This window comes from Coturnix japonica, chromosome 33 (genome assembly GCF_054131305.1).
Source record: "Coturnix japonica strain WE chromosome 33, WE-NBRP24, whole genome shotgun sequence".
Classification (NCBI taxonomy): domain Eukaryota; kingdom Metazoa; phylum Chordata; class Aves; order Galliformes; family Phasianidae; genus Coturnix; species Coturnix japonica.
The window spans coordinates 1,711,720-1,782,245 of NC_140695.1; the positions used below are offsets into that span (position 1 = coordinate 1,711,720).

General features: G+C 43.2%; 3 protein-coding genes and 2 long non-coding RNA genes across 9 annotated transcripts; 2 read left to right on the forward strand and 3 right to left on the reverse strand.

Moving 5' to 3' along the window:
- The first annotated feature begins 19,334 nt into the window (after positions 1–19,334).
- LOC146755330 (uncharacterized) lies at positions 19,335–20,524 on the forward strand. 4 transcript variants are annotated; one of them, XM_085525708.1, is made up of 4 exons: positions 19,341–19,466; positions 19,553–19,616; positions 19,769–19,879; positions 19,977–20,524. In XM_085525708.1, the coding sequence occupies exons 1-4, from the start codon at positions 19,459–19,461 to the stop codon at positions 20,046–20,048; spliced, it is 255 nt and encodes an 84-aa protein (XP_085381834.1). In that variant the 5' UTR covers positions 19,341–19,458; the 3' UTR covers positions 20,049–20,524. The 4 variants fall into 4 exon arrangements, 2 of the variants coding, with proteins under 2 accessions (XP_085381833.1, XP_085381834.1); XR_014938144.1 differs by lacking the exon at positions 19,769–19,879 and having other exon boundaries at positions 19,335–19,466; XM_085525707.1 differs by having other exon boundaries at positions 19,337–19,616; positions 19,769–19,832.
- A 3,224-nt stretch (positions 20,525–23,748) lies between these two features.
- LOC146755331 (uncharacterized) lies at positions 23,749–25,919 on the forward strand. Its single transcript, XR_014938133.1, has 4 exons — positions 23,749–24,284; positions 24,471–24,567; positions 25,074–25,146; positions 25,822–25,919. It is a non-coding gene; the product is annotated as an uncharacterized LOC146755331 (long non-coding RNA).
- A 9,320-nt stretch (positions 25,920–35,239) lies between these two features.
- On the reverse strand, positions 35,240–39,403 carry LOC146755332 (uncharacterized). Of its 2 annotated transcripts, none has more exons than XR_014938136.1 (3): positions 37,988–38,253; positions 37,234–37,353; positions 35,240–35,722 (listed from the first exon to the last, which is right to left on the reverse strand). It is a non-coding gene; the product is annotated as an uncharacterized LOC146755332 (long non-coding RNA). The 2 variants fall into 2 exon arrangements; XR_014938135.1 differs by lacking the exon at positions 37,988–38,253 and adding an exon at positions 39,103–39,403 and having other exon boundaries at positions 35,507–35,722.
- A 591-nt stretch (positions 39,404–39,994) lies between these two features.
- Positions 39,995–43,773, reverse strand: LOC146755333 (kinesin-like protein KIF20B). Its single transcript, XM_085525665.1, has 6 exons — positions 43,641–43,773; positions 42,790–42,912; positions 42,331–42,391; positions 41,970–42,095; positions 41,567–41,706; positions 39,995–40,369 (listed from the first exon to the last, which is right to left on the reverse strand). Exons 2-6 carry the CDS (start codon positions 42,901–42,903, stop codon positions 40,016–40,018), a joined length of 795 nt encoding a protein of 264 aa, XP_085381791.1. The 5' UTR covers positions 42,904–42,912; positions 43,641–43,773; the 3' UTR covers positions 39,995–40,015.
- Positions 43,774–54,398: 10,625 nt separating this feature from the next.
- On the reverse strand, positions 54,399–55,711 carry LOC146755334 (uncharacterized). Its single transcript, XM_085525679.1, has 4 exons — positions 55,694–55,711; positions 55,291–55,558; positions 54,723–54,784; positions 54,399–54,519 (listed from the first exon to the last, which is right to left on the reverse strand). Exons 1-4 carry the CDS (start codon positions 55,709–55,711, stop codon positions 54,499–54,501), a joined length of 369 nt encoding a protein of 122 aa, XP_085381805.1. The 3' UTR covers positions 54,399–54,498.
- Between the last annotated feature and the right edge of the window lie 14,815 nt (positions 55,712–70,526).

The window sequence follows — 70,526 nt, forward strand, 5'->3', positions numbered from 1 at the left end:
TGAGCCACTCTCATCTTGACAAGAGGAGTCCCATCTTCACCCTTGACCTCTCAAGCCCTCCTGTCTTTTATTGAATAAAGTCACTCTCATGCTCAGTCATCGCCTTGACTGCATTCCGAGTCTTCATTCACAGGGATTGGGATGAATGCAACAAACAGCAAGGCAGCTCAGCTTGCAACACTCTGGCTGTGGGGTTCGTGCAGGCGGAGCTCTGGGTTCCCATTTTGCCTGGCTTTGGGATGTCTGCAGCAAGATCTCTACCATTTTGTATGGGAGCAAATAATCTCTAGCATCCAGGTTGCTGCTCATGATAATCCCAGTCTTCCTGGCTGTCACTTTGTGATACTTTTCAAAGCCTTTTGATACTCTCTGATGCCTTGGCTGCTCCCTAACACCTCTGTCCTCCTGCCATGTTGACTCACGTCTCCCACTTTTAAGCTGGCTTTGCAGATCATCTCCAGCCCTGTCATCATCACGCTGCAGCAGGAGGTGCTCACCTGGCCCAGTGTCTGGCAGTACTGCTTGTTCTGCAGATGAGCAGCTGCCTCCTCATCTCTTCAGCTACAGTAGTTTTTCTCAGGGAAGTTAGATGCAGTCGTGCTCCTCTGGATTTGCTGTGTTAAATCCATGCTGCATGGCAGCAGTCAGTGCAATACAAAGGTGTTCTGTGTGCCACAGCATTTCTCCAGGGGCTGCCAAAGGTAGAAGCACAACACAGCACCATCCTTCTGACAGTAATGTCTGTGAGTGTTAGACATGTGAGCACTGCATCATCCCCAGCGTGTCAGTGCTTTTCCACACCAACCTGACTCTCACACTCTGCACTGAATGTAACTATGCTCTTATGGAGACTAATGCTTTCTGTCACATCCTCCATCCCTGCAACCATTTGCCGGTAGGCAGCTCTTGCAGAAGAATCAAGCAGCAGAACCTTTTGCTCACCCTACAGCATGCAAATGCTATGAAAGCAGAAATAACCTGGCATGCTCTGGGTCTGCAAGGCTGCACAGATGGGAGAGGTAGATTGTGTTTTTGCAGTGTAAGTTTCCAGTATTTTCAGTACATAGTGTAGGCCCTAACTGAATGTATAACCCTCTTGTAAAACAGCTGTATAAGTAGTTTTTCCACCAAGAAAGTTGCTGAACAGAGTTAAGTTCAGACTGGGGGCATTCTGACATGGGTAGAATTGAGACAAGCACAAGATAAATACACAGGGTGGGTAGAGCCCAGCACAGGACAGAATGAATGTACTGACTTTTGGAAACATTGCCCTTCTCTCTCCGCAGAAAAGTACAAGGCAGACCTAAAAACAAGAGGTTGGTGATTGACCTTATATGGAAATGAATCCTAGCAACAGTCTCGAGGAGTCTGTGAGCCTGAGATGCTCAACCAATGAGAGCCACGAGAGCATTACCTGCATTGGGTTTAGGGCATAGAACAGAATTGATTTCACTGACTGGTGTGCAATTTCTCCCCTGCCAATAGGGGATGTGCGCGCAGTATTGCAGTAATGAATAAGCACTGCTGCTATCGCTGCCATCTTTGCCTAACTAGAAATCTTTGACTTTGAGAGTTTCTCACACAAGGGGAGAGGGTAAGAAAGTAAAGAGGCACAGAAAACTAAGGGAAACTGTTCTTCATATCTATAAAAATTGATACAATTGATGCTGTCGTGCATTTATTTCTTTATTTTTAATTTTTTGCCAGTGTCAGTTAGATTGTTTTAAAATATCCACACACCAAAATCTGACTACCAAGCAAATTTAATGAAAATGAAATGAAGGTGAGTTAGCGGGAAGCACAAGGCCATATTATATTAGGCTCTAGCAAATTTACAGGCAGTCACTGCACGAAGAGGTAGATCTGAGTTGCACATTATATGATTCCCACAAAGATTAAGGAAATCTGAAGCTTTCAATATATTTTTTTATTCTTTTTTCATTTCATTTTTTAAACACCTGACCCAGACCCCAACCCTCACAGGAGCTGTAAAGATAACAGCATTAACCCGCAATGTAACTCTAATCCTAACCCTTACCCTGATTCTAAAATCGTCTCTAACTCCAAATGTAACAACAAAAATGATGCTAGAAGTTTGTAGCAAAAGGAACCTTAACCCTGATCATAATTCAAAAAACAATCATTAAGGTAACAATAATCTTTACCTTAAAAGTAATATTAATCAGAGCCCAGATGATGCCTGCATCCAATCAGAAGCACGCTTTGTATTATTTAAGAGTTGTATTTTTTCCAGTGAACTCTCTCTATTATCATGTTTATAAAGTAACAGAGTCTGTTCTTTTTCTCCTGACACTATGCCTTACTCCTGACATCCCCTGGAAATGACCCAGATAGGGCACCATCAAAGTAATGCTAATAGTAATGTCAATCCTAAGGGTATCTCTAGCCTCAGTGTTAATGGGACGCTAACAACAATCCCAACAGCCTTAAACATTCTGGTGGTGTGAAAGAGGTGCTGCCTTGCACATGCTGGGCAGTCCCATTGCCTGTTTAATGCAGGCGGCAGCGTAGAAACATGATGCCCGTGGTCAGAATGCCCTGTGGCAGATCCTGGCACCGGAGAACTGACCGGAGAACCATGAGAGAACTGACAACAAATCACTCGACATCAGAACCGACCCAGTGGTTATTTACAAGCCTTGGGTGACCCAGACAGGATCTCAGAGTGGTGAATGTAGGTACAGAAGTTGTTACTACTCTGTTTTCTTCTAAAAGCTGCTCAGCTGCTTTGCGTTTCAGACCATCCCTGGCTTCACTGTGTGCATCTGTCCAATTGATACCAGGTGTTTTTTCATCTCGGAAGTTGGGGGGGGCAGGGGAGAGGGGAAACAGACATCAATTCAATTACTCATTTATTTCTTGACAGACATTCACGTTTGCTACGTTTGGAGAAGTTTTTATTTGTTTGCTGTGGTTTGGTTTTTTCTTTTTTTCTTTTTTTTTTTCCCCCTTCCCTCCTCTTCCATCTTTGTGTTCTTCCCCTATAATCAAAAGAGAACGGATCCCCAGGGTCTGTCCCGCAGACTTTCTTTCCGTGGTCTCTGCTGCCACCTTCTGGCCAATACACGGAACTGCCACTGTTGGGCGTTTGGTGCCGCAGGAAGCACAACGCAGATCTGAGTTCTGACCGGTCTACGCAGCAAATCCGCCAATCTTTATTGTGATAAGCCCTCCACATGGCATTGCGCATGCACTCGAACACGCAACAGGCACAGATTTCTCCTAACTCCTTGAGGAGCAGGCAAGCAGAACAACTGAGCGCATCACTGCTTGTGATTGGGCCACCCCCATCATAGAGATGTGTGTTAGATCTTTTACCCACCCCTGGACTGGCCTTGTTGTTTAACGATAACCTCTGAAATCTGAGTTACTGGTTCTACCACCTGTAGTGTAGAATAGGTAGCCAATAAATGCTTTTCAGCTGTGATGTATCTTTATTCTGCTCCATGCCAAACCTGTGACCAAAACCTCATAGGTGTTCACAAAGAACTCCGGCTCTGCCAGAGCCCCCATCCAGACCCTTCTTGAGTTACATTCACATCTAGTTTGGCTGAAAAGGTTGGACTATAAATACTCAGTGCTTGGGCCTGCTTAACAGATATTTTTTCCTGATTATGCTGTCCATCGATCTTTTAAAACTGAACTCCTGCTCTAATCTGGTCTTTAAACATTTGTTGTCTCAAGACCCTAATGGGTCCAGACTGGATTACCTTAGGGGCTGGACACCTAAGTCATGGCAGCAGATGGTTCTCTGACCTTTCCACCACCATTCAGAGCCTGCATCTGGCCATAGGCACTCTTGTCTCTTCATCAATTGGGCAGCCTGTTGTATTACAGCACCTGAGGGCCACTAGGGGGTTCAGTATGGATAACATAGACCCATCCTGATGTAAAGGTGATGGCTGTAGGATGAGATCCCTCGTTCCTGATGAAAAATTTATTGACTGGGCTATCAAAATCATCTTCATAGATTGCCTCTTTCATGCCTAATTCTCTAATATAATTTTGTTAGTCCTCCATAGAGGACCACAGGCTGATATTTAATGGTATGTCATTCTTATTTGGCCATGTTATATGACACACAGCCATAAATCATTCACTGATCAAATGGCTATCCTCATTATGTTGGACAGAGCATACAGTCTTTGCCTGAGGGCAGGGTGAGTAGTAATGGATGTCAGTTTTGAAATTTCCAGTCCGTTCACCACAGCGCTTTCTGCCTCCATGTCCCATAACCAGAGCAGCTATGCTGGCATGCTCTCTTGGTTTCTGTCTAAACCACTGTACTATATCCATCAGTTCAGCTGCTGTATTATGGGCAGCAGGGTTTGGGGGATTGGACACTGGTCAGGGCACTCCCACCAGCCTATCCTGCATTTTTTTTTTCATTTTCGGGTTACAATCAGTCAGATCTCAAATAGATCTAGTCCAAATGGAACCTCAAAATCTGACCTTTTAGTGCCTTCATTTACAGAGTCCATTTTATACAGATTCCCTTGTACAGGGTCCCCATGGTCCTCCAGAGAGATGTTCCTGATCTTCCATAGGAGAATGATTGAATTAGGTTTTTTCCCCATCAAAACTGCCACCTGTCTTTCCAGTTTTTCAACACTGTCATTCAATAGCTGATTTGCATCAGCCTGAGCCTCTTCAGTTATGTTCAGACAGTTCAAGGCCATCAGCAGTGGCCATGCCACCATGAACGCAGCTAACTGTCATTCTCAAGTTGTAAGTATGTCTTTGCTAAGACCATGGAAATACTCAGTCAGGTGGGCCAGGGACTCATGGACCCTCCCTCCGTCCCACACAGGGCCCCATTTTTCAGTGACAGAAGCAATGCTGCATTTTGAGGATCCTAGGAATCCCAGGACATGCCCTGACAAAAGGTCATTCAAAGCCGTAGTCTTTCCCCATCCAAACCACCCCATGATATTCACAGAATCACAGAATTGTAGGGGTTGGAAGGGACCTCCAGAGACCATTGAGTCCAGTCGCCCTGCCAAAGCAGGTTCCCTACACCACGTTGCACAGCTCGGCATCCAGGCAGGTCTTGAATATCTCCAGAGAAGGAGATTCCACAACCACCCTGGGCAGCCTGTTCCAGTGCTCTGTCACTCTCACCATAAAGAAGTTATTGCACACATTAGTGCAGAACTTCCTATGGTCCAGTTTCTGTCTGTTTCCCCTTGTCCTGTCTCCACACACTGCTGAAAAGAGTCTCGCCTCACCACTTTGCCCCCCACACCTCAAATATTTATAGACCTGGATCAGGTCCCCTCTCAGCCTTCTTTTCTCAAGGCTAAACAGACCCAGTTCCCTAAGTCTCTCCTCATTGGGGAGATGCTCCAGGCCCTTCACCATCTTTGTGGCCCTCCACTGGACTCTTTCCAAGAGATCCCTGTCTTTTTTGTACTGGGGAGCCCAGAACTGGACACAGTATTCCAGATGAGGCCTCACCAGGGCAGAGTAGAGGGGAGGATCACCTCCTTCGACCTGCTGGACACGCTCTTTTTAATGCACCCCATAATGCCATTGGCTTTTTTGGCTACAAGGGCACACTGCTGGCTCATGGTTAATCTGCCATCCACCAGGACGCCCAGGTCCCTCTCAGCAGAGCTCCTCTCCAGCAGCTCTTCCCCCAGCCTGTACTGGTGCATGCAATTATTTCTACCCAGGTGCAAGACTCTATACTTGCTTTTGTTAAACCTCATCCGGTTTCTTACTGCCCAGCTCTCCAGCCTGTCCAGGTCTCGCTGAATGGCAGCACAGCCTTCAGGCGTGTCAGCCAATCCTCCCAACTTCGTGTCATCAGCAAACTTGCTGAGGGTGGTCATTGATGAAGATGTTGAACAAGACCGGACCCAGCACAGACCCCTGGGGGACGCCGCTAGTTACAGCCCTTCCTCACCTGATCACTTCAGGGACAGACAAGGACCACCCATAGGTGGACCAGGTATGTGTATGGTAAGTGGAGCCCATATGTCTTGAGGAGACATCCTACACAGTTTACAGCCATACGTGCTGCTCCCAGGGAGGTGAGCTCATGGCTTTGGTTGCCAGCTGGGGTAGGAAGACTCCTTGGGTGAGTTCCTATGAAAGGGAACTGTATGTCATATGAATGGAAACAAGAACAAATACTCTCTCCCAGGTGGTTGGCAATAGGAGGGACCTAGGTTGGTCTCTCCTACAAGTATGGGATATAGTGGATAGCCTGTCAAATGGTAGCCTGGGTTCTCCAAGGTGTAATCATGGGGCTTATAGGTTGTATGTTCAATATTATCATCTGCTTTAAGTGTCTGGTACCGTGTGTCAAGCCGACTCTGGGAAAAACATTAACGTTTGCAACTGGTCAACCAGAGTATGAGTGTTATTAAGATTCCAGCTAGAAAACCTTGTCAGCATTGCGTAGTATGAATAAACCATGGTTTTTGATCTAAATGTCAGAGTGAGTGTGGTGTGAGTGAGACACAGAACAGCTGCAGGGTGAGTGCCGAGTCCCGATCCATGTTTCCTTCCTCCTGTGAGGGCAATGGCCAGACACGGACAAAGTGAAAGACTGTGTTGTCTGTCCACTCATATGTACTTTCTGCTTGTATGTAAGAAGATGGGAGTTTGTACTCTGTAGATTAATAAGATGGTCCTGAGGAGAGGTGTACATTCCACCACCAATGAGTGTCAACCCATTTATGTAATACTATGTACTGCTTGCGAGGAAGTGTGTGAGGGAGGTGGTTCAGTCAGTGCTGGTTCTGTGGCACAGTGTTTATAACTGAAGAATACAGACTGTATTAAGGGAGTTTATGTGAACTGAAGAACTGTACTGTTTGACAAACTGTTTTGATGGTATAAGAAAGTGTAATTGTTAATTATTTATGAAAGTGTACTTGAGGGAATGTGGAAGTGTATCTGAGCATACAAACAGAGGAAGCATTTACAGGGGAAAAAGGGTTAAAGTGAGTTTACCTGCACTGACATGAGAGCAACACCCTGCCGGACCGCTGCCCTGTGAGCTGAGCAGAGCAGAGTGGAGACACAGTCCCCATGTATCAGGTAGTGTTATTCTGCTTACCAAATGAATGAGTTCACTACAGAAGAGGCAAATCTTCCCCTCTGCTCCATCTGTGGCATAATCTGGAATTCAAGGCATTGCAAAGCTATGGCACATCTACTTTCTTTCAATGATGACACCTTAGTATGCTCTGGGCTCTCATTTCAATTGCATCTAAAGAAGTCTAGGGTCATGCCAGCTGACAGGAAGCTGGCAAATGTTGACTCATTGTAAGGAAGAGCAAGAAAGATGACATGGGCAATTACGGACCTGTCAGTCCAGAGCCTGGTAAAATTATGGAGAAAATGATGGTGGGAGTTATGGAAAAACAGCTGAAGGACAATTCTGTCATTGGTCGCAGCCAACACAAGTTTGTGAGGCGAAGGTCCTGTTTAATTTAAGCTCATTTTGTGACACAGTTATCCGTTTAGTTGACCAAGGGAAGCCAGTTGATGTAATCCTTGAGGATTTCAGTGGAGATTTTGACACTGTTTCTCACAACAACCTTCTGGACAGAATGTTCTGCATATGGCTAGACAGAAACACAATGTGGTGGGTGAGCAGTTGGCCAGTAGGTCAGTCCCAAAGGATTATAGTCAGTGGGTTCCATCAGGCTGGTAGATGGTCACTGTCGGGGTCCCCAGGGTTCCATTTTGGGGCCACTTTCATGTTTATGCAGATGACTTGAATGCAGGACTAGAAGACGTTCTGAGCAAGTTTGCTGATAAGACCAGATGAGGAGGTGCTGTTGCCTTGACTGAGGGTGGAGAGGACTTGCAGAGAGATGTGGACAAGTCAGAGAACTGGGTACCAGTTGGTACTAAGCACCAAGTGCATAAAGTATAACAAGAACAAGTGCCTGATTGTGCACCTGGGTAGGGGCAATGCTGGACATACACACTGACTGGATATGGGACACTGGAGAGGAGTCTGACTGGAAAGGGTTGGGGTGCTAGTCAGCATCACACTGAATGTGAGTCAGCAGTGTGCCAAGGCTGCCAGGAAAGCCAACAGTCCCCTGGAGTGCATGAAGCAACTTATTGCCAGCTGGGTGAGGGAAAGGATCATCCCTCTGCTCTGCATTGCTACTGCCTCACTATGTTCTGGGCACCACAGAGCATAAAGGACTTCAAACTCTGGGAGAATGTGCAAAGGAGGGCACTGGAACTGAGAGATATAAAGTTCAGTTTCACAGGGATTTACTGCTTGTTCAGACTGGGCCCTTCTCACATCCCACATCCTGTGATGAAACATAGGTCTCATATGGGACATGAACCTCACAGTGTCCTTGCACCACATGTAGAGCCTGGGATCTTCTGTTCCCATGTCTTTCATTTAACATCATACAGACCTCCAACCCATTGCCCCAGGAAATGCCAGGAGCCAACATGAGAGACAGGATCTCTCTACCACTGGTCTTGTAATCAGGGCTTGACCTGTCTGCTTTGTAAGGCAAAGGAGAGGTTTCTTAGCATGCCAGTGCCTTTGCCTGCCTGTTGTCATGGCTTGTAGTTATCTTCTCTAACAAGTCCCTTGGGAAGCTTGCTTGTTAATGGCCCTCACTGGGCCCATTAATACTCCAAGAAACTTCACTGTTACTTCTGACTTTGTCTTGTTGAGCACTTTGTGCAAACTTCTCTCTGCACTGGAGGTTGATCGACTCAGCATCAAATGCGCCCTGGGGCCCATTATAACCTAAAGAATCTCCTGTGCCTTATGCCATCTTGTTATCTTCTTCAGGTTATCAGAACTTGTTCAGCAAAAAGGAGGGATATCTGGAGAGAGATTAAAGAGAAATAATCCATTAAAAATTTATTGTCTCTTTATTTATAGCTGGGTTTAAAGCAGCACTGTGCAACTGATACCAATCCAGGTTCTACCAATGAGTTCTGTACTGTTACTGCGTTGACAAAGATCCTTCTCAACCTCCCCACACAATTTCTGCTCACAATGGACCTATGGGACTTGCATCACTTTTCTTCACATCACTCTTCTCCTCTGCATTCATCCGCTCAGTGTTAAAACTGCTTTGCACCAACTCCCACTGGCTTTCCTCAGAGAACCAGCTGCACATGGAAAAGGAAAGATTTCTCTTTTTTATCTGGCCAGCAAATGGAAGGAAAGGTGATGCAATTGAATGAACAGTAAAACACAGTGATCAACTGCATGCCATGTTCAAGCGGCATCTATTGAAGTTTGTCTTTCATATGGAATACTTTTAAAATAAATGATTTAGACTGAGATAGGATAGGATAGATTGAATCACAGTGAAGGAGTTGACAACAGAGGCCATCAGACTCTGGGAGAAGGAGCAAATTCCAGTAATCTTCCTGGGATAGATCAGCCAGGTAGTTGAGAGGTATCAACTTAAAACTGAACAGGACTTGTGAGTAATTCACACATTGAGATGGGTTAACACATTCTCATTGATTTCTATCTTTGTCTCCAACTCTGTTTTTCACTTTTACTGACATTAATGAACATCATTCAGACTTCGTGCCTTAATAAAAAAGAGACAGTGATTGAGAAAAAGAAAAAGTATAAGAAGAAAAAGAAAAAGAATAGATAGGAAGGGATAGATCAAATCACAGTGAAGGAGTTGACAACACATTTCATCAGACTTTGGGGAGATGGAACAAATTCCAGTAATCCCCCTGAAAGTCAGAAATCAGACAGATAATTTGGAGGTATCTGACTGAACAAAGAGCAAGGGATGGAGAAATCTGGAGGGCAGTGGGAGTAGTTTGTGCCCAAATGGCCTGCTGAAAACATGCCCTTAACCATGGCCATTTCTTTAGGAGAGCTGAAAAAACTTTGAGGATGAGGCACATCAAATAGGCAGCAGGGAAGAGTAGTGCTGGGCACCGGGCTATAGTCACAGGGCATTGGCACTGGCACCACTGTCTGTGTCTCTGAATCTGAAGGCATTTGTGTCCAGCGAACACAGTTCTGGAAAACATTGTAGTTTCAGTAAAAGAAAAAAAAAGACATCAAATCACCTCAAAGATTGATACATACAACTTAAAATGGAACAAGACTCATGAGAATTTTTCATGTTGAGAAGGGTTAACACATTTTCATTGATTTCCATCTTTGTCTTCAATTATTTGTTTCAGTTTTATTGACATTTATGATCAACTATTAAGCTTACAGCCTCAAAATAAATAAAAAGAGATACATTTGCATCTTGCACATGGCCTGATGCCCCTTTGACCTTCACAGTTCCCACAAGTCCTTCCATGACAGAAAGTATGAGATCCAGCAGAGCACCTCTCCTCTTTGGTTCCTCCATGGCTTGGTCAAGAAACTGCCATCTGTGCTCTCCATGGATCTGCTGGATGACACATGCCCTGCTATGCTGTCCCTGCCACAGATAATGGAGTGACAAAGGCTCCCAAATGGGACAAGGGACAGACAACATAAGATTCCCATCTGTCTGCAGAGGGCACCTTCCATTGACTGTCCCTGATCAGGAAGACAGGAAAAGACACTGATGGTCTCCTCTGTTGGCCATTTCCATTAGTTCTGACCTGTCTGCTCTTCCATCCCCAGGCAGAGCTCAGTGCACTCTCACAGAGGGCATTCACCCTTCTTTGTCTCCTCTCCCATCCATCCTAAAGACTCGGTATCCCCCTTGTGCTACAGTGCAGTTGTGGAAGCCATTAAACTGTGTCCCCGTGGTCCAAACAGGAGCTCAGGCCAGCAGCTCTATCAAGATTTCTAGCTTCTTGTGTGTTGGTGTTTGCATTAGTGCAAAACCACAGAAGTAAACATCCTAATTGAAAAGCATCACTATACATAGCCGGACTGGATAGCTCATCTATGGTATCAGTGTGCAGAAGGTGGCACACAAACATTAGACCGATCGTGGGTCTTGGAGGTGACGTAGCAGCACGGACACACCATGGGCATGGTTTTGCTGAAGGCCCTGTGCTGCACTTGCAGCTGCGTGTGAATTCACCGGACAGCCGGTGCTATCCCCTCTCTGGCCCTCAGCTGATGCCCAGGAAGGAGGTGTCTGTCTCAGGGACTTACCACACGGTTTACAAGCACTGGCACACATCAGGAGCAGCCCAGGCATGGTGGGCATCACCCAGTGTCTGTGTGTAAGCAGCTATGTCCCTGCTGAAGGGCCGAGGACTCAGAGCAGGAGCTCACATGCAGGCAACTCCTTGTGCACTTCTGAACGGAATCAGAGGAATCCCAGCTCCTGTGGTTCTGTGGGGAGCTGAATCTCATTTCAGCTCCAGGATTTCCTTCAAGGGATGAGACTCCTGCACTGCCTCAGCTGGATCACTGCCCTGCACAGGGAATGTCCAAACCTCCTTGTCCTCGTCTGGTTGCCCTTTGTGCTTCATCAAACAAACTATATTAGTACTCGCTATATGTCTCCAATCAGTCACTGACCACTGGACATGTGGTGGTTAATTGAGCGAATTTCAAAGCACAGTCATGATGCTGTTGTCTTTCAGGAGATGTTGGCCATGAGGACCCAGGGACATGTCAGGGGAGACGAGTGGGAAGGATAAAAATGACATCATCTGCTGCTTGCTTGTCCAGGCTCCTGGGACATAGGGAGCTCATAATAGTGGGCAGAGCTGCAGAGAGACAGCTGTGCCCAGGAGCAGCTCTTGTGCACAGCACAACCTGCAGGTGACAGAGGAGAGGAGAGAAACTGGAGAGAGCTTGCAGGATGTGTATGGTGTGAGCAGGCTGCATGCTCTCTGCAGGAGCATTGCTCACAGACCATGACAGGGTAAGTCTCACTGCAGACCCTGAGCCGCTTTTCATAGAGGGTCAACTTAATTTGGGATATCCCATAGCAGATCTGGATGCAGGCACTGCATGTTTCTTTACTGTGGAAAAAGCCTTCTGCTCCAGTTGAGGGCTTCCATACTGCAGTGTCAGAGCACAGCCCTGAGGGCTGCATGTCCCAGCACGGCTGCAGGCTGTGCAGCCGGGGCTGCAGGAGGGTGCCCAGGGCTGTCCTGCAGAGCAGGGTCCCTGCTGTGCCCCAGGGGCTGTGTGCCGGGTATGGGACTCTGCCGCCTGCCAGGCTCAGCACTCAGCCTGCCCGGGGAGCTGCCCAGGGTGCTGCGGGGAGACGTGTGGGGGGAAGGAGCCCCCCGGCAGGGCTTGTGCTGCCACAGCTGCTGCCTGGGGCAGGGGATCACAACTCCACTGCACAACAGAGTGTTTCTGAGGGCACTTTGCAAGAGGAGAGCCAAGGCAGGGGGTTTCCATTTCCTGTTCTGAGGAAAAGAGGTTTGGAGTCAGAAATCTAAAAGGGGCAATAAGAGTTCTGAGAATTTTTTATCAATCAATTGCTTGTTTTGTGAACAGTCACACATGATGTGCTTTCAGTCTCCCCTTTCTCGAAGGATGAAATTATCATCATTTTCTGTAGGTATGAATAATTCACTTAACCTACAAACAGGCAGCATTTTCTAACTGAAACTGAATGCCACAGAAGCTGGGGTAAAGGGTTCTAAGAGCACTTGGGGTAAAGATATGAGACATGAAACAGATGAAAATATCCAGGGAGAAGGCATAAGAAAATATAAGGAAGGTTAGAGCTCCATATGCTGCTCCTGCTTAAGGAATGTTGAAATACATGAAATTAAATGCAAGTAATGGTGCTAAATGTACACTGTTGTAAGAGAATAAAAACATTTCATAGTATAGCAGGAGTAGTGCCTCTGAGAATGGTCTGGACTTGACATTATCTTCTGTACTCTGAGCAGGACTCCAAGCCCAGGAACAACAGCAGATGTCCAACAGCAGCTCCATCAGTGAGTTCCTCCTGCTGCCGTTGGCAGACACGCGGCAGCTGCAGCTCCTGCACTTCTGGCTCTTCCTGGGCATCTACCTGTCTGCCCTCCTGGGCAACGGCCTCATCAGCACAGCCGTAGCCTGCGACCGCCGCCTGCACACCCCCATGTACTTCTTCCTCCTCAACCTGGCCCTCCTCGACCTGGGCTGCATCTCCACCACTCTCCCCAAAGCCATGGCCAACGCCCTCTGGGACACCAGGGCCATCTCCTACACAGGATGTGCTGCACAGCTCTTTTTCTTTACCTTCTTCATCTCAGCAGAGTATTCCCTTCTCACCATCATGTCCTATGACCGCTACATTGCCATCTGCAAGCCCCTGCACTACGGGACCTTGATGGATAGCAGAGCTTGTGCCACCATGGCAGCAGCTGCCTGGGGCACTGGGGTTCTCAATTCCTTGCTGCACACTGCCAGTACGTTTTCACTGCCTCTCTGCCAAGGCAATGTTGTCAACCAGTTTTTCTGTGAAATCCCACAGATCCTCAAGCTCTCCTGCTCTGGCTCCTACCTCATGGAATTTGTGTTTCTCTTTTTTAATGCCAGTTTAGTCTTTGGTTGCTTTGTTTTCATAGTTGTGTCCTATGTGCACATCTTCATGGCTGTGGTGAGGATGCCCTCTGAGCAGGGACAGCACAAAGCCTTCTCCACGTGCCTCCCTCACCTGGCCGTGGTCTCCCTATTTCTCAGCACTGCCTTTTTTGCTTACCTGAAACCCCCCTCCATTTCTTCCCCACTTCTGGATCTGACAGTGGCAGTTCTGTATGCAGTGGTTCCTCCAACACTGAACCCTGTTATCTACAGCATGAGGAACAGGGAGATCAAGCACGCTCTCAGGAAGGTTTTGCAATACGCACTATTCCAGCTTCAATAAAATGCACATCTTCCTCACAGGATTCCCAGTGATGGTTCTTCATGTTTTATTTTTTTTGGTTTTTTTTATTTTATTTTTTGTAATACTGTAATCTGCAAATAAGTTGTGATTTATTTCACAACTTCTTTCCTACCTAATTTCCATTTTCTCACTCCAGGAGCTCAGGTAAACATGGAACCATATTGCCTGAATAGGTTAAGAGATAAATAAAAAGATTTTATAATAGACTTTTCCCTAGCTCTTCTCTCTTTTTACCTTGTCTGTGTCATGGGGAGGTACAGCCACAGACAGCAGCACAGCGTGCTGTTTTCAATCCTGCTCTATTTACACTGCCACAGTGCTCTCAAGCCCTCTCATTTGTGCAGGCATGAAGGTCTTGTGTTTCTCACAACAGTCCTGTTGTCTCTACAGCAGCACTCCGGCACAGCAGTCAGTAGCCAGCAATATGATCAGCTGTGTCATGGAGTTATCTAGATCAGTCTGTAACCATGACAGGGGGGGCAGTAGACCTGTGGTCTACCTGGGCCCAAACAAATGGAATGGGGTAGGGAGATGGGAGCTGGGCTCAAGGAAACAATCATAGCAGCGGCAACGACCTAAGGACACTTGGGTGCATGGGCATCTACATGATGCACGTTTATAACCATATTCTTTGTTCGGGCAGCAATGTCCTTCCATAATTCAGTAGCCCAAATATGTTTACCCCTCCGCTGCCAGTTATTTTGTCCCCACTGCTGTAACCACCCCCATAACACATTTGCGAACATACATGAATTAGTATAAATATACAGCATTGGCTACCTCTCCTATACAGCAACATCTAAGGCCAGCTGGACAGCCTTTACCTCTGCAAACTGACTTGATTCTCCCTTACCTTCAGTGGCTTCTGCAACCTGTCATGTGGAGCTCAATACAGCAGCTTTCCATTTGCAAATCTTCCCTACAATATGACATGATCCATCAGTGAACAGGGCATATTTCTTTTCATTTTCTAGTAGTTCGTTGTATGGTGGGGCCTCTTTAGCACATGACACCTCTTCTGCTGGTGATGTGCTTAATTTTTTGCCTTCAGGTCACTCCATGATCATCTATAAGATTCCTGGATGACTGAGGTTCTCTATCCACGCTCGTTGTGTAATCAGAACAATCCACTTGTTCCGAATGGCATCAGTAGCATGATGGGTGAAGGGAACCTTTCCTTTGGACATCCAGTTCAGCTCCGGCAGTCCAGGTGCCAAAAGGAGCTGCATCTCAGTACCGACTATTTCAGAAGCAGCCCAAACCCCCTCATAGGCAGCTAAGATCTCCTTCTCAGTTGGAGTGTTGCCCTCCTTGGATCCCATGTACGCTCAGCTCCAAAATCCCAGGGGTCGGCCTCAGGTCTCACCTGAGGCTCTTTGCCACAAACTCCAAGTGGGGCCTTTCTCACCAGCAGCAGTATAGAGGATGTTCTTTACATCCTGTCCAGTCCATACTGGCCCCAGGGCTACAGCACGGGCTATCTCTTGTTTAATCCGCTCAAAAGCCTGCTGCTGCTCAGGGCCCCATGAAAAATCATTCTTCTTCTGCGTCACCTGATAAAGGGCCTTACAATGACGCTGTAGTTTGGAATGTGCATCCTCCAAAAGCCCACTGCACCCAGGAAAGATTGTGTCTCTCTCTTGCTAGTCAGTGGAGACATGGCAGTGATTTTGTCGATCACATCTGTTGGGATGTTACAACGTCCATCCTGCCACTTTATACCTAAGAACTGAATTTCCTGGGCAGGCCCCTTCACTTTGCTTCACTTAATAGCAAAAACGGCTTGTAGAAGAATTTGGATGATCTGCTCTCCTTTTGTGAAAACCTCTTCTGCTGTATCACCCCACACAACAATGTCATCAATGTACTGCAGGTGTTCAGGAGCACCACCTTGTTCCAGTACAGTTTGGACCAACCCATGGCAAATGGTTGGGCTGTGTTTCCACCCCTGGGGCAAACGGTTCCAAGTATACTGAATGCCCCTCCAGGTGAAGGCAAACTGTGGCTTGCATTCTGCGGCCAAAGGAATAGAAAAGAAGGCATTGGCAATGTCAATGGTGGCATACCATTTGGCTGCTTTTGACTCCAGCTCGTACTGGAGTTCCAACATGTCCGGCACAGCAGCGCTCAATGGGGGTGTGACCTCATTCAGGCCACGGTAGTCTACTGTCAGCCTCCATTCTCCACTGGCTTTACGCACTGGCCATATGGGACTGTTAAAAGGTGAGTGAGTTTTACTGATCACTCCCTGATTCTCCAACTGGCGAATCAAATCATGAATGGGGAGCAAGGAATCCCTGTTGGTGCGATACTGCTGTCTGTGCACTGTCTTTGTAGCAATCGGCACCTGCTGCTCTTTTACTCGTAGCAGCCCCACAACAGACGGGTCCTCTGACAGGCCAGGCAAAACAGACAGCTGCTTAATGTTGTCCATGTCTACAGCAGCTATCCCAAAGGCCCATCGATACCCCTTAGGATCCTTGAAATGCCCCCTTCTGAGGTAATCAATACCCAGTATACATGGAGCCCCTGGGCCAGTCACAATAGGATGTTTTTGCCAGTCTTTGCCAGTGAGGCTTATTTCAGCCTCCAGCACAGTCAATTCTTGAGAGCCCCCAGTCACTCCAGAAATATGGATTGATTCTGTCCCTTCATGACTGGAGGGCATTAGGGTACACTGTGCACCGGTATCCACCAGCGCCTTATATTCCTGTGGTTTGAAGCATTATAATCAGCTCAACAACTCGGGGCCATCTGTCCACGAATCCTTTAGATCCTGATACCAATGACTGTGCAATTCTCTCTGGTGCTGTACTTGTGATTTTCTGCCACATGTCAGGATTGGCCCTCACTCTCTCAGGGTCAAGTTCGCTTGGATCAGGGCTGTACAACATTTTCGCCATGGCCAATTCCCTCAGGCGCTGAATGCCTTTTTGGACGGTATTCCAACTATCAAATTTAGGCTTCAAAGCATCCTTATAGGGGTACCTTTCTCTCACGGCTTCTAACAGCCGCAACCAGAGAGTGGCAGCTCCATCCGAACATCTGCTAATCCCTCTGTCGATACCTGCATCTTGGGCAATGCTTCCTAGTTGGCGAGCTTCATTACCATCTAGAGACAAGCTGTTGGCCCCGTTGTCCCAGCAGCGAAGCAACCAAGCAAGGATACCTTCATCTTGACGCCGTGTGAACTCCTTTCTTGAGCCTTGGATTTCAGTCAGCTTCAGAGGTCGACAGTAGGTGATTTCCTCCTCATCATCAGTTTCTGCTTCATGCCTCTTGGTTTTTGCCTTTGCTTTTTTTGGTACTGCTCCATGCCCGGCACCTGGGTCTTCTGCTGCCCCCCCCTGTGCTTCTCCTTCTTTTCGTTCTAGACGCATGGACACCCGTTTCCATTTCTTGCCTTCCACAGGGGCAACTGATATTGCTACTGATGCCTCCTGTGACTGATCAGAATTAACTTGGGCTTGAATCTCAGATCGGAAACTCTCTCTCTCCAGAATAGTATGATACAAAGCACGGTATGCATAAGCCAAACCCCACATAAGGTTTACCTCATTAGATCTCTGACCCAAATACTCACTTAATTTCTTAGGGTCCCTTAGGTGTTCAAGAGTGAAATCCCATGACACTGCGGGTCCCCATGCTTCTAAGACTTTTCCTAAACCTTTCCATATTCCCTGCCAGTCATCATTCTCTGGTTCTGGAGGAGACTTCCGCATAGAACGAATGCATAGGAACATATATGCATGCATTGATAGTGATAACATGAATGCAAGTATGAACCCTATCTCAGTTATTGAAAAGCGTGTGGAAATCTGAGAGTACAACCTAAATAAAAAGGGTTTATTTAGCCTGTACAATGAATTAAACATGGTGGTGTTTGTAAAATTGCCTGTTCCGTCTGGGATGCAAGTATTTGTAAAATTGCCTGTTCCATCTGGGATGCAAGTGTTTGTAAGATTCACAATTCCATCTGGGGTGTAGATGCCAAAATTCTGACCATACCACATCTCGTAAAAGTACCAGGCAGGTGTCTCCATCAGTATCCACCTTACTAGGCTATATATCTGCACAATTCCACAACACCAAATTATGGTGTTAATAGTTGACCAATACTTTAAGAAGATCATAATTGCTTTCAATCCCTTAAACAGAGCAACTGGGATGAAGAGTGGATTCATAGCTGGCAGGCTCTGTAAAAGTCAGAGCTAGCTAGCTTTGCTCTAAGGGAGAAAGAAATCCCTTTGTTTTCTACACAAAAGTTAGATAGCAGTGCTGAGAATGTACAGCAGCCCTTAATGTTGACAATTTGTCTGGTATTTCAAGGTCACGTTCTCCGTGAGCAGCTACGGAAAGATAACACTCCCAACACTCCCGTAACGAAGCTCTTTAAGAGCAAAGAGAGAGTTGTTCTAAAAGCTAAAAAGCTCAATGCCCGCATTCTCCACCAAAAAATCTGTCACGGATTAGTAGATTTACCTATGCCCGTGACAGGGGAAGCCACCCCACGCCCCCCCCCCGGGGCCCGGAAAGGAGGGGGAAAAGGGGAGTGGGATAAAACAGCGACAATCTAAGGAGGAAAAACTTATTTTACTAAATATGATATCGAAATACAAGATAACACAATATAATATAATTAAGGCTAACAAATCGAACGAAACAGAGAGAGAGAGAGTCTCCGAAAACCGAGAGGCCTACTGTGAACTCTAGGCGACACGGCTGGAACGCTTCCCACTCTCCGAGCAGTTCGAGAGAAGGAGGAGGACACTCCAGCCTGGGAACGAGATTATATAGAGTCCTGGTCCCGTGACTTATTGTTACTCCTGTTGTTCTCTGGGATATGTAGTCTTCTTCTGTGGACTGCACATTCAACAGAAGTATCCATACTTGACATGATGTTATGATGTGGAATACTGATAGCAAAATTACAAAATTACAAAACCATGACAGTTGATCCCCCTCCAGAGGAGCCCATGGATGTGGATCCGCCTGCGGCATAGCTGGCCTGGCACCACACCACCGTGCCAGGCCCCGCGTTGGCATGGTCACAGCTTCACCATCACTGGTCCAGGCACTCGGCTCCTTTCCTGCTGCGCGGCCCCTGCCCCCAGCGTTAGCTGGGTGGCATTATTTAACATCTTCTTCTCCTCCTCCTTGTTGCTCCACCAGTTCTGTGGGCCCCCAGTTCCTTCTTCCCCCTGTTGGAGTTAGGTGCTTGTTCTGTTCTTTGTTGTTGATGGTAGTGTTAGGTTAGTGTTAGCGTTCAGTTTAGTTTTAGCGTTAGGGATAGGTTCCTGTTTGTTCTTTAGAGTTAGGCATAGGTTCCTGTTTGTTCTTTAGGGTTAGGCATAGGTTTCTGTTGTTATTTTAGAGTTAGGCATAGGTTAGTGTTCGTACTTACAGTCAGGCATTGGCTGCTACACTCAAGTCAAATTAACCGCTGCTCCTTGGGTAAGCACGCAGCTGGTTGCTCACCCCGAGCAATGAATGCGACTGCCCTGAGAGCAGAGGTTTGATGACATCTGCGATGAACTGAATTTCCCTCTTGGGACTTTTCCTTTGCAGAACATGATGGAGCAGAGCGTGAGTGGCTGAGAAATGGAGCTGGGACTCAGGAGAGCAACACGTGGCTGTGTCCCAGAGCTCCCAAAGTGTGGCCATGGCAAGGTAGGCATGCCTTACCGTAAGCGTTGTTCAAGCACAGCTCCTGGCACTGTCTGCAACAGATCCGCTCTCTGCGTGCTTTCTTTCAGTCACTGGTGTTGTGCAGCACAGCCACGGCACGGCCCTCAGTGCGTACCCGAGGAGCGTGAAAAGGTAGGTGGTGAATTTTCATCTTGCTAATGCTAGGATTAGGAATGGTGAGCATCCCTAAAAGAGTGGCCACGAAGGTGTGATCTGCCTCGGGGAGAAGTTGATTCTTGCCTCTTCAGCTTTTCCCTTCTTTTCTGTCCACCTGTCCTTTCCAGCTCCTCCTCCCCTCAGCTGCAAGTGGGGCAGTGCTCGAGTGTGAGGACTCTTCCTTGGCATGCGGTAACAGACAATGCAGATGTGAGTTTTGTGTCCTTCCTTGTTCTTGGGTCCGTAGCCCAGGGATATCTTGCGAGCAGCTCTCTAAGTCAGCCTGTGCTGGCAGCGTGCGTGAGTGAAATAGTGCCTCTTTTTTCCCTCTTGCAGCAAGCTTGCCGAGGCAAGGCAAGCGCTACTCAGCTGAGGAAGAAAGCCGAGAAGGAAAGCAGAAAGCAATGATGAGGGCTTGAGCAAGAAGCTACAAAGGACAGCAGAACCACCTGCAACGCTTCCTCGGAGGTGGCACCAAAAGCTGCTGACTCAACAGTCCAGTTTACTGGCACAGCCGTGCTTTCCCTGTCATGGACGGTGGAGATGATGGAAGTGAACTGGACAGGAAGGGCTTGTGCTGCGTTAGAAGCAAAGAGGGCTTCACATAGGCAGGACTTGGTGTATGGCAAGAGCTGGAGATGCTGTGTTCCTTCAGGGTGTGTCTCTTGAGGTCCAGGCCTGGTGTAGGGTTAGGCTGAAATAGGGCTGGCTGGGACTGGAGAGGGAGGAGGTGACGTAGCCCCATGGTCAGGCTTCTCCTTGGGTCTGACTGGAGGCTGAGTGACTGATTGCTAAGTGGAAATCCTGGGCACTGGGGTTTCATTTTGGGGTGTGGGCGGGGTAATAAATAGAAGCCAAATCTTCTTGTATGCAATAAAATTGAAGCAAACTTTCTAAACCTGGTGCTGCCTCTTTCAGTAGCTGGTCAGAACGTCCCTCGCTCAGGCTGGCAATCACAGGGCGATGAAGCGGTCAGCTTCACGTCTCTACCTTGACATGGTGCATGTTTTCCACTGTTTCCTTGTTGGTCTTCCCAACCTGTGGCCTTTCAGCCAACCCGTAAGTGCTGGTGACAGGCTGTGAGCATCTCCTTGCTCTCTGAGGACTGACAGAAAGAAACCAGAGGAGGGGAAGCAGCCCGGCAGGAAGAAGGGTGTCCCGTGCTCAGCCCCTTGAGTTGGCCTCTCTTCCCTGAGGGCTCCTTCAGCTTCTGATGCACTGTGTGTTGCTGTTTGCCCTGGGAAGCCCAGCTGCACGCTGGCAGCCGTGGCCTGTGCATCAGCCTCCCCTTGAGGCCCAAGGAGTTGTTTGTTTCTATGTATTCAGTATTGGTGTGGCATTTTGTTGTTTTGTTCTGCTTTGAGATCAGGGGTAATTTAACACTGCTGGAAGTAATTGGGGTTCAGGAGTAGCATATGTAGAATTTTGATCACGCAGCAAGTTGTGATTCCTACTGTGTTAAAGAACTGGCACACACATATACGCCTGCAGCCGGAGCTTGATTGACTCTCGTCAATACGGCCTTCCAAACCCTGGCCCTGGGGAGTTGTCCAACCTTTTGTACTACCTAAGTTTATTTTAAAGAGACAAGGAGGAGTAATCTCTTAAAGGCTTTTTTTAAGGCATTGGACTAAGTTTTGATTATCACATCTCAGGAAGCTTCTGCATTCCACCTAGTGCTAATGTGATACATCAAGAGCAGATTACACAAGAGATTCAGGCCTTGCTGCCAGTCTTTTATGAATCCGAACTTTGTTTCATGTTGCCAGATATTCTGGTTTCCTTTTCAGGAGATTCCTTTGCTGTATAATAAGAAGGCCAACTGCATCCTGGCCTGCATCAGAAACAGTGTTGCCAGCAGGAGCAGAGAGGTGATTGTCCCCCTGTTGTCAGCACTGATGAGGCCGCAGCTCGAGTGCTGTGTTCAGTTTTGGGCCCCTCACTGCAAGGAAGACATGGAGGCCCTGGAACGTGTTCAGAGGAGGGCAACAAAGCTGGTGAGGGGTCTGGAGCACAGGCCGTATGAGGAGCGGCTGAGGGAGCTGGGAATGTTCAGCCTGGAGAAGAGGAGGCTCAGGGGAGACCTCATTGCTCTCTCTAACTTCCTGAAGGGAGGCTGTAGTGAGCTGGGGCTCGGCCTCTTCTCTCGTGTCATTAATGATAGGACCAGAGGGAATGGCTTCAAGCTGCGACAGGGGAGATTCAGGCTGGACACTACGAGGTATTACTGGTCAGAACAGGTGGCCAGGCACTGGAATGGACACAGGGAGGTGGTGAAGGGAAGGGGACGAGGGCGAGGAAGGAAGGAAGGGAATGGGAATGTAAAGGAGGGAAAGTGAGAGGAAAGACACGGAACGAGACGTGAATTTTGGGTCCTTGTCCGGCAGCCGCCCCCCCCCCACCAGGCCCCAGCCCGGCCTGAGCCACGTGACAGTGCCAGTGACAGGAAGTGCTTCCTGCAGGCGGCGGAGAGCACTTCCGGGCCATGGCGGCATGGCGGCCATGAGCGGGGCCGGGAGGAGCGGGCTCTGTGCTGCGAACGGGGTCGGGCCTCGGTGCGGGGGCACGGAGGGGCTGTCGGGGGAGGAGCTTGCGGCGCTGCCGGCACCCAGAGGCGGCTCCCGGGCGGCTCCACGGTCTCGCTGTGCTGCGGAGTCACCCGGCCGGCCCCAAAAGCCTGGAGGCAGAGCCTGAGCCGGCCCTGGCCGTGTTGGTGTGCGTTGTTGTTCTGGGGCTGTGAATGAGGACTCCCCGCTGGAATTGGTGCCGATGGATCCGCACACCTCGGTGCCGTGTTGGGCTGGGGCAGTGGGCGTGGATGAAAGTTTGTACGGATGGAGTGGGTCTGGATTGCAGTGAGCGGGACGAGTCCGGGCTGCGGCTTGGCGTGGTTGTGTTGGTTGCTTTTTTGCACGCTTTATTGCTGTGGCCGTAGAATTCCCTCTTTCTTACCATCTGATCTGTGAAGGCTTCTTTGTGGGAAGGTTTTGAGGGATGCGGGAGTAGAAATTGCTTTTGTCACGAGTCATCTGGAAAGGTTTCACAGAAACAGCGACATTTGCAGAAGGAACGTATTGGCATTGGCAGTTGTGCAAAATAATCATTGCGATAGAGAGGAGGGAGTACCTGCAGAAGACCATTCTCTTCTGGTTTTGAGGAAGCCAGGGAGAGCTCGTATTCCAGCTTAAGCAATGTTCTTTTGTCACACTCTGTGTCCTGTGTTGCGTTCCCCAGAGTTTCATCTCTCCTTTCGATTCCAGTTCTCCTGACAGGTTAGGCTTGAATTCAGCATAATATCTGCTTCTCCCTGGGTTCAGGTTCTTTGCGTCTCCTGCCTGCTTTTCTCCCTTTTCTTAATGGAGAGTGGAGTTTCTACCACAGAGCAAAGTTTCCTGATTAACAGAAACAAATATGGAACATATTAGATGAATATAGCTCTGCATTTTTTTCTTCCTCCGGGTAGCAAGGGACTCCTGTGCTCTCATTAATATCAACAGTGAGTAGATGCTGCCTGCTATTGGAGCCTAAAATGCTTTCCATAGTTGAGTGGTTGGAAACATAGGGTTTTAACTTAAAATTGTTTGTGCAGGGTGAAGGTTGGGAACACAATTAGAATACAGTTACACAGTGCTCTATCCCCAGAACTTTCCAGCATTTTTCTTAACACAGCTTACGGTTCATTTCAAAACAAACTAACAAAGATGAACTTGGGTTAGCGTAGCCCGTTTTAAATGATCCTTCTGTGTCTTTTCCAGGCTGGTAGCAGAATGGAGAGTTTCCTGAGGCGCTGAGGAACAGACACAAGCTTCTTTTGAAGGCTTCAATGAAATTCTGCCCCAGCAGTATCTGCGGTCCTTTGATGCTAAGGAGCTGGAAGTAAAAGACTATTGTCAGATCCAGGCTGCTACATGTAATACTTGAATTTCAGTCAGAGTCTGAAGAGCAGAGTTCATTAAGGCCGGTGGTTCTGCTTTCAGGATGTGTGAGAGAAGCCTTATGTATCAGGTAGTATTTGGTTACTGTGTTGTTCTTCACTTTCTTCTTTGCAACCAATTTAGACACATTTCTAATGTTAAGATTCTGCCAGAATAAATTTTTTGGCTGACAGTGTTTTTGTAGTCCTTGACAATGTGATTTGCGTGTGTCTAAAGAGTGAGTGACTGGAAAGCAAGGGAGATAAGAACCAAATATCAGCGGATGGTCAAATTACAGAGTGGAGCAGGTTTTAGCTGCTTTTGGTCTCTCCAAATTATACTCTGCAGCAGAACATCGTATTTCTAGCACAGAATTGTACGGTTAGGCAATGAGAAAGTATGGTTTATATGTCTAAATGCATTCGTTTTCATGACTGGTGTATCTTCTTTGTTGCCACGGATGTTATTATTTGCTGTGGAAGTTTCAGAGTTTAATATTAAAACCAAGCGTACTGTGATTGCGGGTGCTTTGAAGTACAGTAGTATTTCAGTACAATAGTCTTGCTGTAGAAGCAAAGTAGTAGCTTGTAGTTTCCATGTTTATGAAATTTTTCTTCCCTAAAGGTGCTCCTGTGTGGAATTCAAGAAATTGATCTGAATGACTGGCAGAGGCAATACCATCTACCGGCATGATAGCAGAACCTGCAGACAGATATTGTGGTTCTGGCAGGTTAGTAGACTTCTTTTTTCCACACAAGAACGCAGCAACAGCTTAATGAGCAATAGTCAGAATTACTCAACAGAAAAGTAGCATGTAAATGTAAATGATAACTGCTAATCCAGCTGTCCCATGGGGGATGGGGAAGTGAACATTTCAATATTAAACTTGACATCAATGTTAATTATTATTTTTCAGTTTGGGAAATAAATAGATAATGAGAAGAGAATGAGATTTCTACAGTTTGTTACTGGAACGTGCAGATTACCAGTAGGAGGATTTGCTGACCTCACGGGTAACGAGCCCTCTTTAATGCATTTTATGCTCATGTTATTTCCTTTTTTCTTAGTAAGGACCAAGCTGTGTGTTTAAGGGTATTTTTTAATGAATTTATATGGAATATGAGTCTTGCATATTGGTAGAGCTATGATAGAAAAAGGGATGGATGGAATGTGAACATGCCTTGCATCAGTGACTTGATCCATGGTTTCCGACGTGGTCCTGGCAGGGCAGCCTGCTCTGGGTATCCTTGGTTGATCAGAGTGGCAGGACTAGGTAAACTCCAGAGATTCCTTCCAGTACCAAACCAACGATGTGATTCAGTGGTTGAGTTTCTTTGAAAACCGCTTCATATTGATGCATTTCACTACGTGGATTTCTTCAGAGGGATGTAGTGAGAGACAAATGTCTTTGTGCTCTGCAAGTAGTTATAGTCTTGTTTTCACGCACTGTGTTCATGTATTACCTACTGGGATACACGGGCAGTTAGACCTAAGAATTCATTGTTTGATTTTTGTACAGGGAGCAACAGACCCCAAAAATTTTGCATTGAGAAAGTTGGAAAGGAAAACTGGTTACCTGGAAGTCACACCTGGTAAGTACGAAGGATCAAACTCTGCTGTGGTTCTGTTCTTATGGATGGAAATATACTTTGAGATTTTAGGAAGTGGGTGTGATATGGAAGTGTCTGAGACTGTGTGAAAGCAAAGCACTGGGCTATGGCAGTAAGCTCTGCTGAGTAATAGTTGAACTTCTGAAAAGCAGTTTTGTTGTGGAGCTGATTCCATTGTAAACGCCATGGATCTGCACATCACTAAAAACGTAAAGCTACTTTTAGTACTTAAGGTTGTCCTTTTTTTAAAGAGTTTGGGATTGATCTTTCATTATCACCACGCTCGATCTTGGCAATGAAAATAAATAGCCACGCTCATGCTCCCTCTTGGCTGGAGAAAATGTAGCTTCAGCTCAGTTTCTCAGTTACGCTGGTGCTTTGTGAAGATGCTCAGATTTTAAGTTTCAGATACAGAAGAGAGATTAGGTGAGACTTGTTACTAAATACATTGCCAGTTATGGAAAGTTATCGCTGCTCAGGTGCTTGTTGTGCTTTAACTCTCACTTTCATAGACAAGTGCATGTCAAGATACAGGTGTTTTAGAGGGTACAAATGCAGTTTTCCTTCTGAACAGGACAGTTCATATGCCTGTGTTCCTAATGGATATTTGGTGGTTTAAACTGTTGTTCAATACTTAAGGTTTCTCTTTGTTTTCAGTTTCAATCGCTTGGACCTTCCAGCCTATAAGAATTATGAGCAGCTGAAGGAAAAGCTGTTATTTGCAACTGATAACCCCACAGCATCTGCTACCCCAGGTAATATTGGACTTCCAGCTGAGATGAATGACTTTACTGCTCCCAGCACTGCTTGAGCAACCTGATCTGTGTGAATTCATACTGCATAACAAATACATACTCGTATGTAGCTGCCAACTAATCCCAATTCTCAAACATGAAAGTAACTTCTGTTTCGTTGTTTGCCTTATGAAAATGACATGAAAAACTGAATGAGATGCAGAGCTGCTGATGAACGAATTAACAAAGCCTTATTGCTCCAGGTAGCTCAGGTGTTCCTATATGAAGCTGCACAGTAAATGCGTCATGTCTTCATCTGATCAAGCAGCGGGAGCTGATATTTTAATGTGTTTCTATTCCAGAAAAAGAAAAAAAAATCTTGAAAAAGAAAAGCCTGTTAAAATTGTCTTGTTTGCATCATTCTGACATGCTGTGCTCTGTCTGTGAATTCAGCTCTTGGTTCTGTTGGTATCTCCAGCCCCTGATTCTTGTGGTGTCTTCATTTTCTTCCAGCATCACTGTTTGTGTATTGCTTTATTGAACAAGGACATGAACAGGGATCAGCAGCACTGGATGGTAAAATACTGTATGAAGTTAATTGTGGAAATTTCCTTGTATTGTAATTTCCAATACTCAGGAAACTGTAACAATATCTCTGTAAGTCAAATACTTTTATAAAATGACTCAAAGAGGTGCTCGTCCTGTCGTTATTGGTTTGGTGTTACGAAGCACAAGTGTAGAAATGAAGGATTGAACTGCTGCTGGGGGTTGCAGGTAGGCTGGGTTTCTGTCGTGTGCTATTTCTGCCTGCTGGGGATGTGAGCGGGCGTTGGGCCCGAGCCCCGCTCGTGTTGGTCACAGCACAGGGGCTGCAGGAAACACTGGGAGAGCAGAGCAGGGAGAGCCGGGCTGTGTGCAGGCCGGGGCATGACACGGAACCTCGGCAGCTGTGCAGCTGCTGAGCTTTTCCCCCAAGTCTGCAGACTCTCAGGTGATAAGGCTGTGCAGCAAAGCCAGCTGGGCACTGCTGATACTGCGGGCTTAGGGGATGAGGGCTTCATCCCTCATGGCACCTGCATGGCACTCCCTGTAGTCTGCCATCCTTATGTGCACAGCTGCTGTAGGTGTTGTTGGAGCAGTGGAGCGGCAGTGCGGTGCTGCAGGGCAGCCACACACCCCAAGGGCTCTCCATAGGCTGCACTGATGTGACCCAAGTCCCACACTCACTTTCTTTCCCATTCCCAAGAATGACATACCAGTAGCAAAATGTTTTCCCCTTTTCCCAGTGTCCAAAGACAAAGATGAGGTGTCTTAGCAAGTGCACCAGCAATGTGTGGAGCAGAACCGCCGTGGGAGCCACTGTCACACCTGAGCTGATCCGTTTTAGGCTTCCCATGGAAATGTAGCATTTTGACTTTTCGTTAGTAAATCTTTGAGGTTGCATTTGACCTGCTGTTGCAATGTCTGCTGCTTGCTCTTCATGCAGCTAGTCAATGTATTTGTTTATGTAGTCAGTGCTAGGGTTTGATTTAGACAGCTCCGTCATCTTTCCAAGAGCTGCACCATGGTCGGCTGTGGAGAGAGGGTGAGTGGGAGGGGACGCCTGTGTCCCACAGTGGCTCCTCCAGTCAGTGAAGGTCCTGAAATTGGTCTCTTCAGCTAATAGGGAGCTTTCCTCAGCTACCGTGTGTTTGGAGAGAGGAAGAGCAGTCCCAGGACCTTCAGCTGTGAGACTCTTCAGATGGACCTTGTGGAGACATCTGCAGGTGTAGTCTGGGATGGAACGGCTCCTGTTTGGCTCTTGTTACCCACGTGCAGCATGTGGTTATTGAGCTTATGAGGGAGCAACATAGGAAAGAATCCTTTTCTCATCTACTACCTAATGCTAAGTCATTCCTCCTCACGGGGAAGTGACTAAGCATTGGTCCTGGGTGCTAGGAGAGGAATGTCAGATCTGAAAGCAGTGTGAACGATGGACAGCCTTGTTAAACACAGGGCTGCTCTGCAGTGCAGAGGTGCTTGTGAGTTCAGAAGATACCTGCTGAAGGAGAACTGCTTTGCTGTTGGATGTCATCAAGCTGCAATCTGCCCGGGCAACAGCAAAACAGGCAGAGGTGTGTGCTCCAGACTGTGCCAGCCTTTGATTCTGTTCCTGAGGTGAGCTGCGCTTTGCTCGCTGCAAATTCCAACTATATTTGTAGGAATTATTACTATGAATAACACAATGGTGGTGTTTGAGTCGCAGACAGATGCAGCAGAGCCTTTGCTCTGATCTTTTCAGGAACTCAAGCAGCTTTTTGCCATCCCCACCTGGAGCCATTGAAGCGTGCAGCCAGGAGCTGGACTCAGTGGTCCTCGCAGGGACCCTCCAGCTCAGGAATTCTATCATTTTACAATCACTGAGCTTGGCAGACTTGCAAAGAGTGTGGATGTGACAGCAAGCAATTAGCATGGCCAGCATCAGGAACCCATGGTTATGAGCTTCGGGCTGGTTTAGGTTTGCCAAGCAGGGGGACTAATGCTGGGATCCTTCTCTCCGGCCTGGAGGCTCTCACACAGCAGCATGGTTCTGTATTTGGCAGGTGGGTTGGACCCAGGCTGTGCAGGAATCAACTGGGCTCTGCTTCAGCTGCAGTCTGAGGGCCTTTGGCTGCAGCCAGCTGCTGTTCACACAGGGTACAGAAAGCTCCAGAGCCACACAAGGGCCTTCGGGCTCCAAGTGAAACCCCACAAGCTGAGGGGAAGGAAGTGAACATCACCAGAGGTGGTGACTGCACAGCACTGATGTGTGGTGACAGACCGGGGTGGGCGGTGAAGTTGGGAAGACCAAGAATGAAAGATGGGAAAAGCAGCTGAATTTAAAGGAAGAGATGTGAAACCAACAGGATCATCACCCTGTAATTGCCAGCCCAAACAAGGGACGTTTTGACCAGCAACTGCTCTGATCCACTTAACAAAAGCCACAAAACCACTCCATAAACTTAGAAGAACTGCTCAAAGCCACAAGCTACAGGTACTGGAGGAGAGCAGGACCTTTGCCCTGCAGTCAGCAGCAGTTTCAGACACACCAAAGCCGACACTGGTTTGCTTCCGTATCTCTTGTGGGACAGCCCCAGCCAAATCATCCCTTCTGGTCTGAGGATGAGGAGGGTCAGATCCTTTCAGAGCACCAAACCTGGCAGCCAACCTCATCACCAAACGAGCAGCCAGGATCCAAACGCCAGCACTCTCCATTCATCATCCCACTTCCTCGCTGCAGTCAGTCCAATGCTTCATGAGATTCAGAAGCAAACAAAATCAATACAGTCATCTTGATCCCTGCAGGAACACGCTGTGAGCAACAGCACACCTTCCTGGAAGAACTACCTCCATGAACAGAGGCAGCGACCACCTCCTCCCCTCCTACAGCCTCATTGCTTTCTCCTTAAGTATCACCACACGGAGCCTTGACCCTCCCTGGCACCCAGGCACCAAAGGGCTCTTTTCATGTTTTTTACACCGGGCTGGGAAAGAATCTTGGCTTCAAAACTTCCAGAGCAGCAAGAAGGAAGTATTGGTTCTTTTCACAGACAGCCTTGGCTCTTCCGCTGCTGCCAGTGGGGAACATCAGCAGAGAGCATCTCTAAAGCAGAGAGAAGCACATGTATGAGAATGAAAGTCAATTAGGTCTGAGCAGGATTAATAGGGATTTAATTGAACTATGTGAACTGGAACTCGGGTCACGAGCTGCTTATGAGCCTGCCTCAAGGGATCGTGCAGCTTGCACTGGAGGAGCACAAGGATGCATTGTGAGCGGGACAGCATGTGGTCAGAGAGGGAGACCTGCTTGAACAGTCAAAAATGGAAGAGAAAAACTGCTTGAGATAGATGCCTGGGAATTTGAGGACTTAGCGCACAGTCTTTCCTTCCTTTCCTCTTCTGGGAAGGGAACCAAGTAACACCAGCCAGAGCTCACCCAGCTCACCGCTCCTCCTGCAGTCCAAGTGGCTGCCAGGCAGCTCCCTGCTACAGCTACACTTGCCATGGGGCCTACAGAAATCCCCATTATCAATCGACTGAATCCCCATCTAATCCCCCGATCCTGTTAACAAACACTGCCTTTATTTTGCTACCTCCATGGGGGCTCTTGGAGCCAACATCCCTCATGAGAGGCAAATTAATTAAGACATTGCACCGTTTCCTCTTTCCAGGAAGGTGGAGGTGTTCTGGCAGACATTTTGCTGCTTCCAAGTCAAGCACAGACTCACGCATGCCTGAAAGTTTGAGCCAACCACCCTCACACAGATCGAAGGAGCTGAAAGGCTTCCCCTAAACACGTCACTCTCGTGAACAAGCCATGGATGTCCCTGTGTTTCTACAGAGCTCAAGAAGCTTTCATAGTAAACAGAAAGAGGCAGCATGACTTTTAAAAAGTTACTTTTGTTTTAATTTGAAACAAAGATTATATGTAATTGGTGTGAGATATTTTTGTCATGTTTCTTTGTCCTGAGATCTCCAAGCAACTTCGGAGTGCTTTTGTCTCACATGCTTTGTTCTGTTCTCCTCATGCTGCCCACCTGACTCATCCACCAACAGCAAGGGAGAGAAGCAAACGCGGTCCTTCTCACACTGATGGTTCCAGCAAATGTGCTGCTAGTCTTCTGGTAGAGAACAGACACAGCACAGCACTGCTGCTGGACCCGGGCTCACAATGCATTTGTCAATTGAGGATGGCAGTCTGTGTATGCAAAAGGATGGCAGACTTGCAGCCCCACCACAGAACCCTTTTCTTCAAAGCCACTGTAAGCTCTGGGGCACCTAACACATCAGGTTCTCCTCCCGTTGACTCATTCATGATCAAACAAACCAAGCAGTGAGCTGGCATCAGGAAGCTCCAGATGCCTTACAGAGACTCTGTGGCTACGACACCACCTCTCTCCAGACCCTTCTAGCCATATTTCAGGCTAACACTAGACCGTCCCTGGCCCTGAAGAGACAGACCCTAAAGGAATGCAGTGTCTTCAGCTCTTGCCATATATCAAGTCCCAAATAGGTGAAGTCCTTTTTGCTGCTAATTCATTGGAAGCCCTTCCCTTCCAGCTTCCTTAGTTCCAATCCGCAGTCCACGAAAGGGAAAGCACAGCCATGCCTGAAAAACAGACCACGCAGTCCGTGGTGCCTTTGGTGCACCACCAACGGCCTTTGGTGCACTTCTGAGGAAGCATTCCAGGCGATTTTGCTGTCCTTTGTGCCTTCCTGCTCAAGCCCTTATCGCTTCTTTTTGCTTTCCATGGCTTTCTTGCTCAGCTGAGCAGCACTTGCCTTGGGTTTCTTCACCATCTCCCAGGTCTTAGACTCAAAGCCCTCCAAGTCCTACAAGAATCAATTGGGAAACAGTCAGGGAGCTTTCTAACAATGTGCTGATGCCCAGCTCATTTCGGGCATTTATGTGAAAGCAAAAGTACGTAAGTGCTGGGTATCTCCACTGGAATGCATCTATATCAGGCTGAGCCTACATTTAGTAAGACCTGAGCAGCACCATCCCTGCTTCCTCTGCATGTGTTTCTGGATGAGTGTTAATCCACACACAGCCTGTTACCACAGAGGTTGTTATAAGCTTAAGTGCCTAAATCAGGCTTTGTAGAGAAAAAACACCTCCATTTTAACAGCAGGACAAAAAACAACACTAAACAACAATTATTCACACCAGAAAAAGATATCACAGAATCACCAGCATGTATTGAACCATTGAAAAGGTATTTCTGCTAAATTTTCATCCTTATCACGTGCGAGACAAAAGGTAAGCCTCAAAACAGCAGTCAGAATGTCACAGTCAGAGCCTTTACACCAAGACCAAAATCCAGGCAGGGCACTGAAGGCAAAGCTCTCTTCACCTGGACTAACAAGGAATCCTAAGCTACAAAGCTTGTTTCCTTCAGGGCAGATGACAGATCATATTTCAGCCATGGGAAATAAAGTCTAGTTATCTGGTAAAGACACGAGGGAACAGTGCCAGTCTCACTGGAGAAAGCGCACACACACAGATTGCCTCCTTTCATTAAATGCGTTTGAGTCTAAATATTGCTTTAGCATCTTGGGTTCTAGCAGTCAGAGCTTGCCAACTGGAAAAGGACACACAGAAAATGCCAGAGCAAGATGTGCTAGCTTCAAGCTTCCAACACAGAGCACCAGATAATAGAGCAATGACACTTGTTTAAAATGCAGAAACGCTCACCTATCACCTAAGTGTCATCAGTGATGCGCTCTACTCCAGCCATGAAAGAAGTCAACTCTAGTCCTGAAAAAGGTCGGTCTAGGCTGATAACTAAACCACACGTAGGAGAAAACAGAACATCTGGCCAGAAGGATGAAAGACCTCAAAGTCTAAAACTGCCTATGAAAACCTTAAACAAAATCTTCTGACAAATGCATTTATTTCTACTTAGGAAAGAAAGCCAAGTTTGAGAGATGGTCAGGTTATTCTATGTAGTATTTGAATGAAGAGGTGAGAAAGAAGATGGCAGTGTCAAGCATGACCTGATGAGAAGGATTAATTCTCATTCAGTAATATAAAAATGCAGCAGACACTGATGATGCTGTTGGATCAGGGAGCAATGGAAGAGCTGCATAATTTGATAGTCAGGCTTGATTTGCCATTTGAAAGTTAGGTGGAAGATACTACTTTACTCCAGAAAGGATGTAATACAGAAGAATATAAGGCTACAATTCGTCTAAAGTCTGGAAACTAGAGAAGCAACTTGGAATGAGAATTTGATCTTACAATTCAGGATCTATGGAACTGAACCATGCATGTTCCTCTTTTTATGTTTTAATAAAAAGAGGAAATATTTAATTAAAATTAAAGTTTTGTTAATTATCTATAAAATATATTTTTTATGCAGTCCAAGACAGTTGTGCTTCACTCAGCATGGCCCAGGCAAGCCAAAAGGTTGGACACCTACGAAAGATGCATGATGGGAATGAAACAGACCAAAAATGAACATTCAAAACAATCCAGTAGTCCAAGTAAAAGAGAAAAATAAACCAACAGTATTTGTATGGTTGGCAGTAATTCAACAAAATAGAGAAAGCTGCCTGAGCAAGAAATCAGAGCAAATAAACTCATTGGGATTACCTTATTTCTTGCATATCAAATACAGGTCATTGCGAAAGTAATTTCATCTCTTTCCAAAACACAAACAGAAGGGTTGGGGGATGGTTAGAATATACTCTGAAATGTTTACTCCAGACTGGAACACTTCAAACAGTAGATTAACATTCATGGATATTAGAATTCCCCCCAAATGTATTTGGCTTATTTTTCTAAGTTTATTAATTTAAAGCTGAATTCACACAAGTGAGGGAAAGCATCTTTCTTCCACACAGAGGAATTGGCACCATCTTCTCTCCAAAGACAATTCTTTAAAAAGATCCAAAAATTAAGTATACACAAATGTATATTCAATACATTTGATTTAATACACAAATGTGTATTCATGCTCTTCTCTCCCCCGGATTTCTGCTAAGTACACCAGTCACGTGAAAAAAGCAAGCCAGGCCATCCTGAACAAGTACAGTTATTACTGCACAATGGGTAAATAGCAATCATTCCTAGAGATACTGTTCCTATACAGGGGAGGCAAGACAAAAATAAATAAATCCTTAACCACAATAAAATCCAAACCCAGTTTAAGAAAGCTTGTATTTATTTCAGCCTCAATGGAGTCAGTTTGAAACTGTCAGAGAGACACTGTACACCTATATACAAATTTAAGAACACAACGGAGTAACTGTTACTGTTTATTAACAACCAGTTTTAATAATACGATAAAAGTATGTCCTGAGAAAGGGGAACAAACATGCTTCTTCAAGGTTTTTCAGCTGTTCTGGATCTCAGCCGTCTCTTGATGATGAGATGATCACTTTCCTTCTTTTGTTCCTCAGATTCCTGAAGAAAACATTTCAAAAGTTACTCATTTTTTTGCACAAGACTGACAAGCTCTTCTTGACCCACGCAAACATATTTCTTCCCCTAAATGGATTTCAGAATGGAATTTGCTTATTATATTTTATTCAGAAAACTATGGGATACCGAGATCATTTTAATGCAGCTTAATCACAAGGAACAAATATGGAGAATGTACAAAATCCTGTTTATCTTAAAAAAGCACACACATCTGAGGAAAGCCTGAAGGCAGCTTTCATTTTGAAATACTTGTTTCAAAAGAGTATTATAATACTTGTTTTGTGAAACATGAAGCGTTCAGAAAACATTTTTAGCCTCAATCCCTGTAGCTATGACTTGACCAGAATTTCAGTTCTCGGTTCAGTTCCATGTTCTCAGAACTACAGTGAGAAAAGAAATTCTCATCTTCTTCACCCTCTAACAAAAAAAAATAACATTTTGGTTTCTGCCCCTATCATTCATCAAATCATCAAAAAATTCAGAGGGATATTACAGTATGGGCAAATGATCACTATGTTGAACAGAAAAAGGACTCTAATATAATTAAAAGATGCAGTTCCAACAGAGCAAGAATGTTCTTAGCACAATAGCTGCCGACAGAGTCATGAAACTGGCACATCAGATCCTTTGCAAGTTGGCTTAGACAGGAGATCATAGTTTAAGCATACCTAAAAAGCTGTCTAAGTTGTGCTCTAGAAAAGCGTGTAGTAGAATAATCCCACTCCAACACATTGAAATTATCTAAGATTCCAAATTAGAAGACATCTCCATGATTGCTACATCACCTACTTAGTAAACTGTAAGCCAGCCAAACACAGAGATCTTTGAGGATTGTTTTCTAAAACAGAACAGCAGGAAGACCAATAAGAATGACTTGGTAGAAGAAAGAAATACCTCAGTACTTTCAACCTCCCCCTGCAAATAGATGAAACCTCCAGTCTGTTTGGACTCCTTAGTAGTTTATTTTAAGCCAAGACTACAGTATAATCGCTTACCGAAGAAGCAGGTATATCTAGAGGGCCAGAAACGACAGTGGAATACAGCTTCCTTTTGCATCGTTTTGGCTTGGTCTCTCCTTCTTCGAGACTTTCAGGTTCGTTTGATTTAGGAGAACTTACTGCTGACATCAGCTTCTTGGCTAGAAGAAATTTGTTTTGATACATAAACCAATCAACTTACTGGTTTTGTGAGTCTTTAAATCACTGAATGCAAAAAAAGCTTCGTAACAAATTTGGTTTATAAATGACACGTAAAATTTAAGTGAAAATACTCAGAAATTGCATTTGTACAATTTGTTGTACAAAAATGTACAACTACATTTTTGCTAATAGTAGGGAAGTATTTGCTAGTGGTAACTATTCCACTGTAAATCAAATAATAAATAAGCATTCAATTATAAAAACAGGACATTAAGATATCAGTATTAGACATCTCATGATGTCTAAAAAGCTGATTTATGTCTACAGGTTTCAAAGAAAATACACAATGAAGTTAAGAGAAATTCCCTTCTCTTAAACCATTATCACTGAGCTTGGCTATTAGTTTTGTTCATTAAAGCAGTTCATTGATTAAATTCTTCAACTACTTTACTGAGGTAGAAATAGCATTTTTTTAATGCTTAAATGAGAATGGTAAAAAGGCACCAGATATTTTGTTTTCTGTTGGGTCTAGGTCATACCTCATCCATGTCATCACTTCTTTTCTTTTTTGCCTTAGGCATTTTCACTCCTAAAGGTATCATGCTGCCGTGCTGCTTTATCTCCGTCTTATCAGGTTGCAGAGGTGTCAGTGGGATTTCCAGCTCCGGTTTTGGGAACCGACTAGTTTTGCCATTTTCTGCGGACACTCCAGAAGAGTCGAGGACAGTTTCCAAATGCTCCTGATAGCACAGAAGAATTTTAAGTGCAAGTGTTAAGGTAGCCATGAGATTAAAAAGCTATAAAGCATCTGGAAAAGGATACGTAAGCATTCAATTTTCCTGCTGTAAGAACACTTGTAACAGAAGGAGTCTATTTCAGTTACAGCAGAGTTTTACCCTTCTTTCCTAGAACTTGTTACATTTAAAATTATTTCCAATCTATGATCACAAAAATAGTTCTCCATGTTAAACTGAGCCTGATACTTTACAAGTCATTTTTTCTCAAGGGCACAGACAACTACACTTTTTTTTTTTAATAGAGAATGGTGGTAGAACTGACACGATTTTCTTCATCTCAACTCTGCTGTGTCAGAACTGGGCAGGAACAGGAACATTTGATTCAAGTGTTCGATTAACTTCCAGCTTAATCTTAGGGAATTTGCCCTTCCTCTTCTACACTAGAGATGTTATTTACATAAGTAAGGTCCAGCTGGCAAGGTGCAAGCCCGGTACAAGTCATTAAAGAACTCCATTGCTATCTTTTCCCTGGAGAGAATACAGACATTCAAGCAATGACACCGTACTTAAGCTGAAGGCTATCATGTACCTGCTCATGGTCAAATGGCAGCAAATGCACAGCTAAGTGACAGGGAAATGTCAGTATGCATTTCCCCAGCAGCACTTACTGTCCACAATCCACCCAATCCTGTTTTTCTCAACAGGAACAACAAAGTCAGAACTGAGATCACCTGGACTCCTCCTTCTCTATGGCAGGAATTCAGCTAGCATATCAAAAATGAGTTCAGATGCTGGTTGAACACATGGAAGACAGGCTGCTGGGGGCATCAGAAAATGGTAGATGGCTGCTTCTACCGCTGCTAGTAACTAGCAAACTCCAGTGTCCCAAACACAGACTAGCAGCTTTTACTACTTACACTGTTCCAACCCCCTGAGGGGAGTCTTCTTCCTCTCAAAAAGTTACCAAAGACTGTAGAAAGACAAAAAGTAGTCAGAGCCACTTTATCAGGCTCTGCTAAGAATCTGAATGGAGTATCACCACCCACTGTATTTCCAAGAATTAAGTTGGTTAATAAATACTTTGTTTTTAAAATATATGTAACTGCTGTTTTATGAAAGTTAGCAATTAAAAACTTATATAGGAATGATTAACATCATCTGCTAACAAAACAATATCCAGAAATCCTGCAGAGGAAGAAAATAAGTTCAATTTGCTGTGCCCGCTTCAGTGGCTCCATGAATTTTTTCCAAGTAACTTATCTAATCATGAGCCACTTCATAAGCATTAACATGAGGAGAGTTTTCAACAGCACCTGACAAAAATTCATCACACAATTGTTTCAACAGCTTTTTTTCCTATCAAAGGCTATAAAAACAGGTGATCTGATCACCTTGAAAGGGATAAATAAATTAAAACTTGGGAACTGTTTAGAGAACATGAGATCTTTTCCTACTCATTCCTTATCAAAAGCAATACAATCACAACATTTTCAGATCTGAAGTTTCATACTAACCTCAGATTCATTTAATGAAGTGAGGCTCCTAGTACATCGACGTGACAAATAATTGTCTTCAGATTTGCATCTTAATGGAATACTTTCTCCAGTTTTAGTTTTGCTTTGTTGTTTCCTAGGCTGTAAATATTTAAAAGGAGTAAAGATTAGGCTATGCATTAGACCTCCAAAATATCTCGAGTTTTCTAAAGTTACAGTGTAAAACCTCAAGCTCAGACACCACATGAACACGTAAGCTGAAACACAGCACAAGTGTGGGAAGGTAGTAACATCTATTCATTGTGTGATCTTCAGATACACCCTACTGGGTCTCACTAACAGTCTCAGGCAGTATTCTGCCTCCAAAAGAGAGAAAGTGAGACATTATTTAGGGACAAAATCTGTAACGCTGGTCGTTTTGTCATCCATTCCCCCCATACTCTGCACGCTCACAGCTGCTATGTTAGAACACCAAAGGCTAAACCTCTGCCTAATCTTCAGCATCCACATATGAATACATGGAACACTGCATGGAAAAGTTCCATAATGTACACAGAGAGATGGTGTTCTAGTAAATAAAATATTTTTGAGAAGATGAGAGCTCATGTTTGAGTGGAAGACAAAAAGAACCAACAAGTACTCATCACTGAATATGTAGTTAAAGGACTATATGCTAAGAAAAATGATTCCAGCTCCAGTATCTCCTAGGAAAACAGAAGAACAAAAAGGGGTTAACAAGATGTTAAGTACTGACTTTCTATAAATATAATCATACCTTTTCATTTACAGAGTCATTCTTTCTACTTTGTCTTTCTTCAAGTAAAGGTATTTCTGGCAAACACTGAGGGCTACTGTGGTTAATGCGTTGTTTTAATTCCTTTATAAAGTCATCTTTGTCAGCCAGTTCTTTTCTTAACTCTTCTATCACAGTTGCATTATCCTAATAAACAGTAAAAACTGCTGAGTTGTGGGACTGGCAAAAGGAATTAACACACACAAGCAGTATTGCAATTACTTAGTAGCATCAGTTTTAGAATTGCAGGCTAGAACACTTAACTATTCAAGAACAGTAACATTTCACGGATTTGTACGGTCACTGTTACAAGTGCAGTAGTCACAGAATTGCCTGGGAAGTTGTAATACAATATATTTTGATTCTTCTATTTTACTTATGTGCTTCAGCCTTCATCTCTCTTAAGATATAATAACCCGAGCTTTTATTTGTTCCCAAATCCTCGGTACTGTGAGAAAGTCGGCAGTTGTAGGGGAAGTTTTGCTATGAGAACATCTTTCTTCTCAGAGAAAGTGAATCCAAACATTCTCAAAAGAGCACAACTCATTTAGTCTTCTGTTTAGCTTCTGAAATTCTATGCTACGGCTTAGATTGGCTATCCTGATTAAAAGCTGGATGTTGAAATAAGAAATGCAACTTCCAGAGATCATCCCCCCTCTGCTTTTTGATGCTTCCCTTAATCTCTCTCCACGTCCCCTTCTGTCTTTTCATGCCATTGTAGATACTACCTCAGAGAAAGCAAAGAAAGTAAGAAACCTGAGACAGAACTACTGTCTGAGTATTGAGCCTAGCTTGGGATCCGGAAATGCTGTGAATTATCGGAAAAAGCTACAGATGTCCAGTCTGACTGTAGGATCATAAGCATCAAACTGACATCTGCTTATCTGAACTACTGAAAAAATTGAAATTTTAGTAATTAACAGAAATTCTGTTTCTGAAGAACAAAAATAAAAGCTGGTGCTTTTTTTGGTTAGTTGCACATGATGTCAATACGACAGTGTTCAAGAACAGAACCACACCCAGAATACAAAGAGCAGGTACAGGAGTTTTACAGAATTTATGGGTAGCTAATCAGGTAGGAGGAAAGGAGAGCTGACCTTGCTTGAATCCTTTAAGGCAGATTGTCTCAGTTCTGCTATTTCTGTCTCTTTTTGTATGACATTAGAAGCCAAAGTTTTGAGCTGTTTTTCCAAAGCTTCTACTAACTGATCTCTCTCATCACGCCACTTTTGAAGATTACGGTCCTTTTCCTCCAGCTGGGCAACAACTCTTTCCTAAAAGAAGAACAGATGAACAGTGAACATCACCTACTACACACTGAACTGTTCTAACACTTCGGTAGTTAGCACCGTTTTACAGTCTTAGTAAATGTATGATCTCTTCAAGATCCACAGGAGCTCTAGAACTAGTTGCACTACAAACCTACAGAAGCAAAACCATGCTTCTATTAGACAACCTACATTACTCTCCTTGTGAAAAAATATTACTATTATTTTAGAACCTCCACTTAAATTTGCTCATTTAATGATTACTAATGAGCTTTAGGAAAATAAAGTCACAAAGTGATAATAATACTAAGCTCCTCACATCCTTCTATGCTGCTTGCAGGTCCAGCAAGTCGGGACTAACTACTTCCAGATGTAAAAAAAGCTTTGCAGAATGTACAGATTCACATGTTTAAGAAGTTACATGACAAGAGCCCAGCAAACAGCTCAAGTAACTCAGGTGACTTTGTTATCAGTCACTATTTGGAAAGTGATAAAGGAGCAAAACTGTGGCCGTTTGACCAAGTATTTTTATTCAGTATCTGGAGAGAAGTTTGTGGGGTTTCTTTAGAAACTCAATTGCCTTTTCTTCCTTATAAAGGCTTAATGGACTTCTGCTTTGCAGAAAAGAGAACAAACAAAAGCTATTGTATAAAATACTTTCTTAGCCTCATTAAATAGTGATCTATTTTTCAACTGTAATTTTCTTATTGATGTCCCACATACGTGACATTTCATTATGCACTTATGAAAGATCTTTCTTTTTGTGGCCCCCCCATTCCTTCCTTTTCCAAATCAAGCAGTTCTCATATGGGCTTTGGCGCATAAGAAAGCAAGGGGACTTGGACAAGCTGCTCTTATGCACCCTTACTGTTAATACTTGGTATGTAGTTGTCTCCAAACTACAGGCACCAGACAACTCTGCCAGGACCTCATCACTTACGATTTCTGCTTGTTGCTTTCCATAATGTTGTCGGTCCTCAGCAAATTGTTTCATTTCTTTGCTGCGAAGATTCTCAGCTTCTTTTATCTGATTTATGAGCTCTTCTTTCTCCTCCAGCCACTTTTTTCTATCAGTTTGATACTTAGTCTCACTTTCCTGTTTCAAAGAAACCAAAAATGAAATAGTGAGACATTAAGGAATAAAAGTCTTAAAAGCCAGGTCATCATTAAATAGACTTGTTTCTGCAAGATAACAGAAACATTAGCAGTTTTTACTACAGAATATTCCCAAAGGCAGGTATTGGATAATCATTAGTTCTTTTCCGTTAAAAAATAATCATTTCCAGTATTTCTTATTCAGACTGGAGAGCCTCCATAAAACCTCTCTTTTTCTTTATAAATGTTCACACAAGCTTTACAGAACTTACACCAAAAGTCAGTATAAGAAAAACTCTTTTAACTTAAAAACTTCTAACACTTTACGCTGCCTTGCAGCAGTTGTAGAAAAACTTGCAGCTCCATTAGGGTTGAAAGACAAAGAAAAGCAACATAGTTTACACTGTAGGAGTAGTCTCCTTTCCTATCAATCCTACTGGCAGACATTCTCATATATAGAACAGAGCACCTGAGAAACTGCCTGGAAAAAATAAAAGTCTTTTAACCAAGGAAAATTAGTAGACCCGCAGCCCAACAAAAAAGGCTTCCTGGTGATAAAGTTAGATGATGATTTCGATAGCTTATATTAGTTGCCCAAGCAACTAACAGAAAACAGTTTTGACAAATACACCGTAAGTTACAATTTGCTTTGAGTTAGTATTCCTTTCTTGCAAACAACAATTGTATAACTATACTCTGCTTATAGGACATTGACGTGGTATAGAATGAAGCAATGAATGTTCAACTTTCCCCTCTTCTTGAAAAAGTGAATTGGCTCTGCGCATTAAAAAAATATATCATGAATAAGCTTACTCAAGGTGAAGGAGGAAAGAAGCTCAGAACCATTCCACTAACAGAGTGGATGTAACCTATTGTATACTCACTTAGAAAACTCCCACTGCCAGCCCATTACTTTTATTTAAAAAAACAAACAAACAACAACAACAAAAAATAACATCAGATGGGATAAGACAACTAACTGTTCAGAGGCCAGCAAAAGAAGCACTGCTCATGGCAGCATAATGTAGGGAAGGCTACACTTCCTATACTATGGGGGCATCAGTGATGCCATTCTTAACGTACCACAAAAAAGCTGCACCTGGTCCCTATTGCATGTTGCACTGCAGCTTTTACAGGAAGTTTCTGTAATCAATATAACAGTTTACTTTATCAAGTTACAACTTTGAAGTTAAGTTACCTCCAGCTCTTTTTGCAGCTTTATTAATTCTGTACTGTTTTCATTCAAATTTGCCTCATCACTTTCGTTGTTCTTTTGCTGCCAGTCACTATTGCTCTGGTATTCCAGTTCACGGTATTTGTGTTTCCATGCAATCAGTTCTACTCAATACACAAAATGAGGTTAGATAGCATATAATTTCAAATATATATTTGAAATACCACACCGATGACTTTTTACTAAAGCAGCTTCGGTTTTATCTGCTACAGACATAAAGAAATAACAGAAGCCTTTAACTACAAGAGAGTTGTTGTTTACTATGGAACGTTAATGCCTAAGTAACAGTCACATGAAAATGGAAGTGGCTATCACAGCACGTCTAAACCCCTTTTGCATCCCTGCTCCCTTTCCCTGGAAAGATTACCTGAAGCTAATTTTTCGTTCTCTTCTAACAGACCTTCAAGCATTTCATCTTGTTCAAGATGCATTTCCTCATCTTCTTCTAATGTCATCCGCATAACTTCAATTATTCTATCCCTTGCACACAGATCTGAAGGTTTGAAAATTTACAGATGAACTCCCTACTAGCTCCCATTATTCTCAAATCAAGATTCTCCCATGACCAAAAGCTCTTTTAAAAGAAATAGAGCATCTCCATTGAAATATTTACATACAAATACATGCAGATATGTTTTAAAATCAAAACATAGAAGACTCAAAGTCATTAGCAATGTGACAACATTTACACAGATATTCCACACACACACACACAAATAATGACTGACCGTCACATAGTTGATCATAGTCTTTGGAGATATCTTCCATCCTCTCAGTTTCCAACAGCTCCTATATTTCATGTTGAAAGAAAAGCATACACAGTAGAAACAAGCAGAATCTTTAAGACAGCCTAGAATTAATAAGTTTTTCATATAGCATAAATAAGGACTCAAGCTGATAAAAAGAATTTATGGTAAGACATTTCAATTAACATATCGTGATGTCACTCAACAAGATCAGGTTACATGCATGTATTACATATGTATTTACTATGCAGATTACTGTATTTAAAGCAATCTGCCAGTGCTCTGTAGTGACTAATTATTTGAATATCTTTCATGGTCTACCACTAATTTCAGTTGGCCACTTTCATTTTGCTCCAATTTTTTTTTTTTTTTTTACCTTTTTCCTGTTGCTTGGAAAACCTGCATCATTCATGTAATAAAAATTAAGAGCAAGAAAAATACCTGTTTAAGTTGTTGGATAGTATGGTCTTTATAATCCAGCTCATCCTTAAACTGGTTATTAATCCTTTCAAGTTCATCCATCTTGTTCCTGAGGGATTCCTCCACAGAACGCATCGTGGACACCTGTAATGTAAGCACAGCTCACGGTTAATTAAAAGACTTCTGTAATCCAACCTGGCCAAATACTTCTTTGTTAAATAAAGAGGAATTCACAAACAAGTGCTGAGTAGGAAAACGACAGCAAGTGCAAGGTTACCAAGGAAGACATGAATTCATTTTTAAGCTTCAATTTTCCACCCCAAGCACACCCAATAAACTTTCAGACTAAGATCCTGCAAAATGGGTTTTAAGATATCTTCTTGTTTAATAATTAAATTTTAACTATTAGCATCACTGAAGCTGAAACTGAAGAAAAAAATATACATGCTTATATTAAAGAGCCTCTGGAAATTAGTCTATTTCTCTTCAAGTAAATAGCATTCTTCTTCCCAGTTATCAGCGTTTTTTCACAAGACTTAGGTTTTAGGCTTTGGAGTTACCACGGATACCAATGGCAAGTCACCAGTAACGTAGAGATAATAACAAGTCCCCTCCAGAGGCAGATTAGCTATTCTCTTCACAAACCTTATTCCAGACTACCAACCAACTTTACTTTCCTCTGTTCATTATCTATGTGAAACCATGTTTTAACTTCTGGTCCCCTCTAGAGCTTCAATGGCAACTTTACCTAAGATTTGCTGCTAGCCACACTAGTGTGAAATTTCCAGCTTCATAGTTAAAGTTTGAGAAGTTTTAACAGCAGAAAGCCAAGCATAATCTTACAGAAATAAATATCTCAGTTGACTACAAACCTCGCTTTGTACTTGCTGAATTTGTTTCTCGGCATCAGAATGTTTGTCTTTTAGATCTGCATACTCTTCTTCTTTCCTCTGCAAATCTTTTTTCAAATTCAGTACAAGGGCAGAACTCTCAGAAAGAATATTTTCTAGCCTTATGTTAAAAATAAAGAGACAAAGAACATTACTGTTACACATCTCATGGAAACAGCAATTACAGCTTAATCCATGCCCTGACTTCTATTTTCTATTTGTAAATAGACTCTTAAATCTATCTAGACCAGTGACAAGATTTAAACAATTACTTTTGAATTTCAGCTTGCTTCTCATAATCAGATGCTGAAGCAATAAATTATTCAGATGCTATTCTGAGGGATGTACAACAAAACCACCAGAAGTCCCCATATTATTCTTTATTTCCTTGCACACTCCTGTTTTCCCTTGGAACTCAAGTAGCATACCAAAGCATCCTAAAGTAGTAGTTTGGCCATTGATAAGCATGCAGATGCATTAAGTCAAAGGGATGTTCCCATTAACTATTTTTAACTCTAGTTCGTTCTCAAAGGGCTCTAAGTTAACTCAGTGGTTACTTACGATTCTATACGTTGCACTTTCTCCATTTCACTCTTTTCCTTTTCCCGAAGAGAATGTTTCATCTGCTCCAAGCTTTCATTGAAAGCCAAACTTTTGAGCTGTTCTTCCAAAGCTTCTACTAACTGATCTCTCTCCTCACGCCACTTTTGAAGATTACGGTCCTTTTCCTCCAGCTGGGCAACAAGTCTTTCCTAAATGAAGAACAGATTAACAGTGAACATCACCTACTACACACTGAACTGTTCTAACACTTCGGTAGTTAGCACCGTTTTACAGTCTTAGTAAATGTATGATCTCTTCAAGATCCACAGGAGCTCTAGAACTAGTTGCACTACAAACTTACAGAAGCAAAACCATGCTTCTATTAGACAACCTACATTACTCTCCTTGTGAAAAAATATTACTATTATTTAAGAACTTCAATTTGCTCATTTAATGATTACTAATGAGCTTTAGGAAAATAAAGTCACAAAGTGATAATAATACTAAGCTCCTCACATCCTTCTATGCTGCTTGCAGGTCCAGCAAGTCGGGACTAACTACTTCCAGATGTAAAAAAAGCTTTGCAGAATGTACAGATTCACATGTTTAAGAAGTTACATGACAAGAGCCCAGCAAACAGCTCAAGTAACTCAAGTGACTTTGTTATCAGTCACTATTTGGAAAGTGATAAAGGAGCAAAACTGTGGCCGTTTGACCAAGTATTTTTATTCAGTATCTGGAGAGAAGTTTGTGGGGTTTCTTTAGAAACTCAATTGCTTTTTCTTCCTTATAAAGGCTTAAAGGCCTTCTGCTTTGCAGAAAAGAGAACAAACAAAAGCTATTGTACAAAATACTTTCTTAGCCTCATTAAATAGTGATCTATTTTTCAACTGTAATTTTCTTATTGATGTCCCACATACGTGACATTTCATTATGCGCTTATGAAAGATCTTTCTTATTGTGGCCCCCCCATTCCTTCCTTTTCCAAATCAAGCAGTTCTCATATGGGCTTTGGCGCATAAGAAAGCAAGGGGACTTGGACAAGCTGCTCTTATGCACCCTTACTGTTAATACTTGGTATGTAGTTGTCTCCAAACTACAGGCACCAGACAACTCTGCCAGGACCTCATCACTTACGATTTCTGCTTGTTGCTTTCCATAATGTTGTCGGTCCTCAGCAAATTGTTTCATTTCTTTGCTGCGAAGATTCTCAGCTTCTTTTATCTGATTTATGAGCTCTTCTTTCTCCTCCAGCCACTTTTTTCTATCAGTTTGATACTTAGTCTCACTTTCCTGTTTCAAAGAAACCAAAAATGAAATAGTGAGACATTAAGGAATAAAAGTCTTAAAAGCCAGGTCATCATTAAATAGACTTGTTTCTGCAAGATAACAGAAACATTAGCAGTTTTTACTACAGAATATTCCCAAAGGCAGGTATTGGATAATCATTAGTTCTTTTCCGTTAAAAAATAATCATTTCCAGTATTTCTTATTCAGACTGGAGAGCCTCCATAAAACCTCTCTTTTTCTTTATAAATGTTCACACAAGCTTTACAGAACTTACACCAAAAGTCAGTATAAGAAAAACTCTTTTAACTTAAAAACTTCTAACACTTTACGCTGCCTTGCAGCAGTTGTAGAAAAACTTGCAGCTCCATTAGGGTTGAAAGACAAAGAAAAGCAACACAGTTTACACTGTAGGAGTAGTCTCCTTTCCTATCAATCCTACTGGCAGACATTCTCATATATAGAACAGAGCACCTGAGAAACCGCTTGGAAAAAATAAAAGTCTTTTAACCAAGGAAAATTAGTAGACCCGCAGCCCAACAAAAAAGGCTTCCTGGTGATAAAGTTAGATGATGATTTCGATAGCTTATATTAGTTGCCCAAGCAACTAACAGAAAACAGTTTTGACAAATACACCGTAAGTTACAATTTGCTTTGAGTTAGTATTCCTTTCTTGCAAACAACAATTGTATAAGTATACTCTGCTTATAGGACATTGATGTGGTATAGAATGAAGCAATGAATGTTCAACTTTCCCCTCTTCTTGAAAAAGTGAATTGGCTCTGCGCATTAAAAAAAATATCATGAATAAGCTTACTCAAGGTGAAGGAGGAAAGAAGCTCAGAACCATTCCACTAACAGAGTGGATGTAACCTATTGTATACTCACTTAGAAAACTCCCACTGCCAGCCCATTACTTTTATTTAAAAAAACAAACAAACAACAACAACAAAAAATAACATCAGATGGGATAAGACAACTAACTGTTCAGAGGCCAGCAAAAGAAGCACTGCTCATGGCAGCATAATGTAGGGAAGGCTACACTTCCTATACTATGGGGGCATCAGTGATGCCATTCTTAACGTACCACAAAAAAGCTGCACCTGGTCCCTATTGCATGTTGCACTGCAGCTTTTACAGGAAGTTTCTGTAATCAATATAACAGTTTACTTTATCAAGTTACAACTTTGAAGTTAAGTTACCTCCAGCTCTTTTTGCAGCTTTATTAATTCTGTACTGTTTTCATTCAAATTTGCCTCATCACTTTCGTTGTTCTTTTGCTGCCAGTCACTATTGCTCTGGTATTCCAGTTCACTCTATTTCTGTTTCCATGCAATCAGTTTTACTCAATACACAAAATGAGGTTAGATAGCATATCATTTCAAATATATATTTGAAATACCACACCGATGACTTTTTACTAAAGCAGCTTCGGTTTTATCTGCTACAGACATAAAGAAATAACAGAAGCCTTTAACTACAAGAGAGTTGTTGTTTACTGTGGAAGGTTAATGCCTAAGTAACAGTCACATGAAAATGGAAGTGGCTATCACAGTACGTCTAAACCCCTTTTGCATCCCTGCTCCCTTTCCCTGGAAAGATTACCTGAAGCTAATTTTTCGTTCATCTCTAACAGAGCTTCACGCATTTCATCTTGTTTAAGCTGCATTTCCTCTTGTTCTTCTAATGTCATTCGCATAACTTCAATTATTCTATGCCTTGCACACAGATCTGAAGGTTTGAAAATTTACAGATGAACTCCCTACTAGCTCCCATTATTCTCAAATCAAGATTCTCCCATGACAAAAAGCTCTTTTAAAAGAAATAGAGCATCTCCATTGAAATATTTACATACAAATACATGCAGATATGTTTTAAAATCAAAACACAGAAGACTCAAAGTCATTAGCAATGTGACAACATTTACACGGATATTCCACACACACACACACACACAAATAATGGCTGACCGTCACATAGTTGGTCATAGTCTTTGGAGATATCTTCCATCCTCTCAGTTTCCACCAGCTCCTATATTTCATGTTGAAAGAAAAGCATACACAGTAAAAACAAGCAGAACCTTTAAGACAGCCTAGAATTAATAAGTTTTTCATATAGCATAAATAAGGACTCAAGCTGATAAAAAGAGTTTATGGTAAGACAATTCAATTAACATATCGTGATGTCACTCAACAAGATCAGGTTACATGCATGTATTACATATGTATTTACTATGCAGATTATTGTATTTAAAGCAATCTGCCAGTGCTCTGTAGTGACTAATTATTTGAATATCTTTCATGGTCTACCACTAATTTCAGTTGGCCACTTTCATTTTGCTCCAATTTTTTTTTTTTTTTTTACCTTTTTCCTGTTGCTTGGAAAACATGCATCGTTCATTTAATAAAAATTAAGAGCAAGAAAAATACCTGTTTAAGTTGTTGGATAGTATAGTCTTTAAAATCCAGCTCATCCTTAAACTGGTTATTAATCCTTTCAAGTTCTTCCATCTTGTTCCTGAGGGATTCCTCCACAGAACGCATCGTGGACACCTGTAATGTAAGCACAGCTCACGGTTAATTAAAAGACTTCTGTAATCCAACCTGGCCAAATACTTCTTTGTTAAATAAAGAGGAATTCACAAACAAGTGCTGAGTAGGAAAACGACAGCAAGTGCAAGGTTACCAAGGAAGACATGAATTCATTTTTAAGCTTCAATTTTCCACCCCAAGCACACCCAATAAACTTTCAGACTAAGATCCTGCAAAATGGGTTTTAAGATATCTTCTTGTTTAATAATTAAATTTTAACTATTAGCATCACTGAAGCTGAAACTGAAGAAAAAAATATACATGCTTATATTAAAGAGCCTCTGGAAATTAGTCTATTTCTCTTCAAGTAAATAGCATTCTTCTTCCCAGTTATCAGCGTTTTTTCACAAGACTTAGGTTTTAGGCTTTGGAGTTACCACGGATACCAATGGCAAGTCACCAGTAACGTAGAGATAATAACAAGTCCCCTCCAGAGGCAGATTAGCTATTCTCTTCACAAACCTTATTCCAGACTACCAACCAACTTTACTTTCCTCTGTTCATTATCTATGTGAAACCATGTTTTAACTTCTGGTCCCCTCTAGAGCTTCAATGGCAACTTTACCTAAGATTTGCTGCTAGCCACACTAGTGTGAAATTTCCAGCTTCATAGTTAAAGTTTGAGAAGTTTTAACAGCAGAAAGCCAAGCATAATCTTACAGAAATAAATATCTCAGTTGACTACAAACCTCGCTTTGTACTTGCTGAATTTGTTTCTCGGCATCAGAATGTTTGTCTTTTAGATCTGCATACTCTTCTTCTTTCCTCTGCAAATCTTTTTTCAAATTCAGTACAAGGGCAGAACTCTCAGAAAGAATATTTTCTAGCCTTATGTTAAAAATAAAGAGACAAAGAACATTACTGTTACATATCTCATGGAAACAGCAATTACAGCTTAATCCATGCCCTGCCTGTTGGTTTCTATTTGTAAATAGACTCTTAAATCTATCTAGACCAGTGATTTAAACAATTACTTTTGAATTTCAGCTTGCTTCTCATAATCAGATGCTGAAGCAATAAATTATTCAGATGCTATTCTGAGGGATGTACAACAAAACCACCAGAAGTCCCCATATTATTCTTTATTTCCTTGCACACTCCTGTTTTCCCTTGGAACTCAAGTAGCATACCAAAGCATCCTAAAGTAGTAGTTTGGCCATTGATAAGCATGCAGATGCATTAAGTCAAAGGGATGTTCCCATTAACTATTTTTAACTCTAGTTCATTCTCAAAGGGCTCTAAGTTAACTCAGTGGTTACTTACGATTCTATACGTTGCACTTTCTCCATTTCACTCTTTTCCTTTTCCCGAAGAGAGTGTTTCATCTGCTCCAAGCTGTTTTTCAGCTGCATAACTTCTTGAATCAGATTTGCTTCTTTGCTACTTAAATCTTCAACCTTTTTGTCTGCATTAGCAGACTTCTCCTGCAGAGTAGCTGTAACTGTCTCCAGATTAACAATAATAGATTCTTTTTCTTTAAGTAATTCATTGAGTTTTGACACATTGTCTTCCATTGTCTTGTAAGCCTCCAGGCGATATTCAAGCTCTCTTATTTTTACCTCACAGTTGGCAACTTCCTCCTGAAATTGTGCAATCACTCTGTGATCTTCTGCAGTCTTTTCTTCAAAGTCCTGAGTTTTCTTTTCTATTTGCTCATGTAACTGATTCACAAGATCATCTTCCTGACTAGTATGAGTTGTAATCTCACATAGCTTCATTACAAGTTGACGATTATGATTTTCAGCATTATTCAGTCCCGCCTTTAGGTTTTCATTGTCTTGAAGCAGTGCTTTGATGTGCTGACTTTTTTGTGAGGAAACATCAACAATACTTCTGCATACTTCTCAAATCCTTTCAAGACTATAGTTAAAGGAGAGGTCCTGCACAAGATCTGAGATGGAAGAAGTCTGTGACTGAATGCATGCAGAACTAATTTGAGATGTCCCTGGCTCATCTTTTTCAGAGTCTGAGGAATCCTTTACACTGACAAAGTCAGTACCGATGGCGTGAAACTCTAAGTGACATTTGTATAATTCGTCTAATTTGGTCCGCATTTCTTTTACTTGTGACACTTTATCAATTATATATTCTTTGGCAACTTCTATGTTGTTAGTTAGTTGGGCATTTTTGTCTTCTAGTGTCATATTTATAGATTTCTGTTCATCCAGTTCAGAAGCAATTTCCCGATAGTCAGCTTGACCCTGCAGAATTTTTTCACGGAGGGTATCAGCTGTTTCTTCAGAAAAAGAAAGCTCAATATGCAGGCTTGTTACCTGCTTACTGAAATCTTCTTTTTTATTTTTTTCTCTTCTGCATTGTTCTTCAAGCACAGTTAAATGACGTTCCAAGATTTCAGTTCTTTCCCTCAGTGCTAGTACTTCCTTTCGGTACGTGGAGCACTTTTGTTTCATGTGTTCAATTTTCTTTTGCTCTACAGTGTTCTTTTTCTTTCTCTCATTTACAACTACTGTAAAACAAACAAACAAACAAACAAAAAAAAGGGAAAAGGAATGTAGCTCAGATTGATTAAAATCATTATTACATAGCAGTTCACAACACCAAGTAGCAACTTCTAAGTGAAAAGCTGTCGTAATATGCAAGCCATGCCCTCACATCACATAGTATTTGATACTAGTGAAGGAATTAAAGTCCTCTGAACACGTAATCAGGTGCCTCAGATTTCTATACAGAATTAACAGCAAAAGGTTTTCAGTCTGGAAGAACACTTTTACCATGGCACTACTCAAACCTTCCACTCCACACCAGTAGAAAATCTTATTAGATCTAAGAAACATGGGAACGAGATAGATAATTCACAGCTATATTCTTTCTATCTTCCCTGCTTCAGCAATCCCTATAAGGCAGCCAGGAATCACTCCATCTACATCTAAATGGTAGATAAACAGTTCTCTAAGAAATTTTATTCCAACTCACAGTCCTCTTACTTTCAAAAGAAAGATAAAACCCTGGACAAGTTGATCACTTAAGTGTTGATATCTGTCTCTCTTATTCAGTTGATCTCTAAACAAAATATGAGGATTCCTACTTCTGTCCACACTTACTCTTTTGCATATAAAGTTCACGCATAAAGTTGTACAAATTTGCAGATTCAAGTTTCCATAAATATTCCATTTGCTTGGGGCTGTTTTTTTCTTTAACTGGTGAGCAATTAGCTAAAATCACATGCATTTTCTTTCTATCAAAAGCGACTTCTGCTGTATTTCATCATTGCTTTAGAATCCAGTTATGTCCATTCCATAATATGCATACTTTAAGTATTAAAAAAAATAAGTCAAGACTTACTAGGGATTGTGTCACCACAACAATATATTCCATGGTGATTCTTGTACAGTCCTTTTATTACTACAACTACAGAAATGCAGAATTTTATAGCGCCCACGTGCAGCCTGCATTACATACAGATTCACATGTACTGCATGGAAACAGCCTCTTAACTCATCTGAGGAGTTTTATATACAGCCCTCAACTGATTTAAAAGTCTTACTGAAGAAACAGCAGTGGCATATTCCACCCCAAACCAGGTTTTGGGTTTGATTGCTGCTCCCAGCAACACTAGTGAGGGGAATATGATTTATAAGTAATCTAAACACTTTATGCTGAAAACAACAAGCAAGCACTAAAGCAAGATAAATAAGACTAGGGAGAAGATGTGTAATGTTCAGTCTAGAAGCTCCTTACACAGGAAGTAGGGAAAAAGCATTATTACAGAGCATAGGAAACAAGACCTAAAAGCTCAGAGAATGGTGTAAATACCCTGAACTTGAAGCTGAGATAACCTAGCATCTCCTAAAACACTTTTGCTCGTGCTACTTATATAACTAATTCTACAAAAGAACCAGCACAACATACCTGTGCTCATTGTTCTACTGTGTATATTTAACATAGCTAAAGAATATATATTAAGCAGTTTTTGAAATTGGATGCTATTAATACTCAAAAATAGAAGAAAATTTTAACATGATTGAATACTCAGTACTTCTTAACAGAAAACTTCATGCTGACATTGTGACTATCAGCTACCCATTTTAATTCCTATGTGGAGCATTGCTGTCATTAATTTTTAAATGAGAGCTTTGGTCATATGATTAGAACAAACCCACTACTATTTGGAGTATGGAGGAGTCCACATCCCTCCCTCAGTCTCTGGTAAGATGCTTATATGTGATGCCATTCAGTGGTCACATTAGGATTCAATATTTATGCCAAATAAAGGCAGCAGGGACAAATCATCCAAGAACAGCATCTCATCCAAAGAAGGCCTTGACTTTCTCCCTTGCACATATTTTGCAAGAGGAATACAAGAAAGGAAGGGAATACAGCTAAGTTTTAGATTTTCCCTTCTACATTGTATATGCCTTCCGTAATTCTAGGAACACTGATGCTCAGCTGTGCCCAGAAGTGAAGTTAAATGCATCAGAGCTTATCCAAACCATTTTGCTCAAATATTGCCCATGAGTGAGCAATTAGCAGGTCGTCAACAATTTTGATAGTTGCTTCAGGAAAAACAAAACAAACAAACAAAAAAAAGCACTTGAACAGCTGATGCTACTCAGAAGATCAGCAACAGCAGTTGAAACAATCCTAAAGAAACTGCTTTAAAACTATTACCAAATCTGCAAGTGCATCAACAGATGAGGAAAAAGCAGCAAAAAGGAAAAAAATAGTGCAAAAAACTTTTATTCTTAAGCATTCAAAAATGAACAGCATAGGACCTTCTGAAAAAGGGATATTTACATAACAGTTACTTCTATTTACAGTTTAACACAGTGGCTTTTCTCCTTATACCATAAGGTACGCGCTTCACAGCCTTTTGCTTCCTATCCGGAATAGGAAGCAATTTATTGTTTTGGAAGACACCCTGTTCAAGGATGGAAGAAACTGTACCTTTCTTTGGAGGTGGCTCTTCCACAGTAGGCTTATCTTCATCAGTACTGCGCTTTCTTCCCACTTCCAACTCAGTTTTCTCTTGTTTCAGTGCTTTAACTGAAAGCACTGAAAATTGGCTGCTTTCAGTTCCTTTATTAGTGTTCTCTTCTGCCGGTTCTGCTTTAATGGTAGTTAAATGGTAGGTAGTCTTTTCCTGTATTGATATAAGATCAGTTACATTGAAGCTTAACAAAAGGAGCACTTAAGTCTCAGTAATCTTCTGTAGGCAAATATTTACACAAAACCATACAGCTAAAATATTTACCCGGTGACTCTATAGACATCAGTTACAAATCTCAATAGCAGACAGAACAAGTACACCTTCAGATAATGACAAGTGCAATACTCGGTAGAGTATACAAGGGAAAGCAAGAGCCTAGCAGGTTACAAAGTAAAAGACTTGCACACAATCAAGAGCTTACCAGTTTATCAAAGAATTTCCTGTTTCCAAGAAGTCAACAAAATTACAAACATGGTCAAAGAGCAAATGGTCAGCTCTCATACAAGTTCATCACATCACACTTCTGCTAAGCTGCTAAAATCACTTTCATCGTGACAGATATAATCCAACCTTAAAGCTTAGTCAGCTCTGTCACGCATATTTTAGATTGTGTCCTTGACCACAAGTGAAGCTTCCTTACTTACAAGATGACGATTGTTAAGCCATGCTGGCACTGCCAAGGACTGATTATTCATCTTTAGTAACTTATGAAAAGAAAAGCCTCAGAAGTGTTCAGGCCACACAGTTTCACAGATAGAGTTGGAGCCTTGTTCTTGGAAGAAGTAATAGGTGAGGACATGACTACTCATCACAGTCAGCTTTAACACCATGGAAATACTAAGTTGCAGTGATGCAGACAGTCAAAGACTAAGAAGGGTCAAGTTGCTAAGCTTACAAGGTTAGAGATCTGAGTGACAGAATTAACTATAAATGTTTTCAGAGCTACTTCAGGCTACCAAACATCAAAAAATGAACAAAAACCACCAGAAGTGGTATGCACACATACTTAATCAAGCTAGTCTTCACATATTCAGTAGCTCGCAGTACATTAGTCAGGATAAAGTTTTATGGACTGCATAGAACGTGGAGATATCCTGACCATTCCTACTTGTACTTCCAACTCTACTCAACATACTTTTACTGTTGCTCTTCCTCTGATGTAGGAGTGTGAGGCAGGAGTTAGTGGAACACACTGATATTTTTGTTGTTTGTGTTAACAACAACTACCTTCAGATAAATTTGAATTGTTTACAATTTCAAGAGAGTACCAGCTACATACAGAAAATCAGTTTTCCAAAAATGTGTTGATTACAAGCATAGAATTAGTGTTTTCCTTTTTTTGTATAAGGATATGGAGATGTGTGAAACTCACATAATCTTTTACTTTTTCCTCTAAATGAGATTTTAAGTCTTGTAGCTCTGTAATAATGTCATCTTTCTGCACCACGATGTCCATTAGCTCTCGAATCCTTTAATTTTGTGCATTCATTTTCTTAGAAATAAAAAATAAAAAAAATTCAGTCATCAGTTTCTAATGGAGTGTTAAGTAGCTGAATTACACAATGCATTAAAGGCAAATTCAGTTAAGCTAAGCTCGGTAAGAAATCTATTAATGGAGCCTACTGGAATAGCATTTTAAGCTACCACAAGTTGGTATTAAAACAATTTTACACAACATCTTCTTGATAAAGTTACCTCAGTTGCTTCTTTAAGTTGCTCATCAGACTCATCCAATTTAATCATCTGCATTTCAAAGTCTGTAACACACAGAAAAGGTTGTATTACATAAGTAGCCAATAGATAGTTTATTAAGTAATCACTTTTTCCAGATATTCTAATGTTTAGGTAGCTTTTGAACAGATTAATTAATTTGCATGTGTTCTTCACTTATTGGGAGTGATTCAAAAGTTTTCTATATTTCTTGGAACGAAAACATTGCATCAACAAGACATAAAGAAGAGTAGAGATTACAATATAAAAGTAAAAATCAAGATATAGATATATAAGATATATTTAACCCCATACTTATGAAAGCGTAAAGCTGCTAGTTGCAGTTTAAAGGAGAGGGGGGAAAAAAGAAAAGAAATAACCAAAACCCGTGGAATTGCTGAACCTGAATATACGCAAGGAACAAACTATCACTTATCTACAGGCTATGGTTCCAAAGGCAGAACATCTCCTCTAATTCCTACTCAAACTGGTTATTTCTCTTTTAGATTAATGAACTATTTCTGTCTTCTACCTTTCACATCGCATAACTCACCTTTGTTCTTCTGCATCAGCTCTTCTTCAGTTTTAAGTAGTTTGGTGTTTTTCTCTGTTAGCTCTTCATTGGTCTCCATCAGTTCAAAGTTAGTTTTCTCCAGCTGCTTTTCAAACCAGCCAGTATCTTCCTTCGGGTCCCCCAGGGATACAATGGAACTATGTGCTGCCTCAGCTTGCTCTTTAATATCCATGACATCATAATGCACAGAATCAAGAATGCCCTCAGGATCAACACAGGTGTCAGGCACTATGCTATGTTCTCCACCCTGAAACGTAATTTATAATCAGTTAAAACTGGTGAATAGCTGACTACATCATAGCTGTTATTTCTACAGATAGTCTGGATAGCCACGATGAAGACAGCCATACAAGAAGTTTTTAATTTCAGCTTCAAATCCCACCTCACTATTACTCACCATCACTATTTGATGACCACACTCCCCCCCCCTTTTTTTTTTTTTTTGTTTTTTTAAATATTACCCCAGATTGATCTCCTTCAAATTTAACGTACAAGTTTGGACTCCCCTTTTCTTTGTATACAGCGTAAATTTTCATTTTGTGTTGCAGAAACAAGGAAAACGCCCAAATTCCCAAAGCTTTCTGAAACTGTTCTTAAGGCTCAGCAACTATTCCTGCTAGATGAAGAATAGGTGTATCTTGCTCATCATACAGCAACACAGCATGCACTTCTTTGTAAACAGCCTTGTGTTTCTATAAGATGTGCCCATAACATTTAAATAGTAAAAAGGAAAATATTTAAGGAAAAAAAAAGGAAAATATTTAAGAAAAGAAAAAGAAAAATACCAGGGTGTCATGGTTTAATAATTTTGTAATTTTGCTATCAGTATTCCACATCATAACATCATATCAAGCATGAATAATTTTACTGAATCTGCAACTTACAGAAGAAGACTACATCTCCCAGAGAACAACACGATGGGTCACGGGACCTGGACTCTATATTAACTCAGTCGCAGAACAGACTGACGTCTTTCGAGTTCTGGCGTTCAGGGGAGTGTGTGGGAGCCTTCAGCCGTTCGCCTAGATTTCACAGTAGGCCTCTCGGTTACAGGACTCATTCTCTCTCCTATTTTGCTTGATTCGTTAGCTCAATTTTCAATTTTCAATTATATTGTATTATATTGTGTTATCCGGTATTTCGATATAGTATTTAGTAAATAAGTGTGCCTCCTTAGATCGTTGCCGCAGTTTTCTTTTCCTAATTAACTTTTTCCTTTCGGCCTAGGGCCCCTGCGGGGCCCACGGCCCCTGTCACGGACGCAGGTGGACTTTTCGTTCAAACCGTAACAGATTTTGGTGGAGAATGCGGGTAAATTGAGTTGCTGTTTTTCTGTGTTTTCTTCTGTTGCTCTTTTAGCTTTTAACAGAGCTACAAGTTTTTTTTCCTGTTAAGGAGCTATCTTAGGTTTGCGATTGTGAGCTTGACCTTGAAAGTCCAGGCAGACTGCCAATACTCCGGTTTATTTTATAAACACTGCTGAGCTTCGGTTTTTTTTTTTTTTTACTTTTTTTCCCTCTCTATTGAAAAAAAAAAAAAAAGTTCCCTCTACTAAGTGTGCTTTATAAGGTATTGCATTTCATTAGTTCCTCTTTTACGATGCTCCAAACATATTGGACCATGTTTAAGCTAGCCTATTTTTCCTATGAAATTATAGGAATGTATAATAGATTGAAAGCATGGTTAGCAACACTTATTTGGTATTTGCATGCAGCTCCAGAGGGAGCAACTAATGCAACTAATGCAACCAATAGTACGGATATGGTGGTTTTTGAGCGTGCTTTTCCTTTTTTCTTTGCATCTTTTAAGCAGTCTTCAACTGACCAATTGTCCCAGTGGACCACACTGTCAATCATATTAATCTCCCTGAATTTGCTGTTTGTTATTGTAGTGATCTCACTCGGTATCTGGATTTATAACATCAGGAGGAAGTCTTCCCTAGAACCAGAGAATACTGAGTGGCAGGGAGTGTGGAGAAACTTTGGAGAGACTTTTAGAGGACAGACATCTTTAGTGTCATGGAGCTTTACTCCTGAACACTTAAAGAATCCTGAGAGTTTGACTGCATATTTGAGACAGGAATCTTGTGGCTCAGGCAGATCTAAGGAGGCACAAATGACTTGGGGCCTAGCTAATGCTTATCAGTCCTTATTCAATACCATTCCTGAGAGGGAAGATTTTGAGGTTGAGAGAGAGAGTCTCAGGGCCGAGAATGAGAGTATCCAATCCAAACTCGACACTCTCCAGTCTGAGCATAACGTCCTCTGGTTTGGGTACAACACTCTTCAGTCCAACTACGACAGCCTCCAGACTGAGTTGGGTGCCGTCCAGTTCGAGCGGAACGCTCTCCGAGACCAGCAATGTGCCCTCCGGGGTGAGCTGAATGTATTTAACCAACTACCAGGGTCACATGTAGTCCAATTTGACCAGCCATTGGGGGCACATGTAGTCCAATTTGGCCAGCCACTGGGGGCGCATGTAGTCCAATTTGACTAGCCACCGGGGACACCAGATACAATGTTGGTTGCCCCTGTAAGAGGGCGAAAGACAAAACAAGTTTCAACTCAGTTAGAGAAAATGCAGAAGGAGTTAGAAGAGCGGAGGAGTTAGGAGAGCAGGACTCAGGAGAGCAAGGGGACTCAGGAGAGCAGGGGGACTCAGGAGAGCAAGGAGAGCCAGAGGACCAGAAGAAGTTAGAGGAGCAGAGGATGTTAGAGCAGTATAAGAAGATGTTAGAGGAGCAGAAGAAGTTTCAGGAGCAGATGAAGTTGGAGGAGCAGAGGATGTCTGAGGGGAATAAGAAGATGTTAGAGGAGAAGAAGAATTTAGAGGAGCAGAGGAAGTTAGGAGAGAGGAAAAAGAAGGAGGGTTACCTGGAGGAAATAACACAAGGGTCGGGGTCAGAGTCTGAAGGGGAGCCAAAAGCTAGATTTTCTTTACGAGAATTTCTCGAGTCCAAACTTATAGATGGGGCAGCCTCATCAACACAGTTGCCACCATCAACACCTGGGACGCTTGATAGAGCAAAAGGTGAGCAAAGTATTACGAACATTATTGATCAATCTTTTAAACTGAGTGAAATTCGAGATCTAAGAAAGGATTTCACATGTCAGCCAAAAGAAAATATGGTCACTTGGTTACTTCACTGCTGGGACAATGGTGCCAACAGTGCATGGCTTGATGGCAGTGAAGCTCGCCAACTGGGTAGCATTTCCAGGGACTCGCGTGTGGACAGAGGTATTGGCACATGCCAAAATCGGTCCTACACCCTCTGGAAGCGGATGTTGATAGCAGTAAGAGATAGATTCCCCTTTAAATGGGACTTGGAGCCTGAGAGAAAGAAATGGACTGATATTGAGAAAGGTATCCAATCTTTGAGAGAAAGTGCTCTGGTGGAAATGCTATACAGCCCCCAGTTCAATCGTAACGATCCAAACCAATTACATGATCCTGAAGCAGTCCGCGTTCCACGACGAATGTGGCGTGACTTTACAAAGGCAGCTCCAGAAAAGCATGCCAGTGCACTTGCATTAGTATATGGCAAAAAGGAAAGGAAACCCTTTGTGAATGAACTAATTGGCAGACTTCAGGAACTTGAATTATTTATAAGCGCTACAGAAGTTAATCTGTATACTTCAGCCATTGTCAAAATTGTGGAAAGATTAAAGAAAATGGAGGGAACACAAAATGATATTATTGACAAATTGGCTAATGTGCCTGATGTAGATGAATCCACGGTGGTACAAGATGATGGAAATCAGGATTTCCACAATCGCCTATTGAGGAAGCTAAACAACATGAGTTCCTCTCGACCTGTATCATCGAAAATCTCAACCATTAAAAAGAGACGTCCTCGTATTCAAGCAGATGACAATGGTAAGTCACCTCGAATCAACAATGAGACTACACGTCTTGCCTTGTTGCTTTTCCTCTGTAGTCATGGGGAGGACATGAAGAAGTGGTGTAATTCATCCACTTCTGCACTTCAGGCATGAGTGGAAGAATTACAAGGTGAAACAACTACCAAGGTGAACTCTTCCAAGAAGGGGAGAGTTCCAGTTGCTGCAAGCCACCGAGGTAAACAATAGAGGGGCCCGGCCCTCAGCCAGGAGGGGAAAGGGACAATAGAGTATACTGGACTGTGTGGATTAAGTGGCCTGGCACATCTCAACCACAGAAATATAAAGCCTTGGTGGACACTGGTGCACAATGCACCCTAATGCCCTCAAGTCACCAAGGGACACAACCAATATATATCCATGGAGTGACTGGGGGTTCCCCCAGGAGAGGGGGGAACCGAAATAAGGAGGCCGAAATAAGCCTCACTGTTAAAAACTGGCAAAAACACCCTATTGTGACTGGTCCAGAGGCTCCAAGTGTTTTGAGTATCGATTACCTTAGGATGGGATATTTTAAGGATCCCAAGGGGTATCAATGGGCCTTTGGGATAGCTGCTGTTAACACAAATGGTGTTTATCTGCTGTCAGCTTTACCTGATCTGTCAGATGATCCTTCTGCTGTGGGGTTGCTCCAGGTAAAGGACCAAGAGGTACCAATTGCCACCAGAGTGGTTCACAGACGGCAGTACCGCACCAACAGGGACTCATTGCTCCCCATTCACAAGCTAATTCGCCAATTAGAGAATCAGGGAGCGATTAGCAAAACTCACTCGCCTTTTAACAGCCCCATATGGCCAGTGCATAAAGCCAATGAAGAATGGAGGTTGACGGTGGATTACCGTGGCCTAAATGAAATCACATCTCCATTGAGTTCTGCTGTATCAGACATGCTAGAACTCCAGTATGAACTGGAATCAAAAGAAGCTAGGTGGTATGCCACCACTGACATTGCTAATGCCTTCTTTTCCATCCCATTGGCTGCAAAATGAAGGCCACAGTTTGCTTTTTCCTGTAGAGCTGTTCAGTATACCTGGAACCGTTCAGCTCAAGGGTAGAAGCACAGCCCAACAATTTGCCATGGGTTGATCCAAGCTGTCTTGGAACATGGTAATGCTCCCGAACACTTGCAGTATATTGATGATATTGTCGTGTGGGGCCATACAGCAGCAGAGATATTCAAGAAAAGAAAACAGATAATCCAAATTCTTTTGCAAGATGGTTTTGCCATTAAGCGCAGCAAGGTGAAGGGGTCTGCCCAGGAAATCCAGTTCTTAGGTGTAAAATGTCAAGATGGGCATCGACACATCCCAGCAGATGTGATTGACAAAATCACTGCTATGTCTCCGCCCACCAACAAGACAGAGACCCAATCTTTTCTGGGAGTAGTGGGCTTTTGGAGAATGCATGTCCCAAACTACAGCCACATAGTGAGCCCCCACTATCAGGTAACACGGAAGAAGAATAATTTCTCATGGGGTCCTGAGCAGCAGCAGGCTTTTGAGCAGAGAAAACAAGAGATAGCCCGTGCCGTGGCCTTGGGGCCAGTACAGACAGGACAGGATGTGAAGAACATCCTCTACACTGCTGCTGGAGAGAATGGTCCCACTTGGAGTTTGTGGCAAAGAGCTTTAGGAGAAACCCAAGGCCAACCCCCGGGACTTTGGAGTCGAGCATATAAAGGGTCTGAGGAGTGCTACACTCCAACTGAGAAGGAGATCTTAGCCATGTACAAGGGGGTTTGGGCTGCTTCTGAAGTAGTTGGGACAGAGGTTCAGCTCCTTCTAGCACCTCGCTTGCCTGTGGCCCCCCTGTCACGGACACAGGTAGATTTTTGTTTAAACCGTGACAACTACCCAGAATGCAGCATAAGGAAATTTTTGCCTAGAACTCTGGAGGACTATTTTTAACTCAGAAAGGTCAGAGATAGAAAGTTCACACTGATTTCTGGGTCACCAGCCTCACCGTACATCAGCATTTTTGGTTTTTAAATGATACATAAAGTTCTCAATGGCACTGCTCTAGTCGGTAGTTCTTTCCGTGCAGCTTGCTCTGTGCATGGCTTGTGAACCGCTATTCAGGCCAGACAGCTGCAGCCCTGTCATGGATTTTGTAATTTTGTAATTTTGCTATCAGTATTCCACATCATAACATCATGTCAAGTATGGATGCTTCTGTTGAATCTGCAGTCCACAGAAGAAGACTACATATTCCAGAGAACAACAGGGTTAATGATAAGTCACGGGACCAGGACGCTGCATAATCTCGTTCCCAGGCTGGAGTGCCCTCCTTCTTCTCTCGAAATTCTCGGAGAGTGGGAAGCGTTCCAGCCGTGTCGCCTAGAGTTCACAGTAGGCCTCTCGGTTTTCGGAGACTCTCTCTCTCTCTGTTTCGTTCAAATTGTTAGCCTCAATTATATTATATTGTGTTATCTTGTATTTCGATATCGTATTTAGTAAAATAATTTTTTCCTCCTTAGATTGTCGCTGTTTTATCCCACTCCTCTTTTCCCCCTCCTTTCCGGGCCCCGGGGGGGGCCGTGGGGTGGCTTCCCCTGTCACGGGCATAGGTAAATCTAAGTAACCCGTGACAGATTTTTGGTGGAGAATGCGGGCATAGAGCTTTTTAGCTTTTAGAACGACTCTCTCTTTGCTCTTAAAGAGCTTCGTTACGGGAGTGTTGGGAGCGCTATCTTTCCGTAGCTGCTCACGGAGAACGTGACCTTGAAATACCAGACAAATTGTCAACATTAAGGGCTGCTGCACATTCTCAGCATTGCTATCTAACTTTTGTGTAGAAAAGAAAGGGATTTCTTTCTCCCTTAGAGCAAAGCTAGCTAGCTCTGACTTTTACAGAGCCTGCCAGCTATGAATCCACTCTTCATCCCAGTTGCTCTGTTTAAGGGATTGAAAGCAATTATGATCTTCTTAAAGTATTGGTCAACTATTAACACCATAATTTGGTGTTGTGGAATTGTGCAGGTATATAACCTAATAAGGTGGATACTGATGGAGACACCTGCCTGGTACTTTTATGAGATGTGGTATGGTCAGAATTTTGGCATCTACACCCCAGATGGAATTGTGAATCTTACAAACACTTGCATCCCAGATGGAACAGGCAATTTTACAAATACTTGCATCCCAGATGGAACAGGCAATTTTACAAACACCACCATGTTTAATTCATTGTACAGGCTAAATAAACCCTTTTTATTTAGGTTGTACTCTCAGATTTCCACACGCCTTTCAATAACTGAGATAGGATTCATACTTGCATCCATGTTATCACTATCGATGCATGCATATATGTTCCTATGCATTCGTTCTATGCGGAAGTCTCCTCCAGAACCAGAGAATGATGACTGGCAGGGAATATGGAAAGGTTTAGGAAAAGTCTTAGAAGCATGGGGACCCACAGTGTCATGGGATTTCACTCTTGAACACCTAAGGGACCCTAAGAAATTAAGTGAGTATTTGGGTCAGAGATCTAAGGAGGTAAACCTTATGTGGGGTTTGGCTTATGCATACCGTGCTTTGTATCATACTATTCTGGAGAGAGAGAGTTTCCGATCTGAGATTCAAGCCCAAGTTAATTCTGATCAGTCACAGGAGGCATCAGTAGCAATATCAGTTGCCCCTGTGGAAGGCAAGAAATGGAAACGGGTGTCCATGCGTCTAGAACGAAAAGAAGGAGAAGCACAGGGGGGGGCAGCAGAAGACCCAGGTGCCGGGCATGGAGCAGTACCGAAAAAAGCAAAGGCAAAAACCAAGAGGCATGAAGAAGAGACTGATGATGAGGAGGAAATCACCTACTGTCGACCTCTGAAGCTGACTGAAATCCAAGGCTCGAGAAAGGAGTTCACACGGCGTCAAGATGAAGGTATCCTTGCTTGGTTGCTTCGCTGCTGGGACAACGGGGCCAACAGCTTGTCTCTAGATGGTAATGAAGCTCGCCAACTAGGAAGCATTGCCCAAGATGCAGGTATCGACAGAGGGATTAGCAGATGTTCGGATGGAGCTGCCACTCTCTGGTTGCGGCTGTTAGAAGCCGTGAGAGAAAGGTACCCCTATAAGGATGCTTTGAAGCCTAAATTTGATAGTTGGAATACCGTCCAAAAAGGTATTCAGCGCCTGAGGGAATTGGCCATGGCGAAAATGTTGTACAGCCCTGATCCAAGCGAACTTGACCCTGAGAGAGTGAGGGCCGATCCTGACATGTGGCAGAAAATCACAAGTACAGCACCAGAGAGAATTGCACAGTCATTGGTATCAGGATCTAAAGGATTCGTGGACAGATGGCCCCGAGTTGTTGAGCTGATTATAATGCTTCAAACCACCGATCAGCAGCTCCCTCAACTGCATGCCGCAGTTTCTGCCATCTCACGCCTAGAAAACCGAGTAGATGAAATGTGCAAGAAATTGTTTCCATCAACTAATTGTAATGATCCTGTAATAGTATCAGAAACAACTGATGAAGGTCAATCCTCGTACGGGCCACCAGGTCTAATGAAGGATCTGATCAAACTAGTCCAGTCCTACTCCCCACCTGCATCATCAAAAGTCTCAGCTGTTACACGCACACGCTTCCCAGCTCGAGCAGAGAACAACAGTACGATTGCACCGCGTGTTTCCATGTGGCGCTACCTACGTGACTGTGGAGAAGACATGAGGAAGTGGCATGACCAGCCCACTTCTGCACTACGAGCACGGGTGAAAGAACTACTAGACATACCAACCACCAGTGGAGTTGCTCCAGTCATCACAGGTAACCAATAGAGGGGCCCTGCCCTCAGTCAGGGGAGGGAAAGGGATAATAGAGTTTATTGGACTGTGTGGATTCGATGGCCTGGCACATCAGAACCACAGGAATATAAGGCGCTGGTGGATACCGGTGCACAGTGCACCCTAATGCCCTCCAGTCCTGAAGGGACAGAATCAATCCATATTTCTGGAGTGACTGGGGGCTCTCAAGAATTGACTGTGCTGGAGGCTGAAATAAGCCTTACTGGCAAAGACTGGCAAAAACATCCTATTGTAACTGGCCCAGGGGCTCCATGTATACTGGGTATTGATTACCTCAGAAGGGGGCATTTCAAGGATCCTAAGGGGTATCGATGGGCCTTTGGAATAGCTGCTGTAGACAACATTAAGCAGCTGTCTGTTTTGCCTGGCCTGTCAGAGGACCTGTCTGTTGTGGGGCTGCTACGAGTAAAAGAGCAGCAGGTGCCGATTGCTACAAAGACAGTGCACAGACGGCAGTATCGCACCAACAGGGATTCCTTGCTCCCCATTCATGATTTGATTCGCCAGTTGGAGAATCAGGGAGTGATCAGTAAAACTCACTCACCTTCTAACAGTCCCATATGGCCAGTGCGTAAAGCCAGTGGAGAATGGAGGCTGACAGTAGACTACCGTGGCGTGAATGAGGTCACACCCCCATTGAGCGCTGCTGTGCCGGACATGTTGGAACTCCAGTACGAGCTGGAGTCAAAAGCAGCCAAATGGTATGCCACCATTGACATTGCCAATGCCTTCTTCTCTATTCCTTTGGCTGCAGAATGTAAGCCACAGTTTGCCTTCACCTGGAGGGGCATTCAGTATACTTGGAACCGTTTGCCCCAGGGGTGGAAACACAGCCCAACCATTTGCCATGGGTTGGTCCAAACTGTACTGGAACAGGGTGGTGCTCCTGAACACCTGCAGTACATTGATGACATTGTTGTGTGGGGCGATACAGCAGAAGAAGTTTTCACAAAAGGAGAGCAGATAATCCGGATTCTTCTACAAGCTGGCTTTGCTATTAAGCGAAGCAAAGTAAAAGGACCTGCCCAGGAAATTCAGTTCTTAGGTATAAAGTGGCAGGATGGACGTCGTCACATCCCAGCAGATGTGATCGACAAAATCACTGCCATGTCTCCACCAACTAGCAAGAAAGAGACACAATCTTTCCTGGGTGCAGTGGGCTTTTGGAGGATGCACATTCCAAACTACAGCCTCATTGTAAGCCCCCTTTATCAGGTAACGCGGAAGAAGAATGATTTTGCATGGGGCCCTGAGCAGCAGCAGGCTTTTGAACAGATTAAACAAGAGATAGCCCGTGCTGTAGCCCTGGGGCCAGTACGGACTGGACAGGATGTAAAGAACATCCTCTATACTGCTGCTGGAGAGAAAGGCCCCACTTGGAGTTTGTGGCAAAGAGCCTCAGGAGAGACCCGAGGCCGACCCCTGGGATTCTGGAGTCGATCATATAAGGGGTCTGAAGAGTGCTACACTCCAACTGAGAAGGAGATCTTAGCCGCGTATGAGGGGGTTCGGGCTGCTTCCGAAGTAGTCGGGACTGAAACACAGCTCCTTTTGGCACCTCGACTGCCAGTGCTGAACTGGATGTTCAAAGGACAGGTTCCCTCCACCCATCATGCTACTGATGTCACCTGGAGCAAGTGGATTACGCTGATTACACAGTGAGCGCGAATGGGAAACCTCAATCGTCCAGGAATCCTAGAGGTAATCATGGACTGGCCTGAAGATAAAAAGTTTGGAACATCACCTGCAGAAGAGGTATCACGTGCTAAAGAGGCCCCACCATACAACGAATTACCAGAAAATGAAAAGAAATATGCCCTATTCACAGACGGATCATGTCGCATTGTAGGGAAGCATCGCAAATGGAAAGCTGCTGTGTGGAGCCCCACACGACAGGTTGCAGAGGCCACTGAAGGTAAGGGAGAATCAAGTCAGTTTGCAGAGGTAAAAGCTGTCCAGCTGGCCTTAGATGTTGCGGAACGGGAGAGGTGGCCAATGCTGTATCTTTATACTGACTCATGGATGGTAGCAAATGCCTTATGGGGGTGGTTACAGCGGTGGGAACAAAATAACTGGCAACGGAGGGGAAAATCTGTTTGGGCCGCTGAATTATGGAAGGACACTGCTGCCCGAACAAAGAATATGGTTGTAAAGGTGCGTCATGTGGATGCACATGTGCCCAAAAGTCGGGCTACTGAAGAACAACAAAACAACCATCAGGTAGATAAAGCTGCTAGAATTGAGGTGGCTCAAATCGACTTAGATTGGCAGAATAAGGGCGAATTATTTCTAGCTCGATGGGCTCATGAGACCTCAGGCCATCAAGGAAGAGACGCAACATATAAGTGGGCCAGAGACCGAGGGGTGGACTTAACCATGGACGCTATTGCGCAGATTATTCATGATTGTGAAACATGTGCCATAATTAAACAAGCCAAAAGGATGAAACCTCTCTGGGAGGAAGGGCGGTGGCAAAAGTATAAATATGGGGAGGCGTGGCAGGTTGATTATATCACCTTGCCACGATCTCGCAGTGGTAAGTGTTATGTACTCACTATGGTAGAGGCAACCACTGGGTGGCTTGAAACATACGCAGTACCCCATGCAACTGCTCGAAACACCATATTAGGTCTTGAGAAACAAGTCCTGTGGCGACATGGCACCCCAGAAAGAATTGAATCTGATAATGGGACACATTTCAAAAATTCTCTTATAAATACTTGGGCCAAAGATCATGGCATTGAGTGGATTTATCATATTCCCTACCATGCACCAGCTTCTGGTAAAATTGAACGATATAATGGGTTGTTGAAAACTATGTTGAAAGCAATGGGTGGTGGAACATTTAAGCACTGGGAGAAGAATCTGGCAGAAGCCACTTGGTTGGTCAATACTAGAGGATCTGTCAATCGTGATGGTCCTAGTCAATCTAGCCCCCTACACACTGTAGAAGGAGATAAGGTCCCTGTTATACATGTAAAGAACATGTTGGGAAAAGCCGTTTGGGTCCTTCCAGCTTCTGGAAAGGGCAAACCTATCCGTGGAACTGTCTTTGCCCAGGGACCTGGGTGCACTTGGTGGGTAATGCAGAAGGATGGGGATGTTCAATGTGTGCCACAAGGGAATTTGATGCTGGGGGAGTGCAGTCAATAATTTTATGTATCTATATATATATATATATGTTTGCATGTGTAGTGTATTTTAGTTATTATAGTTGTACATTTAGTTATGTTACATGCAATTCTACTATTTGGCTATCACAATTTTACATACGTGTATATATATGTATATATATGTATATATTAACCATGATGTAATAATGTAGAATAAGGGGTGGAATGTCATGGTTTTGTAATTTTGTAATTTTGCTCTCAGTATTCCACATCATAACATCATGTCAAGTATGGATACTTCTGTTGACTGTGCAGTCCACAGAAGAAGACTACATATCCCAGAGAACAACAGGAGTAACAATAAGTCACGGGACCAGGACTCTATATAATCTCATTCCCAGGCTGGAGTGCCCTCCTTCTTCTCTCGAACTTCTCGGAGAGTGGGAAGCGTTCCAGCCGTGTCGCCTAGAGTTCACAGTAGGCCTCTCGGTTTTCGGAGACTCTCTCTCTCTGTTTCGTTCGATTTGTTAGCCTTAATTATATTATATTGTGTTATCTTGTATTTCGATATCATATTTAGTAAAATAAGTTTTTCCTCCTTAGATTGTCGCTGTTTTATCCCACTCCCCTTTTCCCCCTCCTTTCCGGGCCCCGGGGGGGGGGCCCGTGGGGTGGCTTCCCCTGTCACGGGCATAGGTAAATCTAAGTAACCCGTGACATGACATAAAGAAGTGCAGACCTGGAGAGTTAAAAGGGATTGTGTGATATTCAAGGGATTTTGAAGCAAAGATGTCCCCTAGGTAAGATTTGTGGCTGACATTCCCCATACATTGTGGGCACACAAGCTAAGGAGAGACTAGTGATGAGCATGCAGAGAAGCCAATAATTCAGACAGGTTTGTAGTGACACGACACTGTAGAGTTCTGTCTAGTTCTCCTTGGCATAGTTTGGAAAATGAAGATGAGGAGATTGGAGGTAACCAATATGGCTTCATCAAGGTCAAGCCATGCCTGACAAACTTGGTGGCCTTTCATGATGGAGTAACAGCATCAGTGGATAATGGGAGAGCAACTGACATCATCTACTTGGACTTATGCAGAGCATTTGATCCCATCCTGCATGACATCCTGGTCACCAAACTGGAGAAAAATGGTTTTGATGGATGGACCCGTTGCAGAATAGGGAACTGTCTGGATGGTCACACTCAGAGAGCAGCAGTCAGTAGCTCAGTGTCCAGGTGGAGGGTGGTGTTGGGACCAGTGTTATTTAACATTTTTGTAGGCAACATGGAGAGTGGAATCAAATGCAGCCTCAGCAAGTTTGCAGATGACACCAAGCTGAGCGGTGCTGTTGATTTGCTAGAGGGAAGGGATGCTACCCAGAGGGACCTGGACAGGCTGGAGAGATGGGCCCTTGGCAGCCTCATGAACTTGAGTGTGGCCAAGTACAAGGCCCTGCACCTGGGTCAGGGCAATCCCAAGCACAGGCACAGGCTTAGAGGAGAATGATTTGAGAGAAGCCTTGACCCTGAGGAGAAGAGTTGGTCTGGAGGGAGGTGTCCCTGCCTATAGCAGGGGGACTGGAACTAAATGACCTTAAAGATTCAGTCAGTTCTATTGTTTTTCTACCCTTAATTTTGCTTGAAAAGTTTTAGAATAAATGAGATTCTGGTTTCCATGAAAACTGTTTGCAGGGAGCTCCATTGTAGCTAGTAAGTCTATCTTTAAGTTCAAGGGCAATAATGCATTGACTGTGTTGAAGAGAGAAATGACTCAGGAATGGATGATGGTTTAGAATAAAACATAATCCTACTTATTTTCTATGCAAATATGTGTAAGGAAAAGATGCTGCACTCAGTTCTGGAAATATCCTGACAAATATATCTCTAGTGTTTCACAGCTGGAGATATCAAGATTGTTAAACCACTGGAAGATGTGGAAGTGAATGAATATGGGAGTGCATCTTTTGTCTGAGATTTCACACGATGAGGTTCAGAGCCAGTGGTACAAAGATGACAACAAGCTGAAGGCTGATGACAACATCAGAATGCGGCAAGATGGTAGGGTGTAAGAGGGGGATCTTTCTCCTGAGTGGGGTGTGGGTTGGAGATCAAGCATATAAGACATCTGAAATGAAGTGAAGAGGGTTCAGAAGGGAGTTCCCCTTTTGTTTTGGGACTGAGGTTAGGGTGGAACAAGTGACATGGTGGGATGCTTAGTGTGGGAAGTGTGATGCTATCCCACCATCCCACACTGCCGGGAGCAGGTAGGAAATGAGTGCAGTTATTTCCAAAGTGGGGGTGAACAGGGCAGTCAGTTCACCTCTCCAAAGAGGTTTTGTCTGACAGTGAGTGTGATACTTCTGTATCAGGTACTTTGAAGGTGACGGCGGCCACATTTGGTCAGTCCTTGTAGAAGCCATGTTTAGATTACACTTTGGTGGGGATGTGGACGTGGGGGAATGGGTGGTTTCATTGACATGAGAGAACAGGCAGTGATGCTGTGAAACCAGATGGATGATGCTCAGCCTGGCCATGTGCCTCAGAGCTCTTTGCTCAAGGAAGCAAAGTGTAGTTGTGGGTTTGCTCTCAAGAGCACAGTTTGGTAGGGATGAGTTGGTGGTTGGACTAGATGACCTTAGTGGTCTTTTCCAGCCTTAGTGACTCTGTGGTTCTCTGCTTCAGGAAAGAGCTACTCGCTGAATTACACACGTGTCCAAGTCAAGGATGCAGCAGAAATAAAATCTGTAGCAGAAAAGGCAGAATCTCGTGAATCTTGTGCCCATCTTACAGTTAAAGGTAATTATGCTTCTGATGACGATTTTGATTAAATTATCTTATGTTATAAACGAGCTAACATCCTTTGCTTTAATGTCAAGGAAGTTAAACACCACCAGGACCTTTCACAGAAATAAAAACTCCTACCTACCTACCTTTCTGCCCCCAAAATATCCAGCTTCTCTTTTGGAATTTACTTTTGCTAAGTAAAACAGATTATTTTCTTAGGAGGTTGATTTTCTACGTTTAGACTTCAGATTTGTGTTTGAACGTTGAGGGATAAAAAACATAGCTTGACTTTTTCTTCATTTTCTCTTGCTGTTTGAAAAGAGCACAGGGTTTTTTGTTTTTTTTTTTTTAATATATACAATGTTAGGGTATATATATGATGTTAAGTGTGATAAAGAAAAGGGAGACATTTGAGTTAGCACACTACTCAAGAGTTCAGTCCCCAGCTTTGCCACTGTTACCATTATAAGGGCAAGAACTTCCTGGAAAATGAATTTCTCCTAAGTAGAGTCATTACATTTGAGCTACAGAGACCTTTACTAGGTGAAAACTTGTTGTTCAGAGCTAAGTTGCTGTATTTAACCAAAGTAATTATCAATGTCCGTGTTTCATTGAA

What these genes read in the sequence shown, in the direction of transcription:
- LOC146755334 (XM_085525679.1), bottom strand. An exon ending in GCTGATGCAGAAGAACAAAG is followed by an intron (nt 54,785 to 55,290) that starts GTGAGTTATGCG and finishes TGTGTGTTACAG; the next exon opens with ACTTTGAAATGCAGATGATT. An exon ending in AACTTAAAGAAGCAACTGAG is followed by an intron (nt 54,520 to 54,722) that starts GTAACTTTATCA and finishes TTTATTTCTAAG; the next exon opens with AAAATGAATGCACAAAATTA.
- LOC146755330 (XM_085525707.1), top strand. Translation starts at nt 19,398, where the DNA reads ATGGAGCTGGGACTCAGGAGAGCAACACGTGGCTGTGTCCCAGAGCTC. An exon ending in TACCCGAGGAGCGTGAAAAG is followed by an intron (nt 19,617 to 19,768) that starts GTAGGTGGTGAA and finishes TGTCCTTTCCAG; the next exon opens with CTCCTCCTCCCCTCAGCTGC. An exon ending in GGACTCTTCCTTGGCATGCG is followed by an intron (nt 19,833 to 19,976) that starts GTAACAGACAAT and finishes TCCCTCTTGCAG; the next exon opens with CAAGCTTGCCGAGGCAAGGC.
- LOC146755333 (XM_085525665.1), bottom strand. Translation starts at nt 42,903, where the DNA reads ATGCGTTCTGTGGAGGAATCCCTCAGGAACAAGATGGATGAACTTGAA. An exon ending in GAACGAAAAATTAGCTTCAG is followed by an intron (nt 41,707 to 41,969) that starts GTAATCTTTCCA and finishes TGTATTGAGTAG; the next exon opens with AACTGATTGCATGGAAACAC. An exon ending in AGCTGCAAAAAGAGCTGGAG is followed by an intron (nt 40,370 to 41,566) that starts GTAACTTAACTT and finishes TCTTTGAAACAG; the next exon opens with GAAAGTGAGACTAAGTATCA.